This window comes from Cololabis saira, chromosome 18 (genome assembly GCF_033807715.1).
Source record: "Cololabis saira isolate AMF1-May2022 chromosome 18, fColSai1.1, whole genome shotgun sequence".
In the NCBI taxonomy this organism is placed as follows: Eukaryota; Metazoa; Chordata; class Actinopteri; order Beloniformes; family Belonidae; genus Cololabis; species Cololabis saira.
This window is the reverse complement of record NC_084604.1, coordinates 27,623,422-27,695,510: the sequence shown is the minus strand read 5'-3', so window position 1 is coordinate 27,695,510 and position 72,089 is coordinate 27,623,422. Positions and strand designations below refer to the sequence as shown.

Here is a 72,089-nt window from a genome sequence, read left to right as displayed (position 1 = left end):
GTCAATATAATGACACATATAGACCTAAATGGTGCCTATGAAACCAAAATTGTGCCTATGAGAAAAACACAATCTGTAAAATTAGAACTGATCAGAGAGTAGGCTACTTTACATGATATGGATCAACTATAGTCTGTTCATAAGTGTATGGTATTATATATTTACCTGTATCCATGTTTTTGAGCAATCGGCGTGAAATCCTATCCAGTGCAGCCTGCAGGCGGCCTGAGCAGAGACGGCGATCCGGAGGATGGAGCCGCAGCGGCGGCAGCGGCGTCAGCGGCGTCCCGGTCTGAGCCAGTCCGGGTTCCAGCCCTGCAGATGCGGCAGAGCAGCGAGCAGCGCGGGGAGGAGGTCCCGGGGCTCTGGAGCGGAGCCGCAGAGACACAAAAAGAAAGAAAGAAAGACAGAAAGAAAGGAAGGAAGGAAGAAAAAATACATAGCTGCCCGGTGATATGACGAGAGTTATAAATCCCCTTCCAAGGAAATAAAGTCTGAGTGAATCATTTATAGGGGGATTTGGGTGAAAATCATTTCTAGGTTTAAAAAAAAAAAAATCCAGTTTACTCAAGTTACTCTTCACCAGTCGTTAGCTACACCTGGCCACAGATAACCTATCCTATAGGAAGTAAATTATTATCAGAGTCATTTGGTTATTGTGGGAAAACTGATCCAAATTTGCAAAACCTCATGGCAGGAAATACCCAAAATGAGACTTGATTAAACTGTACACTTAGAGTGTTACAGTATAAGAGGTTTTACCCCCGCCAAAAAGAATAAAAGGAAACCACATTCACCACTCAGGAATTACAGCAATATTCAGGGTTTCAAAAATATTTGAAGAACCGATTTCGAAAAAGGAAGATGACCTGGTGTAAAATAGCCTTTTTCCATCTCCGTAATATTGCAAAGATTAGGAAAATCCTCTCACAGAGTGATGCAGAAAAACTAGTTCATGCGTTTGTATCTTCTAGACTAGATTACTGTAATGTGTTGTTAGCAGGATGTCCAAGTAATTTGCTGAATAGGCTCCAGCTGATCCAAAATGCAGCAGCACGAGTACTGACAGGAATTAGCAGGAGAGACCACGTCTCTCCAGTGTTAGCGTCGCTCCATTGGTTACCCGTAAAATTCAGAATCCAATTTAAAATTTTATTACTTGCGTATAAAGCCCAAAAAGGCTTAGCTCCGCATTATTTGCAAGACCTGATAGTGCCTTATGTTCCTGTCAGAGCTCTCCGTTCTCAGAGTGCAGGTTTACTCGTAGTTCCTAGAGTATCTAAATGTAGATTTGGAGGGCGGGCGTTCTGCTATCAGGCGCCACTACTATGGAACCAACTTCCAATCTGGGTTAAGGGGGCTGACACCACCTCCACCTTTAAAACTAAACTTAAAACATTTCTGTTTAGTAAAGCCTATAGTTAGTGTTTAGTAAACCTCTAGCTGGTGTTGGTAAATCTCTAGGTAGTGTAAACTTTAGTGTGTCAGAGTCGCTCCTGTGGTTTCTTGTGCTGGCCCCCCCTTCTCCTCCCTTTTCTCTCTTTTGTCCATGTTGCAGCATCCTTTGCCGGACACCGGAACCTGCAGTGTGGGAGTGAGGGGGGCAGGGTAACGGCCCCTTTTGGGCGGGGGAGAATGTTCGTCCCTCAAGACTCCTCTCCCTGGCCCTGCCCCTTCTCAACCTTTCCCCGACCCTGCACCCCAACCTGGGACTTGATGATTGGGCCGGAGCTTCGGGAGCTGCGTGCTGGCCTGCGGTCCCTACCCCTGGTCATCCCGTTGCTGGCCCCCCCTTCTCCTCCCTTTTCTCTCTTTTGTCCTGCAGGTGGCCGTGGGTGGCTTGTAGCTTGCATTACGGAGCACAAGTCTTTTCCTGACCCTGCACCCCAACCTGGGACTTGCTGATTGGGCCGGAGCTTCGGGAGCTGTGTGCTGGCCTGCGGTCCCCACCCCCGGTCATCCCGTTGCTGCTTCCACCTGCCTGCTGTGCTGTTGCCGTCCCTGACCCACCAGTCTGGCCCTCGGCAGGAGGGTCCCCCCTGATGAGCCTGGTCCTGCTCAAGGTTTCTTCCCTCCTAAAGGGGAGTTTTTCCTTGCCACTGTTTGGCTTAAGGTTTTTCTCCCACTAGGGGAGTTTTTACCTGCCATTGTTTATGTAATAACTGCTCGGGGGTCATGTTCTGGGTATGGGTCTCTGTAAAGCGTCTAGAGACAACTCTGTTGTATTAGACGCTATATAAATAAAATTGAATTGAATTGAATTGAATTGGTGTGGTCCATCCCCCCATTAATTCAAGAAAGGTGAGAAGATAAAAAAGTTTGCAGATTATATCAGGTATTGAGTTGGCATTTGGCAGCTGTTTGATGGGAACTATTGATATGAAGTCCAAGAAGATCTCAATAAAAGTGAAGGAGACCATCGTTGAGGTGGAAAAACAAAACAACAAAACCCCTGAAATCTATGCAATACAGAGCAAAAAGCCTAAAGTACCAAATTAACAGTTTGGTACATTCTTAAAAAGAAAGACAAAAAGCAGCATTGAGCTCAACAAGCTCAAGGGTTCTGGAAAACTACAGAACAGGACTAAAGTTGAATCCGCTCCTTGAAGAAAACCCCTTCACAACATCAACAGAAGGTAGGGTATCAGTCAAAATACCGGTATACAATCGACGCTTTCAAGATTGTAGAGTCAAAAGTATGGAAATGGAAAGGAACAACTCAAAGTGATATCCTAAACACACCACATCTAGTGGAAAACACAGTGGAGGCAGTATTATGGTATAGGCATGCCTGGGTCCCTGTGGAACTGGTTCATTAGTGTGTATTAATGTGTTTACTGACAGAAGTAACGAGATAAACCCAGTTGCAAAAGCATCCACAGGCAGGAAACTGAATTTTGTGATGGCCAACAGGATTTTCATCCACATACTGGCAATTTCACTCATTTAGTCAAGTCACTTATTTCAAATACTTTTTAATCCCTGAAAATGGGGGTACTTTGTCTGAAATTGGCTAATTCCTAAATGGTAAATACTAATATGATATATTTTGTTAAAACCCTTTAAATTAAAAGAGGTGTTGATTATATGTTCGATGTTGACTGATGGCACTTTTCATTTCGTTGTTATATATCAATGACAATAAAGATCTAATGTAATCTAAAAAAGTGTAATAAAAAGGTCATGACAACCTGAGAATTAAATTATAATAACAACAACAATAATATAATAATAATAATAATAATAATAATAATAATAATAATAATAATAATAATAATAATAATTATTATTATTATTATTATTATTATTATTATTATTATTATTATTATCAAACAAATAAGAAGATTTTTTTAAATAATAATAATTAAAAAAAAAAAATAATAATAATAATAATAAAGATGAGTGTCCGGCCCCCACTTCTTTGTTGCCGTGGAAACGCTGCCGCGTCCCGATTAGACTATTCGATTATTGCATTATTTGAAAAACACTAAACACTGACTAAAACTCTCAGACATGTCCGGCCAGGATAGGACGAGACAGCGAGCGGAGATGGCGGCCCAGCTCGGCATCCGGCCCGACCAATACTGGGAGAGAAAGCAATTCCGGCACCACATGCGGACCAGCGATGTGTTGCTGGCAGCTCTGGGGAGACCGCGCCCCCGACCCCGGCCGACCTGCCCCGCCACAGTCCAACAACCACCGAGGGAAGGGCCACCTCCGAGAAGAGGTAGAGCCTTCCTTTCTTAACTTAACGTCCTCTTAACGCCGACAATTGTTTTAAAGCCTCAATTATGGTTCTGCGTTAAATCGACGGCGTAGGGTACGCAGCGACACGCACCGTACGGCACCAACGCAGAGCCTACGCCGTACCCTACGCAAAAACTTTGCAACTTCTGGAGGGCCAGAGAGAATTTCACTTTATATTCACTTATGTGTGTGTGTGTGTGTGTGTGTGTGTGTGTGTGTGTGTGTGTGTGTGTGTGTGTGTATGCATGTCATATCTAAAAAGTGCATGTGTATGTGTATATAGACCCCTTTCCGTGTTTGTAAACAAGCAAGCTGCGCGCGCATTGTTGCGGCAGAAAGACGGAGTTCATCACAGTTTACACCAGCCGATTGACGGAAAAAGATCGTGGAAATTACGTTACTAAACTAACTTTGGCGGATGGAAAGCAACTTCCTTCCCGGAGGAAGATATCACAAAGTGGCCCGATGTCCAATGGCCGGATATTCATCCGTATTTGGTTGAGAAACCTAGTGTTTACACTCAGGAGAAGCTGCGACACTGTCAGCAGCTGTCACAGCTGAAGTTTGTAAAGAATTATGACAGTCAACTGAATGTATTTTATACACTAGACATTTTAAGTTATTATATTATTTCATATTTATTTACTTATTATTTTTGTTAATTTACTGTGTCCCCTTTGTTTCTTAATGAGTTTCATTAAGCATCGCCTTTGAATGAAAGCCATGTCATGTGTACCTTTGTCTGTGCTGGCTGAATGAAGTTGATAGTTATTTAAAAAAATAAAAATAAATAAAAATTATATGAGCTTTATTGTCCATCCTGCATCTCACATTATCACCATTAATTTACAGAAACCTATTCCCACTAATATGATAAAAAGAAAAACATTAAAAGGCATATAATGCAAAATACTGTTTTTTAAAACTTAGTTCATTATTTTTAGGTAAATTCATTATTTTTATTTGAGGGTTTGTGGGGATTAATATATCTATAATATACCTGAGTTTGATATACAACACATATAGTGAATATATGTATATTTGTGAAGCATATTTACAGCTGTGGAAGTTGGATGTTTGTAGCTTTAAAAAGAGAAAATCAATACATTTACACAATCAGTGAGGAAAAAACAAATAACTCCGGTAGTTTATTAGCAAAACTTTAATAGTCAAGTAAATCATTAATGGCTGATATTCAATTCATAGTCACAGCTCCAAATCACTGATGAGAAAATAAAAAAATGTCAAGACTTGATGTTATTATTCAGAACCCTTATTTCTTAGATTTTTTCGGAACAACACTTTTGCTAAGGTTTGTGAGACTAGCACACACAATAACAATATCATCTAGAAGGTCAGCCTGTGACAGTGGAATTCTTGTCTGCAAAATTCTGAAGTTCTTCCATCTCCCTATAACACGTTCGACATGTATCCTGACACGTGACAGTTGTCTTGATGTGTCGACCTCCTGTGCAGAAAGTTGCCGTTTGCCTTTGGTGAAAGCTGGAATGCGAAGGGCACCATGAGCTGCAACCTTAATTTCATTAACACTATCAAAAGATGATCCTGTAGAGAGAGCTTCTTGCTGAATATTTTTACACTTCCTGCAATTTTGGTGCACAACCAGTCAAAGAGCACAGATGTTATTCTAGTGATAAACAACAGTTGTACCATGTTGCACTTAATATTTGAGTATGAAAATGTAGACTTCTTTAGCTCCTCTTTAAGTCTCTCATTTTCATCTCGCAGCTGTTGATACTTTTCCTGCAGGTTGACGTAGTCACTCTTCAGCTCGGTGTACCTCAGGTTCAGGTCATTGTATTCTGTCGTCCTCGTGACTGGGATGTCCTCTTCAGCTTTAGCAGAAAAGAGAACAGCTGAGAATTGAAGACGAGATGGATGGATGGATGGATGGAGAGGTGTATAGAGAACACAAGAGGGGCATTGGAATCAGTAGAGGACAGTTGTGAATAGGAGAGGAGAAAAGGACAGGGACAAGGAGATTTTATTTGCCACATACATAGACATAAGATTAATTGCAACTGTGTTAGTCTACACTGTGCATAAATATGGGTTGTAAAGAAAAGAATGGATGTGGAGATCAGCATAGGGGGAGAATACTCAACATGGTTGAACCATTATACAATGCAATGAGACTTGAAATGACACAACAGTGGCTACACTTACTAGGACTGTGATCCATGCCGGTGACTTCCTCTGGAGTTCCAGGAGCAGGAGCAGGTTGATTTGGTGGAGCAACCAGAAGTCTTTCACTCCATTTCTTTTTTCTTTGGTACCTTCACATAAAAAAACTCAAATGAACAAAAATACTGATCTCAAGCTGTAATACAATACATTCCCATCTTAATTATCGGTTATGGTTTGCTTAATACCAAAATAAGTAAACCCTTAATATTCATGAGTTAATCATGTCATTAGGTTAAGCTAAAAACACAAACAGCTAGGTCTCATTTATTGTATTTTACCTTTTGATCTTTGCATCAGGGTTTTGGTTTTGTTTAGTGTATGAAAAAATAGAGGGCACAAAATCAGGACTGTCGTGGTCCAGTGACATCTCACCTGTAAAAAGAAAGAAACACATTAGCCAAATAACACCAGATAACCACTTTTCAAGTTTCTTAAGTGTTCTGAGATGCTCAAATCAGAGAAAAGACAACCAGGGCACACATCCTAAACAACAATGATGCTAGAGCGTTAAAGCTGTTAAGTTACGTGGAGCTGCTGTACACCCATGGATCTATAATATTAATAATATTAATAATATTAATAATTATTATGTACACCACACTGAAGCTCTCAGCTGTATAAGTTAGCTACTAGCTAGCACCAGTAGTAAACTTACAGTCTATGGTAGCAAACACTTACAATACACTTACTCTACCTACAGCTACTCAATTAAAGGCATTCAAGTAAAGCTAAACCAGATAGCCACGATAACTCACCAGATATGAAATGAGCACTGCAAACGCGGGCATGCTTGATGATCCTCGGTCCAGTCGGTGCTTTTGAAATGGCCTGTTTCCTCTGGGAATTGCAAAAAAATTATGTTCCTCGGGATTTCGATTTGTACACCCGTACACACAACAGCTGGTGGGCATGTTGTTCTTCTATAACGTTACTGCAACTCCAAAAACGCAACTTAAGAAACAAATCTTCCCTCGCTCTATTCAAACTCATGCAACTTCTTCAGCACTTCCGCCGCAACAATGCGCGCGCATCCTGTGATGACGTTGGCTGGAAAGGGGTCTATATGTATGTGTGTGGGTGCGCGTGGGTGTGAGTGTGTGTATATATATATATATATATATATATATATATATATATATATATATATATATATATATATATATATATATATATATATATATATATATATATATATATATATATGTATATATATATATGTATATATATATATATATATATATATATATATATATATATATATATATATATATATATATATATATATATATATATATATATATATATATATATATACATATATATATATTAGGGGTGTAACAATATATCGTGGCACGAATTTCGCGATACAAAAACGTCACAATACGTGTCGTGGAGGTGACAAACTGTATCGCCATATTGGATTATTAATATTAATCTATTGTGTTGACTAGTAACGCGGATCCGACCGCGCGTGCCGACCGTGCCTCGACCCGCGGACCAAAATCTTACTACGCTCAGAAGAAACTAGTACCTTTTGCGGTCCTGATCACGGGGCTCTTGTAGGGTTTTGAGCTCTGAACTTTTACTTATGTAAGGCTGGTGTAGAGTTAAGCCTTACCTTATTAAATTAAACCTTTTTCGGGTCGTGAGTAGGATAAAAACGGGGACAACTTCTGCTGAGTTCCAGTCTACTTTATTGTCCGCTCAACAGTGTAGGATTTTAGAACATCAACACAGCACTGTATCAGTGCACTGTATCACTGTATCACTCCGCCCAATCTAAAACATACTAAACAATACAGATAAACTGACTAGTGTCATTATAGTCCCTTATTTATATCAGAATATAAAGACTATATTTATAAAATAATGAACCCTGAATTACCAAAATGCGCAGGAATCAATCTTTTTTATGATGTAAAAATGGAAGTATTTATTTACTTTTATTTATTTATTTAATTTTAGTTGTTAAATTTCTGTAAAAGAAAAAAAGTCAAATCATACATGAGAGAAACTATTCAGTTTGTGGCAAAATATTTGTACTATGAAACTGAAGATGCATAATGCAAACCTGACATTTACTTTTAGTTCAGTTTGTGGAAAATGGTTGGCCTGGCTTTCTCTTTCAAACTTAAACAGTTATAAAGCATTACAAACTGTAACAATAGGGCAAACACACAGCACATATATACATATACATATATATATATATATATATATATATATATATATATATATATATATATATATATATATATATATATATATATATATATATATAATGTGTGTGTGTATGTATTATATATGAGTATATATAGATATCTTTTGTTTTTTGTATAGAAATTAAATTAATTTTGATTATAATGAAATAAAGTTTAGGGGGTAGGATTTAATACCTTTTTACTTCTTCCTACTCCTTTTCGAGCATGTTAATTATGATGGCTGCATGTTTTTATTTATATTTTTGTCTTTTTTTTCCTATTTACATTTATTTATTTTTGATTATTATTGTTTTGTTTTGTTTTCACTACTTTTTCATGTTCGAAATAAAATTTCAATTCAAATTCAAATTATACCTCCTTTAATCTCTTGCAAATAGATGAGAAGAGGCTGCGGACTCGGAAGCCAGAACCCAGAACCCAGAACCCAGAACCCCCGGAAACCTCGGGACCCAGAACCCAGAACCCCCGGAAACCTCGGGACCCAGAACCCAGAACCCCCGGAAACCTCGGGACCCATTCAGTGTTTCCTAAAATGAATACACAAACTTAATCCCCAGACTGTTTGATTATTGGACGAACCAGGCGTGAAGGTTTTTGAGTCGTGCTTCTGAAGCCTCTCTTTCCTACATGGCTCCATCCCTCCCAGCAAAAGACGTCCAGAGGACAAGTACGCAGTCGTCTAAGGGCGTTTGATTCGGTTAAAACAGTGATCTTCAACCCTGGTCCTCGAGATCTACTGTCCTGCTTGTTTTAGACGCTACCCTGCTTCAGCACACCGTGGCAAAAGGAGCTGTGTCAACAACAGAACTGCCCAGACCTTGATAACAAGCTAACGAGGACCGTTCATGAGAATCAGGTGTGCTGAGGCCGGGAAACATCCAAAACATGCAGGAGAGTAGATCTTGAGGACCAGGGTTGGTTAAAAGGTGCAAAACCAGGATTTCTGACGCATCACATAGACTAGGCTATGCCGGACAAGCCAAACACAGACCAACTATCACGCGTCGATATTCATACGGGATCCGAGATATCACCACCATCGTCTGAAAGTGCCACACTAAACAGTATATATTCAAAAAGTATACTTAAGTTCGGCACACTTTTGAGTAAATATCAGTAGTATGCATTCATTCGGACGTACTACTACTCAGAGCCACACGGCACTTCCTGCCGTTGGGAGGGGGAGTTGTTACCATGGTAAGCCAAACACAGACCAGCTATCACGCGTCGGTATTTATACGGGATCCGGGTTATGACCACAATGAGTCCAAAGAACGGTATGGACACAAAACCAGGCTGTAAATACATTTATTTCCTTTTTAGGGTTGTATTTAACAGAGATTTTTATGAAGGCTTAACTTGTTTTTAGGCGGCTGCCACCTAGTGGTCACTCCAGGAATTTATTTTCAATTTTTTTTCTTGAAATTGTATTTCAACATTAATCTTGACATTTCGACTTTTTTCTCGAAGTGCACAATAAAAAAAAAATCTTCCCCTCTCAAATATTTTTTCTCCTGCATGGCCCTAATACTCTTCTGTAGTTTTATTTCTTCACCCTGAGAGCATCTTTTAACATATTTCAGTGATTAACGATTTTACAAACATTTTCAAACCTTTTTTTTTTATTTAGTGAGTCTTTTATGGTTGCTCATTACTGAAGCAAAGTTTCCCTGGGCTCATGTCGTGATAAAGTGCTCATAGCTCACAGCTCCTCCTCCTGTCCTAGTGTAGGGATCTTAAAGGGATTTCTGGGTGACATTATGTCTGATATTTTAAACAGAATATCAAAATATCAAAACAGAAGTAGCGCCTCCTTTCCCCTCCCTCAGGGTGTTCCTAGGAAAACGCAGCCATCGTGACCCCCACCCCGAGGCCCTGGTCCCCCAGGGGTGCCACCGTTACTCACACCGGCAGATCCAGCTGCTTGGCCACCTCCAGCTGCCGGACGAAGACGCTCAGCTGCTCGTCTCTGTCCTGCTGAGTCGGCGCGCACCACGGGCGTGAAGTCCAGACCGATCTGGAACCAGAGGAAACCAGACCAGTCTGGCGCTGGGGAACCTGCTTTCAACACTTTAATGTTCATTTCACTCTTTCATGAATAAGAGATATGAATAAGTTTGATTTCTGGAGCATTTTTGAGCCTCTGAGGGTGAATCTGAGTCATGTAGCTTCTATTTATCAAACATGAGTTACTAAAGTTGACTCTTTTAAGTGGTGTTTTCATCTTCAGCTCACAAAACTTGTTTTTTATAATTTCCTAGGTTGTTGGCATTAGGTTTTTTCTTTAAAGTGGGATCAGGTAGTGAATTTGGGGTTTAATGAACCTGATCTTAACTCTAACAGAGGACACGTCACCCGTCAGCTGAATAATAATAATAATAATAATAATACATTTTATTTATAATGCACTTTACATTACTGAGAATCTCAAAGTGCTACAGTTTGATACTTAAAAGGAAACAGAAATAATAAAATCAAGATAAGAGATAAAAGGAATAAAAAGTCAAGACATGGCAGAAAATACACTATTATTTAGTCACTTATTACAAATAATAATGACTACAGTACTTTGGTTTTTTCTAGACAGGGTTGAAAGTTGACTGGGTGCACTAGTCTTTATTTCCCATTTCCATTACCCCATAGATTTATGCAAAATCCAAATATCGAAAAAGAAAACCTGTTTGATTTCAGATCCATTGTGATCGTTGATAAGAGGGCTAAATCAGAAAAACCCAAAATGTATTCAAAGGCCTGTCACTAACCAGACTTCAATAGAGTAAAAACAAAAGCAAGCCACCTCATTTAAAAGTTTTTATTTGAAATGATTTTAAATACAAATAATATATATTTTTTTCCATTTACAATGACAGTTCCTTTGTAAACAAAAGTGGCAGATCCATAGTCATTTGGGTAGTCGGTTGTCCGAACAGAGGTGGCCTGCTGGCCGGTCACCTGGTTAAGGTCTGTCATGGAAGAGATGGCGTTGTGTCTAACCTCACTGCAGTATTTTCTTTTTTTTTCCCCCACACAGCATTTATCACTGATGCTACATTCTATTGCAGAGCGATAAATACTCAGAATACAATATTAACCGTTAGCATACACCGGCTTCAACACATACAGGAGGGTTATAGTCTGAGTGAGCGCGTGTGGGTTGAGCTGGGAAGTTGGAAATCTCTCACATTAACATAACACACTAGTATGCACTGTAAAGTAAAAAAAAAAGAAAAAAGAAAAAAGGGGTACGGATTATTCATTGTGAAAGATTATTTGTGTAAAAATCGAAACTGTCATCAACACAGTGAAAGCCCAACAAGCTCCACTAGGAAGCTCCGGTTCCCTCCCAATCTAAACACAGAAAACTCAGGATTAGAATGCAAAAATAACGGGACTTGGTTGTTATAACTACATCTCAACAGATACAAACAAACAAACAAAAGAACAGCTTTAAATGAAAGAGAGGTCTTTGTCTTAGCCAAAACCACGTTGAATGGAAGAATGAAATCATCCCGATTTCCACCCCAATTCGTGTTTGTTCCGCTTTATAAAACAAGAAAAGGTGCGTGAGAAAGTTCGCTTACTCTTACACTACGAGTTACTTTCAACAGGTCTTTGTTCAGAACAGATCCCGGACCTACTCCCCGTATGTGGCAGTGACCTCACACTCAAATGCTCAAATAAACAGTCACATCTCTGAAAATTGGGTGATGGCAGGGTGTAGTGATATGCCTCCTCAAGAACCGAGAAACTATAGTTTGCCTTAAAAAAAAGATAAACTAAAACCTTCAGATTTCTACCAACAAGGGGGAAAAAAAGGGGCTAATTTCAGTTTTATTCTACTCTCCTGGGATTCACTAGTGCATAGCACGAAGGACTTGTATATTGTGGTATTTCAGTTGTATTTATAAGGCCATTTTTAGAATATGCGTGTACACTGGAATGTGCTACAACTGTTTAAAAAGGAAAATAAAAGGAAGTCACCTCTTTGAAAAGCCACAAGTATGTTTATCTACATAACCAGCATCTTAGACTGAGCGAATGAAGACCCATCTTTTATGTAGTTCACGTAGAAGAGCACTCTGAAGTCATATCTTAACACCGCGTGTTTTGCTGCCCTGCCTTCCCACCGGTTACACCTGAGGTCCCGATTCACATCAGTATCACGCTGGAGACATCTCCTTCAACATAAAGTGAACACAAGTATGTAACAGTGAAAAGATACAGGACGGGGACGAAGAAAAAAAAAAAAAAAAAAAAACGACAACCCCCCCCCCCCCCCCCGCATCCTGCCCACCCCCCTGTGTGGAGACACTGTTGTCCCACTTTAAAGTTCCCAGACGAAGAGGGCTAAAGCTCACCCTTTTTCAGCATACAATTAGAAGAATCATTGACATGGAAAACATCGGTGCTGAGTAATTAAAAAAAAAAAAAAAAAGAAAAAAAAAAGTGATGACATGTGGAGGTCATGTGATTTTAATTTTGGAAAATGGAATTAGCGGTTATACATCCAGTCTCTCCCCTCGAAACAGAAGAAAAGAGCCCATAATCGAATAATAGGTCCTCCAGTCCACAGTGTGTCCATCTTTCACACCTGTACAAAGACGTACGTTACACACATCATACACACAGTCACACTCACTCAGGCCTGTTAGTATTCACAGAATTCACCTTCCGCTAGCAGTCAGAGGTGAGTGAAGAAGTCTCTGTAGAAAAGGGAATATAGGGAGGGGCCACATTTCATGACATTGAAAAGGTAAGATGGTGGAGGGTTCTGTGTGTATAAACCGTCCCCAGTGATTTACTGTGTGTGTGTGTGTGTGTGTGCGTGTGTGATTCTGTTTGTGGCAGGCACGGCTTCGATGCTCCTCTTCACTAGTGGATGGGTGGCCAGTCCGAGAGAGAGAGACAGAGAGAGAGAGGGAGAGAGGGACACCAAGCATCAACACATTCAGTCGTTGTCCTCATCGTCATCATCGTCGCTCTCCTCGATGCCGTCGCTGTCCTCCTGCTCCTCGTCCTCTTCCTCTGTGTCGGGGATGTCCCACTGTGGGTGGTTGTCCAGCATGGCCTTGGCTTCATGGACCTCCAGCTACAAAAACACAAGAAACGCATCTTGTAGTTAGGAATGGGTGATATTTTACCGTTCACGATATACCGTCAAAAAAATTCCCCACGGTGAAGAATTTGTCATCTTGCAGTAAAAACGATAAATTCCCGACGTTTTTGTGTGAAGCCTGAATTATGGTTCAGAACCATAAATCAGCCTTAACAAACATGGCGGAAGGCGGATCTGAGAGCGAGGAGCTCGTTGTTAAACGAGGCTCCAGCTCTGGAACTGGTTTGGATTTAAAAACAGTGACGAGGAGCAAACATCATCTATTATATGCAGAGTCTGCAAAAGAGTGCAAAAGATGACTTTAATTTATTTGTCCTGTTTCTTTATTTATCAGGTTGTATCTTTTTTCTACTTTGTGATTTTATAAGCTAAGAAAACTTGAAGGACAATGGTACTTTTGCTGTTTGCACTGTTATCCCACTGTTTAAGCCGATACAGTTTGAATAAATGTTGAATCTGTTCTTACATTTCAAACTTGTTTCATTTGAGTCATTACAGTTTTGCAGTACAGGTGTACCAATTTAATTGCTTTTTATTAATTCAATTTAATTGGTGTAGTTTAGTAGCATTTAGTATTCTTTTAGAGCAGTGTTTTAGGGGCTCCAAAGTTAAAAAGGTGGAGTTGAATTGGTATTTTTATCGTTATCGGGATAAGTGCCAGAAATTATCGTGATACATTTTTTAGTCCAAACCGCCCATTCGTACTTGTAGTACACTGAAACTAGCTTTTATTCTTTTTTTTGTTTTTAAAGAAAGAGGCAAAACTTAAGTCTTTTTTCCAACTGTAATAGAAGAAGACTGACCATGTTCCACAATTAATGCCTAAAACTTTATATAGGCGGTAAATGAATAAATAAATAAAAACAGCTTTTAATAACTTCAGTAAAGACAGATTCTTGTTTTTAAATAAATGTGTTTTTATATCAAAGTCATCAAATTGTGACTCCTAGCACGGTAGCACCACAATCAAACAACCATAAGCAAATCTAACTTATTTGCTTATGTTGGTCATAACCGTTGGGTCCGTTTTCCAAGAAAGTTTAGCGGGAAAATAATGTGCAGGACAGTTTCTCCAATTTTGCTTAAGAAAATGAGGGGTGAAAAAAAAACAACGAAAACAACCAAAACATCCATTTTCACCTTAAGTGGTTTGATCTGGTCCAATCCCAGGAAGGAGTCGGAACGGAGGACGACAGAGTACTGGTAGTTGCCCGTTTTGGAAGGAGCTGGAAATTTTAGCTCAACCTAGAAAACAAAAAAAATCAGCAGTTTATCTTATTTGCCTTTATTCAATCATCTTAAAAATCCATTTTCTATACCCATTTTATCCGTGCAGGGTCTAATTTCACCCTCAAGAAATTATTGGTCCAACTCAAGCACACAAAACACATGCAGCTGAACCCCCAATAAAAAGGTTACAAGCTACTGCATTCAGATAAACATAGTTTCCTGTTTTTTAAGTCTTGTTTAAATCGAATCAAAGAATTCCACATTATTCCATCAGAACCAGCTACTAGTTTGGGTTCGAGAAGCACACACTTAACCTTAAAAACTAGACATATGCATTAATTTTTTAAATATTCCAATAGTCATTGAATGACAGAAGAAATTAAAAAAAAAAAGAGAAAGAAAAAGCGATGAATGCACGGCAACTGCAATGAAACTACAAAAGACCACTTCACCACTATCAGGATATGGTAAAACCTCCTTAGAGTTTTCAGTTAAGAGCTTTATAGGGAAGAAATTAAAATTAAAAAATGGAGGTCTAGTTGACATTTCAAAATAAAACATCATTAGTATAAAACCCTCAGTCATGTGAGCATTAAGTGCTGCAGAAGTCAACAGCTGTGCCACTTCCTTCCTGGATTCAAGACCTAAACAGATGAGGTTCATAAAAAGAAGAAGTCAAAATTTTATACAGATGAGAAAAAAGTGAATTATCTCGTCTTTAGCAGATGTTTGGACATGGGTGGGATGATCACAGCTCAGTGAGCTGAAACCAAGTTACCGGCAATTCCTGTTACTCGGTTATTTTTAGAACTTCTATATATTCATTTTACATTCATCTTATTATGATTCAATTAACCCTAAAATGCCAGATGTATCATATATGATACATGCATTTCTGAGACCTTTGTAGCATACTCTAAATCAGGAAATTTAAAAAAAAAGTTAAATTCAAACCAAAAAAAACTAAATGAAAAATACATTAATGTACCTATTGTAAAGATAAGGAAAATAAACTTAGAAATTGATTTAATACAAAATTTGAAGTGTTTTTTTATTCCAATATATAATTAACACTTCTAACAAAAAGAAATTTTGGATTTCTTTTGTGTTATTTCATACGTTAGGCTTTAAAGGATTGGACTTTTTTTTTTTTTTTTTTTTTTTAAATAAAAGGAAAACTAAATAGCTGTCACTGATTTAGTGCATTTGTGGATGAGGATTTTGTTGAATTAAATAAAAGAAATCTTAAAAAAAAAAAACACCTTTTCCAACTTAAAATGAATGTAAGAAAACTTATAGTCCAGTTATATTTTGTGGTGGATTATTCAGAGCAGGAAAAAAAAAAAAAAGTTAATCCAGAACTGGAGCAATATTCATTTAATCATTTGACAAGGGTATATTTTGCAGGGCTGTGCCCACTCCTGTTACAAACTGCCATGGTGAATGACAAAGTATAATTGCAGTCATGTAAAGAAATAGGAAAGGTGGGATTCAACTTCCTCACCTTACAAATTACCCATCAGCAGAGGGCCGCGGTGAGGTGTGTAATCAGAAATGAACCGACGCATGATGGCGGGGTCCAACAGTAAATATTAGCCCCAACTCTGCCTCACGTTGTGATTACCAGGCAGCGCAATTACATGTGGGAAACGTGTAATCATGTGGGAAACATGTAATCATCAGCACAATGAGACCAATTACCATTCGTCGCGAGGGCAGAGAACGAGCCGGTAACACAGCCGCTGTTTACCGCCGCGGCTCGCTGGTGAAAGGAACCCTCCCTGCCCTCTTCAAAAACCCTTCTGCCACACACGTAGCGCGTAAGCTCCGTCCGGCGCAAACAAGAATAGAAACCGTTCAAGTGGCAGTCTAATTGATTGCTAAACAGTGACCCCCCGTGCGCAGAGAGGGGTGCTCCTTGCGAGTACGTTCCTTCAGAGACGTGACAGCTGGTCATGCGCACTCGGGCAGGCCCCCCCATTAAGCTTTTACCTTGCTGTCAATCCATTGTTACCGGAGACCCCAGCCTTAAACAAGCAGACGCACACAATGCCAAGTGCAAAGGGTTGCCTAGCAACAGAATGTCTGAATAGTTATTGTGCACAGCAGCAAAAAATAAAAATGCGTACACACCAACTTATTAAATCCCTTTTGTAATGGTAGTATTGTTGTGAATTATACAACAATCAAAAGAAAAAAAAAAGAGTCATGTGGCAAAAGCGTGGTCTCACCTCTTCCGTGTCTTTTAGTGTGCAGACGTGGTAAGGCATGGAGACGAGCGTCTGGTCCCGGCGGTCAGCGATGTACAGCCACCACCACTCTTGCTTCTCCTCGGCGAAGTAGAGGCTGTAGACGGGATGCGTCACCTTCGACTTGGTTTCTAGCAGCGCCCGCTCTCGCCGCTGGATGCTTTGCTGCAACGCCTCCCACTCCTAGCAGGTGAGAGGGCGGGGAGGGTGTTACGGCGTTTACAGACGGCATTCACCCACGCGACTTTCACTCCACAGACAAAAGAGCTCCCTGACCTCCTCGTCGTCGCCAGCTATCTCATCCACTTCTGTGTCGCTTTGCTTGTCGCTGTCTTCTTCTCTCTCGCTGTGCGACTCCTTATTGGCTTCGCCTTCATCGGACTCGCTGCCTTTTTCTGAGGCGTCTTCCTCTTCGTCTTTTGCTGTCGTTGCTGCTGCTGTTGCTGCAACTTCCTGGGAGAGTAAGATTGATTATTCTTTTTTTTTTTTTTAAAGCCATCGTCAGTTTACGTATTTATCTGATAGAGTTTTGTGCGTTTTAAAGAGTCGGGACGCTGCGACTTACAGTTCCTGCCACGTTGCCGTTGGCCTGCTTGGCTTTGGCCGGAGCCGGCGTGGCCTTCTTCTTGGTTAATTTTTTCTTCTTGGATTTGGCTGTCTTCTTAGCCCCTTTGCTTTTGTTCTGCCACACTTTGGTTTTTGATTTACTCGTGTCTGCTTGCTTTAAAAACGGGCAAAAAAGTTCATTGCAGCATGAAAAAAAAAGTCACACAATCATACAAAAAAATAAGCTGACAGGCTTTCTGTGCATTTTGCTTACTGCTTCCTCCGTATTGGCAGATTCCTCTCCTGGAATTGCTGTTGGTTCCTGCTCTTTTTCAAACATATCCTACACAAAGAGTAAAGAGATGAACGTTTATTGACCGTTTCTTACCACGAGACGGTCAACAGCACACCCTAGTTGTCTCCCGCAGACATGCATGCACACAGCAAGATGTGTAAGTAATAGTAATTCATAATGATGCTGTGTTTGAGTTTTTGTCCAGATTTTAATACTTACAGACATCCGCTTTCTGTTTAAGGTGACGGTTACCGTGACGATTGACCCTGCCGTGATGTTATTACTGTCTTCATCATCAAGGACTGCAAAAAAACACAGAAACAGAAAACTTTATTAACATCTACATGTCAGGCAAAGAGGCACCTGTATTGATAACTCGACCTGCTAAAACCCAGTTTCTTTTTTTTTGGACAAGTATGCATGTTTATAAGTTATAATTAGAGGTTATTAATCCTCTATGAAGTCAATTGTCTTCTTCATAAAAAGGCATTATTTTTCCCCCTCAAACAAAAAGCTTTGAATATGAATTCAATGAAAAGTGACCTAAAAAATAAAATGCTAATCAGGACAATTACAGATCTCCAACAAGCGGCAGATGACACTTTCCTGCCCCGTCTGCTACGTTATAAACACTTGCACCTTCTAATATTGAAGTAGAAATTATTCAGACTGAAAGAGAAAGAATAGGATCATCAAAACTCCTATCTCACGAGACTCATGGGTGTTTCACCTAAGTGGCAGCCACTTGCACTAAGTTCCCTCTCAGAGACCTGGGCAGCAGCTGCCAGCCCGGCTTCAGGCAGCTCAGGGTGCTCTGAGACTCTTCACTCCATTGAGAGTTGAAAATAAAAGAGGTACAACTTTAAAATAAAAGAAATAAAACTTAATGTTTACAAAAACATGAGCTTGTACCTGTAATTTTAACTTTAGCTCAGTGGCTAGACGGAGCTGTTCTAGGTCAAATTTGCAAAGTGGGATTCATTTTTGTTCCTTTGAGGGGACACTCCTGTCTCTGAACGAACTGAACCCACTTGTGTGGCAATTTAACATCTTTGAGGACGTAAGCCTTACAAAATCTGCTTGTGTGCTCACCAAGTAGCTTCTTCTCCTTTTTAATGCATCTTTTTCCACTTAGTTTGTGCTGGCAAAATTTGCAAAAAAAATCATGATGTGACAAAAGGGCCACAATAAAACTATCCCTTATGTTTCTCTAGTTCAATTATGAACTAGAACTCTCGTCAAACTAAAGTATTAACAGAAATGAAAACTATTGGTTTGACTAAATATTTAGATCCGCAGGGGTTCGAAGCATCTGCTTCGTTTAGGACGTACCCTGCAGTTTGGTATCCATGGTGATGTGAGGGAAGCTGCCGAGCACAGCAATGACCTCGTCATACTTCTCCTCGCCCAAGAAACGCAGCATGCTGCGTCTGTCGGAGTCCTTCAGACTGACCAGGTCCTGCAGGCTTCTCACCTTATACTGGAGAGAAGAGGGTGATGGTGAGAAGACATCAAATACTGCCCACCGTTAGACCAAGCCTGTCACATCCCTGAAGAGTCAGCACCCGCTTCGATGTGCCGATTGTGCTTTCAGGAAGGTTTTTTTTATCCCCAGACAAGCATCCTTCATTTTCAGACTAAAAAAAATGTAACACTAAAAGCTTTTGAAGAATTTTTGTGACAAATGGTAATTCTGTGTCAGTGTTCAAATTTCCTACTTTGGCAGAGGTTCATGTCAACTTTTACTTCTTATGTCATTCCTCTGAAAGCAGCTCACAGAAGAAATGCTCCATTTTATCATTTAATCATGTTGAGCTGATAACTTATAATTAATACCTTTTGTACCCTTTGGGTCATCTGCTATAGTTGCTGGGCATTTTAAAATTGAAGAAGAGGACAAAAAGGTTGTTTTTTTTTCTAAACCACTTTCTACATTGAAAATGAAGCAATTTAATTGCAACATCTTGTTTTCCAGCTTTTGAGGTGCGCTGAATGCAGCAGTGGTCTACTGTTTGAACAACAGAGCGTAGTATTTGTCAGGCTGACAGAACATTTTCAAAGTGGAATCTGTTGGATACTCTAGAAAGGGAAGGAAACAAGTCGTACCAGTTTTTGGTTTTCTTTAATAGAGGGGTAATTCAGACAAATGTGACTTTCTGAGTGTGAACATACGAACACTTAATGGGTACCTTCTTAGAAATGCAGTAGCGGAGGTGCTCCTCCTCAAAATGAGGCAGCTGCAGGAGCGGTGACTTGGACTCCTGCAGGCCCTGCACTATCATCTGGGTCAGCTTCATGCAGTTCTCGATGGTTACCAGGCGAGGAGCATGAAAACCTGAAGAAAAACAGCATTATGTTAACAAAAACTGTGTACAGAGAGAGGGAAGCTACAATTAAAAGAAACATGCATATAATATATATTTTTGCATACCTCCTCTGCTGTTGGCCATCATGGTAAGCTGACAGCCCACATTGATCATTTCTTGGAGGAGAGCTGGACTCTTCCTCACAACAAACCTCTGATCTAGAACAGAACACACATGTTGTCATCATTCATCCCCCCAAAATATAAAAAATAAATAAACTATTTTAAATTCCAATCAATGCATCACTGCATCCTACCTTCCTCTAACTCCTCCGACACATCCATGCGGGCCAGGTGGGACAGCAGCAGCACCCGGGCCTTCAGACTGTACGGATAACAGAACGGAGGCTCCTTCTTCTTCACATTGATGTTTCCTAACTCACGGATCAGCTGCAAAAGAGCAAGAGCAGAGAGTGTTTGTGGCGTTTCTATATCCTATATATTCTATATCTTTTTCTAACTCTACGGAACAGTCTACTCCTTTGTTCAGAAAACTCAAAATTCTTTCAGTATATGACATAAATATTCATCAGATATGTGTGTTTTTATACAAACATATGTTTTTGCCTTTTTCTTTACCACTATCGTTTAGTAATTTTTTCACATATAACTCTCAAATACATTCATATAAAACTAGACAGGTTAATCATCTTCATCTTCCTTTTTATAAAACTAAACATGGCCAGTATTCCTTCAGATATCGCGGTGTACAGATATGGAACTCCAAATCTCACATTATCAAAAGCTCTGCTACTCTAGAGATTTTTAAAAGAAATGTATCATCTAATTTGATTCACATTTAAAAAATGTCATAAGTTTTCTTTGTTTGTTTGTTTGTTTTTGTGTGTTGATGATCTGTAATTATGTAGTTTAACCTTCTTTGTTTTTGGTTTATAGTTTTCGTCTTGTTGTGTTTTTTGGTTTTTGTTTTTTGTAATTACTGTTTTACTTCCTAAATTGAGGGGAGGTCCGCTGCATAAGCCTGTTGGCTTTTTGACCTCTCCTGTCACATTTGTTTTACTATTTTGATTGCAAGTGTTACTTTTATTGTGTGCAAACTAATAAAATAAAAAAATAAAATAAAATATCCAAGACTTCAATAGTGAAGTATGTTTACCAGATTAGAGTTTGGTTTCCATTGGAGAGAATAGCAGTGAAACCCTCTTCTACAGAAAATGTTACATTTTGGGGCTTTGTAAACCAATTGTTGCATAAGTAAGAACCGTTGGAGTGCATCTTTAAGAGTTAGCCAGTCATGAAGGTTTCTGTGTCATGCTTTTGATACAAGAGCTAATTTTATCGCCTGCTGTCTTTTCAGCAGAATAAAGCAGAGAGAAAAACTGTCAAACAGCCAAGAAGTGTGGTTACCACAGATGCTGCGCTCAATAGACTGTCTGAAAAACACTTCAAGTCTCTAACTGGGAGGGAGGGAGAGAGGAGATCTTTAATCACCATATTTCCTGTTGGCCTGGTGTGAAAGACAAAGCTTCACTTCCATTATTTCCGTCATTAGATTTATTCTTCCACAGGAAACATTATCCAACAGAATCAGACTAATCATTTTCTCAAGAATAGATGTTGGTACAAAGAGGGGCTTATAAACTGAAATAATTTTTTCTTTTGAACTTCAGCTTGATATGATTCACAGATTTTTAAATATCACCTAAAATCAGACTGATTGCAGTTTCAGGAGGACATTTTTACCTGCGGCACTTCGATGTTGTCCGTGGGTCTTATGGTGGCCTCTTTATTGCTACGAGGGTCAAACTCGAAGGCTGCCGTCAGCACCATGGTCAATCCTGGAGGTTCGGTTTAGTCAAAGTTAACGTCACAAAAAAACAAAAACAGAGAATATCCAATCCATGTTTTGTTAATAATTAATTATACAATTATTATATAATAGAACGCTCCGGCAAAGAGCAAACTCACTCTTCATGTTCATGTTTGGCGTCTTGTACATGAAGTGCATGAAGAGCTGAGTGGTGTTGATGAGGATCTGGTCTCCACTGTATCGGATCGAGCGGTACCACCACGTGCCCTAAAGAACAGACCAAAAATAGGGAATATTGAGAAAATGACGTCCACAAATGCCAGTTTAAATTAAGATCATGCCCAAAAAAATAAAAATAAAAAATAATATCTCACCACAACAACGGGAAGAATGACCATGAAGGCAAGTCCATACACTAGCAGCACCTAAGAAAGACAAACCCAAATCAAGATTTAAACCATGTAAGATGTAAATCCACTAACCATATACAAAATCCACAAGTTCTTAAAGTGACAACGACTTCATCGCTAAATGTTTACCAGCATAGAGTTCTTCTGGTCGACAATCCAAGCTGGCAGCGCAATCCCAAAACTGGTGGCTAGAAAGAGAGGTAAAAATACCCTTATTTCTGTATGAACTGAAATATTTCTAATAGCAATACATTAGAAAATAACAAAAGCAGTCAGTATTATGAAAATATAATGTAGGCGTCACATGCTTCCATTGTTTTTGATTCACTTTCGTCACAGGCAGCTTTACTTACCACCTGGACCGTCTGGGTTACCGTACTGCTCCCAGTTCTGTCGCGACTGTGTATTGGTTAGACTGCAGATAAATGCAAAGTGTTAATTTATACATTAATTCAAAATGTGACACCGCAGGAGATGACTACATCTTGCTGACTGACTGGATTGAAGTAAGAACCAAATTAACACGTACGCATAATAGGCTTTGGCAATTATCATGAATGTGGCCTCATCACCACCTTTGTCAGGGTGGTACTTGAGTGACAGTACATGGTACTGCTTCTTGATTTCAGAGAGCGATGCACCCTGGAGGAAACAGAAACAGCAACAAGTGAGCAGAGCTTGAAGAGAGATTAAAAAAAGGGTTTATTTTGATCTTTCAAGATGTCTTCTTTTTTTTTCAGAACCCCTAAACTGTTTTGATTTGTGTGGAATTACCGGATCCAAGTTGAGGACTTCATATGGATTGTATTCCTGGTACTCTCTGTCCAGTTTGGACACCTTGTAGGCAAGCAGCAGGAACACAGCCCACCCCAACAGCAAAGCTCCTTTCCTGAAAACAGTTACACAGACAGAGAACATACATCAGTCGATTAGGCAACTCTCTGCAGAGGAAATCCACTCAACATTTAAAGCCAGATATCAGTTTTGACATTTGACACACTATAGCAAGCACATCTCCATCCACGACCACGAGGGAGGCCCCCGTTTTAACACTGCCGTGCCATTTATGCATGGAGGTTGAACTCGCTTCCACCAGAGGAGCCAACAAACACTATAGCCTGTGCTGCAGCATCTGTTGCTATGACAACATTTGACTAGCCTCACTTGTCTGAGTAGCTGAACCAGAAAGACAGATGATGCATTCTTATTTTAACTCCTGTCCCTACAACACGGCCACAAGGGAACCTTAAAAGACAGGCCGTTTTGATTCAGACATCCCAATGAACATGCAGAGCAGTTCTGACTGCCTTACTCAAAAAACAAGTAAATAAATAAATAAAAATGCAAGCACGCAGAAAGAAGACTGTATAAAGGCTGGGTGTTTAAACTTGGAGAGTAAACACAGGATGCTGTTGTAGTCACAGATGCAAGAGTGGAAAGTGGGCGTTGGAAGACGAAAAACTGAGAAGCTGATATAACAGGGTTTATACAGCAATCCTTATGTTAAATTTAATACCAATTTAATGCCTTTTTCACTACCTTCAGATTTTTTTTAAAAACTGTCACAACATTAAGTGTTAATCAAGGACCTTTTAACATTAATACAGATTTTGACCTATAGAACACTATACAGAACAGATTTATAGACTCATTGATGTTGACCAGATGTTTCACATTTATTTCACTTTGTGAATGACAATAAAATAGACTGATTAAAATGTAAAAGGTAAAAAATAATACCAATTTAAAAAAAATAATACCTCTGACAGTGAATTTAACACTTTTAATGGCCTTAAATTTGGCAATTTTCATTTATCACTTTTTAATACTTTTTAAAACCCTGCGGAAACCCTGTATAAATCACGCAGAGAGAATAAGCCACTCAGAAAACAGGGGGATTCTACTGGAGAGGGCACGTTCAAAGTTTGCAAAACAAAAAGGTGGACTTGTGCCTAAATAAATTAACCAATGCACATTGTACTACACAGACTGTACATGCAAGCTTCTGCCTGAACTATATAAACCATATTCACACCAGACTAACAACATCTCTGTCCAGTTAGACGCACACACCAGGTGGGCTTAAAACAGCTCCAACAAGGAGAAGAGGACCAACCTCTCTCATAGCAATCCAATTGAAACCAACGTGTTTCTTGACGTAATTAACAGTTACATACTTGACTAAAAATAAGTGCCTAATTTGTGAGGATTCGTCAGCTCAACTTACTTATGTGAGCAACACACCCAGGACACAGTCTGCTTGAACTCCTCCCCTCTGGACGGCGCTACAGAGCTCTGTACACCAAAACCTCCAGACACAGAGACAGTTTCTTCCCTCAAGCTGTTGCTCTGATGAACTCATCACTCAGAGTCTCAGAGTAATCAACCACCGTGCCATAATAATAATAATAATAACCTCAATCATATGCTGTAACAAAGGACCTTTCATTAACCCACTACACTTTAAAAAAAAAAAAAATTGTATACATGTCAATAAGAGCCGTCATTTGTGTATTTACTGTACAGTGAGCGAAATAACTAGTGATGCACCGAATGTTCAGTAACCGAAATTGATCGGCCGAAAATAGCAAAAAAAACACTTTCGGTGTTTGGTGGAATAAGTGAGGGAAAAAAAACGAATTAATAACGGCGTGTGATGACGCAATCAAACAGCGAGTGAGGGGCGTGCGGTGTTAAATGCAGCGAACATGTCAGCATGTCAGATCATTACTTGGATGTGGGGAAAAAGCAGAGGACACGAAAAATGATCCAGGCTGAGTTGGATTTGGGAAAGCCGCTTGGTGATGGAGACGGTCGCGGGACGCACAGCGCAGGAGAGAGAGCGCAGAGAAAAGGGCCCGTACGGTGGCGAACCCTCACTGTCTGATATGACGAGATCCTCCAAGAAAATAACCCAGATGCAGACGACAAGCGCAGCCGCTCAACAGTTAGATGGTCATCTGTCAGAAGTCCCCATCCCCAGGAGTGATAACCCTCTCGTCAGTAGAACATAACAGGACCAGGCCGGGGGGGGCATATCAGGACCGGGCCCTCTGCAACCTGGAGCCTCTCGTCAGGCTGCAGAAATACCCGTCTCATTATCATAGCCTACACATGCCCAACAACGGGACTTACAAGCATTACCAGATGTAAGAGCAGAACATAGCCTATTAGAGATTGTGAAAGATAATTCTCAATTTTAAAATAAATGAAAAACTGCGAAGAACCATTGTTCGGTATTCGGACAAGTGTTTATTATTATTTTCAGTTTTGGCCACAAAGTTTCATTTCGGTGCATCACTAGAAATAACCAGAGTCAAATTCCCTGTCTGGCATGTTTAAACTTGGCCAATAAACCTGATTCTGACTCTGATTCTGAACACTATGAGTAAGACTCAGTGACTACGTTTACATGCAGTCAAAATTCGGGTTATTACTAATATTCCCGTTACTGAAACATTCTGAATATTCCGTTTACATGCGTGAGCTAACAGGGTTATCCCTGTATACATGGTGATTAATCATTCGGGATATCCCGATCAAACCAGCGACGCGCGGAGAACATGATGACGCAATTAGCGTCATTTCTGCTTCTTCTTCCTGTATCCAAATTCAAAACAAATGCTGCTTCGGGCAACTTTTCGCTCATGTTCTTGTAAATTTCGCTATCCCCGTACTTTCTACCGTCTACAAATGCCAACATGTTCATATCCTTCATTACATTTATGAAGTGATTAGTCTCCTCATGGTCTTGCGTTTCTCCATGTTTATAAGAACGTCCTGGACTCAAAAGACCAGGATTCCTTGCGAACAGAGCATGCGCAGAAAACAAATTCATGTTCCGTTTGATGGGGATATCCCGTTTGGCGTTTACATGACCGAATATTCGGGTTTTAAAAGGAGTAACCCAGGGGTCATATTAGGGTTTTTAAAAACCGGAATATGAGCAAATTCGAGTTATTCAAAAGGGGTTATTGGTGTTTACATGGCCGTGCAAATTCGGGTTATTGCCAATATTCGGGTTTTAAAAGGGTTATTGACTGCATGTAAACGCAGTCATTGATGCCAACAGCTGCTGTGAAAGAATTCAGTGGAGTCATACATCCCTCCTGAACATGTGTATAGCATGTTTACTTACATAACAACATAAAAAAAACATCAAGAAATAAATGCATACATACTGTGTACTATGTTTATTCCCTACATTACATACTGTTTAGAAATATGGGAGAGTGCATATTTTACCCATACTAAACTGATCTTTATTCTTCAAAAAAAGAGCGGTAAGGATTATCACAAAATCAAATTATAGAGAACCATCAAATTAAATATTTATTAAATTAAGGGCATTTAAATTCATGGCTTTAGTGGAATACAAAATATCATTGATAATGTACAAAATGTTCAACAGATTGTTACCTAGTAAAATTGTAAGCATGTTTAAAATAAGGGTAAGTAGATATGAGCTTCGAGGGAAACATATGATTGAAAAACCAAAGTCTAGGACTAAAATTAAAGATCAATGTATTACTGTAAGGGGAGTAAATATATGGAATGCACTTGATGAAAAATTGAAGATGTGCCAGTCGATTCATGCATTCAAACGTGTTGTTTAAGTTTAATGTGTTTAATGTGATTTTTTTGTATGATGTTTTGATCTGAATAAGTTGATCATGTGAGAAGGGTAGGCGTAAATAAGCAATAGCTTCAGCCTATTCCTTTTCGGTTAGGTCTCTTTATTATGTGAACTAATGCTTTCTGTTGTTGTCTAAATCCTGAATGACCTGGCCGAAATAAATGTATTTTCATTCATACATATTAAAAAAAAAAAAAGCAGTTGATACACTCACTTGAGTGTTGGGACGACGCTCTGCTGGGACTTCATGAGCCGGAGCCGGTACCACAGACACCTGCCGTGCACCCGCCGCAGGCTCTTCAGACGGACTTGTTCTGGTTTGGAAGATAAAACAAAGAGTAAAGGCTCAGCCCTGACTAGGAGTGGGTATTGGGAAGGACCTCACAATACGATACGCATCACGATACTTGAGCCACGATACGATACAAATTGCAATATCCCGATTATGCGATATATCCCGATATATCGCGATATTCTACATAGTTCACCGAAAAATTTAAAATGCATTACACATCTTAAAATCCAAGTTGTATATATGTACATCAGATGATAGTGATAATGCATTGGACAGACTGAGTCAAAACAATGTAATTCAAACTTTCCATTTTAATTATGCAACATATTTGCGTGAAAAAACACACTGAAACACAATGAAAAGTGCAGTGTTTGCATTATTCTTAGATACAAAATACTCAAAATAAATTGCAGTGTCTCACCCACACTGAAATCACAAAATCAAGTGCAGCTAGGGGTGGGCAAAAATATTGATACGGCAATATATCGCGATACATACATTGAATATCGATATCGTAACGGGAGACTATGTATCGCGATATATTGCCGTATCAATATTTTTGCCCACCCCTAGCCCTGACTGATGTGATAACAGCACTGTCACTTGAGTAGGATTGCCGAGCCTTGATAACACTGTCATCCCAAGAACACACAATACTGGACAAGCGAGCATTATCCACTTCAAGTTTCTTGATAATTGGCCCCTCAGCTGCACCCAGCACACGTATTAAGTCAAACTTTCCAGTCTTAAGTTACATAACAGCATATGTCCCCATTGTTGACAAACAGATAACAGCAGGATAAGGACTAACAGGGTGTCACTGAGAGAATAATGGCACACTTGAGGGCAGATGCTTCAGCACTTCATGTTTCACTCCAAACACTGGCAACAACTGCGACAAATGTCAAGGAAAGACACATGCATGTCCTGTAGGTTGTAAATTAATGTTTCCCTCTTGCAGGGGGGGTTGAGTTAAGCCTGAATTATGGTTCAGCGTTAAATCGACGCAGAGCCTACGGCGTAGGAGGTACGCGGCGACGCGCAACGTACGCCGTAAGGCTCTGCGTCGATTTAACGCGGAACCATAAATCAGCCTTTAGCCGAGTTAGCAGCGAGCCGCACATCGGGGCCTTACCAGCATTCTGATCCCGCGGCCAGAAGTAATATGTGGCCGGGATCACAATGAGTCCCACGAAGGACGTGAGGAAGTAGAAAAAGGTGTTGCCGCTGTCATCGTACTGGAACTGTTGTCCGGCCATGTCTGAGCGGCGTGTGTCCCTGCAGCGGCAGCAACGTGACGGTCCGACAGGAGCTGCGGAGCTGCAGCGGCCTCGGCGCAGCGTATACGTGGTGCACGCATGCGCACTGGGGGCCACCTCTTCTTCTGCCAGCCGTTTCTGGCTCTTTTCATTTAATATTATATTTGTTTTGAGCGATACTGACCCCTATTGGTGGAGATAAATGGAGACGATTTAAGCCGGTGTTCTGACAATTTCTGCTGCTTTGCCAAAAAATACTACCTAATGGTTTTCTACCTTTGTAGAGCTACAATTTTACTTTGTTTTACTCCCTAAGCCGGGGGCGCCTCCAAAAATGTTTCCTAAGGGGGGGCCAGATGGGGCCACTTCAATTCTTGGGGTGGACACCAAAACTAAAAGCCATCATTACAGGACTTTATTATACTGTTGTAGTATACAGGCTCAGAAATACTTATATATATATATATATAGTTTTTTTCCCCTCTTTATCGTATAATGTTCACAAAGTGTAATGCAATTCATGTCATGGGTAGTGTATTTTTGAAGGATCAAATACGCAACATCCTATATATATATATATATATATATATATATATATATATATATATATATATATATATATATATATATATATATATATATATATATATTGTTGTGCAACTCAAGGTAGCTTGGCTGTCCAGTTATCAAGGCTAATGATAATTCTATTAAAGAATTATTAATAATTAATAAAGTTGACTATTTATCAAATTGTATTATCAAAAATGATAATTCTCGTAGGGGCACCACCGCCGGGGCCTTACTTCCGGTGGGATTCGATAACTAACAGCAGAAAATCAGTCTCATTATGATTTGAATTATCCTGCAGAACAGCAAATCTTACAGAATAACAGTGAAGGCGTGATATCCGAACACTAGGCTCTGCTTAAACAAATCAATTTGTGACCAAATCTTGCATGAAATAACACAACCACTCATAAAGAAATCAATCAGAATTTATTTACATACGGGTGTCAAAAGATGATAAACGCAACACCCAAATAAATCTGATGGCAGAAATGGCTTAAGTATCCATAAAACAATTAATTAACTAGAAAAACAACAATCAATAAAATGAAACATAAACGTTAAATGCATGGAATGAAAAGAAAAGAATCAAATGTAATAATAATGAAGATACAGAACATCTACAGTTCAAACGAGGCTCCTGTGGTCTGTTAAAGATGGACGCGCCCTCTGGGCCACGTGCAATCGGACCGGATGGTGATCCCGGTGTTAAACCGTGATCAACTGCAGAAAACAGCGCTTTAAAACATGAATGACTAGCAGAAAGTAGTGACTACAAATTAATCAACCATGATAATGATAACAATGATGATGTAATCTCAGCTCTGAACACAGATTCAGCTCTGCAACACTCTTAAGTTACTGATAACCCAGGTCTCACAATCTCACACACAGTTCTGAACACTCTTAAATCCTACTGATCACTGCTACGCGGGTTCACGTCTCCTCTGGGATCCGGAATCGGGGGCCTGCGGGTTTGTCGACCGGGTTCGCGGTCCTGCTGGGGTTTCGCAGTCAGGATATCGCGTCCCGTCCCTTCCCCTGAAACGGATTAGACAGCGGCGGGGCCGCCTCGTGCCGGGCCGTGGTTCCGGACCAAAACGGAGGCTCACACGCATTCCTAGGCGCGGCGGGGGGACCGGTCTCTCCTTGCCGTGCTTCCCTCTCTGCGCCGGTCGCCGACGCGCGGCCGTCCGGGCCCCGGGAGAGCTCACGCCGGGCGAGACGCCGGCCGTCCGTCCCCGATCCCTGCGCCGGTTCGCAGACAGGGGCTCGGAGCGGGGAGGGGGGGTTCAGTCAGAGAACTCAATCGCAGCTGTGTCCCGATCTGGTTGCCGGGAGCGCGTGGGCGTCGGAAGCTTGGATCTGTGAACTTAAAGAGGAACAGAGTTTAGTGAGAAATCGGAGCCTCCCGGGGGACCGCGGCTTCAACGGCCGGACCCCGCAGGGCCCGGTCCGATGCGGGCCTCCTGCCTCCCCCCAGCCCGGGGGAAGAGAGAGGAGATGGGATGCTTTGGCCTGCGCCGATGAGATGAAGTTGAGAAGAAGAAGGGGAGCAGCGGCTTCAACGGCCGGACCCCGCAGGGCCCGGTCCGGTGCGGGCCTCCTGCCTCCCCCCAGCCCGGGGGGAGAGGAGGTGGGATCTTTGGTCCTGCTGCTCAGGAAGAGAGGTTGATCGGAAGAAGAGTGAAGAGGAGCAGCGGCAGGGGTTTTGATCCTACGCGCGCTGCGGTGACGTCATCGGTGCCTCATTGCGATTGGATGTGCGCCGCTTGTAGGTGCCACCCCCCCCCCTGCAAGGCATGCTGGGGGTTGTAGTTCAGGCAACGGCGCCATTTTATGAGGCACATTAAAGCGGAAAAGGGGGGGGGTTCAAAGAAGCAGTACCATTTTGAGGTCTGGTTTTAGGGCTCCGCTGCGTCCCGACCCCTGCTTAGGTGTCATAAAAAGCCCCAAGGAAGTCTGTTTTCCCTGGCAGAAACCCTGCTGGGTCCTTGTTTTGATCTCCGGCCATGCAGTGGGGTCGTAAACGGACTATCTCGACCCAGGCCGAGATAACCAGGAGTTAGCAGCAGGGGGTCGCAGGACTTCAGGAAGAAGGGGCAAAGTCTGGTTTTACAGGTCCTCATAATCACAAAATATTCATACATTTATAAGTCCAGATGATCACTGGGTGCGGCCCAACAATATATATATATATATATATATACCATTAATATATATGCTGACAAGTTAGAAAGTAAAAAAAAAAAAGTATTTCTGAGCCTGTATACTACAACAGTATAATAAATATATATATATGCATTTTAATATATAATATATATCATATATATTTTAATATATAATATATTTATTTTATTAATACATATATATATTTTTTGTGTATATATATATAAATATATATATATATATATATATATATATATATATATATATATATATATATATATATATATATATATATATATATATATATACGGTATATATATATATATATTTTTTTTTTTTTTTAATTATTATTAGGCTCAGAAATACTTAAAGAAACACCGACTGATATCCATTTGGAAATGAAACGCATAACTGACGATAGAATCTATGTGATCTGCAAGTGTTTTTTTGTTTTTTTCTATTGAGGCAAGTGGGGTGGCCAGCAAATTTGTACGGGGGGGCCATGGCCACCCCTGGGTACCCTCGGGTGGCGCCACTGCCTTAAGCCCACTTCCATTTCCCCCAAGTGGTCCTTGTCGCTTGCCAGGCCGTCATTGTAAATAAGAATGTGTTCTTAATGATCTTCCTGGTTAAATAAAGGAGAATGACTGAATGAATATCAAGTAAAGCACTAGAATTGTTTTTTTTCCCCTCTTTATCGTATAATGTTCTCAAAGTGTAATGGGATTCATGTCATGGGTAGTGTATTTTTGAAGGATCAAATACTCAACATCCTATATTATCAACAGAGGTGTCAAAAGTATTCACATTCATTACTCAGGTAGAAGTATAGATACTATAGTTTAAAAATACTCCTGTAGAAGTTGAAGTATCAACTCAAGTTTTTTACTCAAGTAAAAGTATAAAAGTACTGGTTTTAAAACAAATTAAAGTATATAAGTAAAAGTAATGTAAGGGGGAAAAAAGCCATTAAGGACAAAAGCCATTGAAAATGAATGTATCTTAGTATAATGCAAATATATTAGAGAACCATATATGTGTACTATTGAGCATTAACATGTGTTTCAGGGAGCAGAAGATATGATGACTAGTTGCGTATAAGTATTGTAATGGTGCAAAAAGTCAACCTTCAGAGGCATGTTATCATTTATCCTAACCTTTATTGGAATGTACATCCAAGTTTAGTTGCAGGAATCCGAGCACAACAGATGTAAGAACAAAACTGGACAAGAACATCTGTGCCACAACCACAACCAAATTCACTCTATCCGGATGGAGCAATTTAACTGGATAGTTTTGTTTTTTTTTAAAGGCCGAAATGAAATAGAGTAATGAGGCTGTTTTTAAAATGTAAGGAGTAAAAAGTACAGATAATTGTGTGGAAATGTAAGCAGTACAAGTAAAAAGTCGTCCGAAAAATAATTACTCCTGTGAAGTATAGATAACCAAAATTTCTACTTAAGTAAGGTAACGAAGTATTTGTACTTCGTTATTTGACACTTCTGCTCCCATACTTAAAGGGGACCTATTATGGCATCTAATACCTATTTTAAACAGGCCTCGAATGTCTTAAAAACAAGCTTTTGATTGTTTTTGCTAAATTAATTAGAAATTCAGCCTCTGAGCCATGTCTTTATCATCCCATTCTCTAACCTCATTATCTATGCGGGATTCTGAGTGGGCGGGGAGGCTATGATAATGAGGCTCTGTGCTGATTGGCTGCCTGAATGACGCGATACACCGCTACGAAAAAATGGCGGAAGCTCCGGCCGGCGGAGTTAGTTGTGGGCGTGGTTTCACGCATCGGACGCCAACCTATGTAAATCACATTTTGGTTACGTAACGAAAGGGAGCAGAATCTGAACGGCTCGTAGAAGCCACATCACACTGGACGGCTCATCCGGGCGGCTGTACAGACACTGCAGAATTTGGTTGCTTTCCTCCTTCTCTGAGTTGGCAGGCTGAGGGGAGACCACTTTATATATGTTAAAGCAAGAAAAAACGTGTTTTTCACAATAGGTCCCCTTTAAATCTCTCCACTAAGTTTGATTTAGAATACAGTTTAAAATCCTCACCCTCACCTCACAGAGCACTGCATGGTCAGGCTCCCTCTTCTTCTTCTCCTTTTGGCTTTTCCCTTCAGGGGTCGCCACAGCGAATCAGTTGACTCCATTTGAGCCTGTCTTCTGCATCCTCTTCTCTTACCCCAACTACCTTCATGCATTGTTACTGTGAAGCTGCAGAAATTAATGAGAAGAAAGTCGTGTCTGTGACCTGTGATAAAAGGCTGATTTTGAACTAAAGGTGATCGCGTTCTAGCGCATATATAGTCAATGAAATGTAAACTTAAAAGTACATATTTGACCACTTATTTTTTGACATTTTAGAGGAAGCTGAGCTTCCCTTGCAGTCTTAGAGGAATCGCCACTGCTTCATGTCCTCTTTCACTACATCACTGCAGCTGGCCTCGTCAACAAGGTCCCGGACCCCCCTCTCCCCCGTCTACCACAGACTCCCCCCCCCCCCCCCCCCCCCCCCCCCCCCACTCTATGTTACATTATTTTTTAGTTTTTTAGTTTTAGTTTGTTGTTTTGCACAGGCAAAAAAACCCAATGGGCTTATTTGAAGCTAAGATATTAAAATGTCATGTCAAGATTAACATACAAAAACAGAAAGTATAACTACACAAAAGTGAAGACAAACTAATAATGCAATATATAAATAATAAAGAATAAAGACAAAAAAAAAAGTGTGTGTGAGTGTGCATGGGATATTGTTTTTACAACTTATATTATATTGACTCCTGAGCAAATAAGATGTCACGTGTCACTATGAGTGAAACACACAAAAAAAAAAGAACATGGATACATGATGTTAGGTTTAACGAACATCAAACCCAGCTTTTAACAAAGAAAAACACCAAAGACTTGGAAATGATTTTTAAGGCCTTCTGCGCAGAAGTGAAGCACCGTCGGAGCCCTGCCGAGCAACACGGCTCTCTGGCTCTCGACGAAATGCTTGCTGGGTCCTTCTTAGCAGGAGGTATTTATTTGAGAAACCGACAGGCGTCGGCTATGTTAAGACAACCAATGGTAGACAGTGGATGGACAATGGGAGGTAACAAACAGATAAACAGGACATTTCAGTTGAATAACAACTAATCTATGTTCTGCAGAGCAAACAGACATCCTTTCTGTTGAGGGTGTTCCAACAGAATATACAACTGACCATGAAACAGTTGTGGACCAGCCCAAACCCCTGAGCAGTTTAGGGAGTGGCTGTTGTAACTGGTAACATGTGATAAGCAATTGTCTAACACACAGTCAGCTCTTCAAGCTGACCCGATTCTGTTTTTCACATGAACAAAACTTAATCCAAAAAGGTTGATTAACCTCATATTTCGCTCCTCTTGTTCATATGAAACTTCACAGAATGATACAGGTAGTGAAAACACAGAACAGTACAAGAACAGTAATAGTCGGAATCGGAATCGTAATCTCAGTCATTATGTCAGCATGACTCAGTAATGAAAAAGTCTCTTCCATTCCTCGGACTCCTCTCCTAGTTTGTTGTCGCAAGTCAGTTTGGCTAGTCTTCTTCTTCAGGCCGTGCTGGTGAGATAGGCATCAGATGATTTCTTCAGCGGGCAAAGGTTTGAGTACCGCCCGACTTCCCGCCTACTCAAGCCTGGAATTTCTCTGCTAGCTTTCACTTCAACTGGTGAACGCAGTAGATCATTCAGCAGCCTTTACTGCTTTTGGTGTCCTGATCTGGACAGCAAAAAGGACCCGTCCTGACAGGTGATGACGTTTCACCACTCGACTCAGGATCCGGTCACCCAGTTTCAGCAGTTCCTGCTTTAGGAGAAGGAAGAGGAAGAAAACAGCAGCGTACAAGAAGACGATTCTCATGTACAGTTCAACTAATGGCCGTCATTCAGGCCATGGTTTTCTTGAGCCTTAACTTAACAGGCTATTAGTTCACTCCAAGAACGAAATCCATATGAACAACTTCAAAATGGATAGGTCCTTTCATGTTGTATCTGCAACATTTCGGAAAACTCCTACTAAAAAAATTTTTAAAGGGTATTTAGTATTTAATCCTCATGATGTATCATATGTACCCCTACTCCCTCCTGTTGAGCCATAGAAACTCCCTATGGCTCAACTTAGCCACCAGGGGGAACAACTTCCTTGGAAGCTCTGGTCTGCTTCACAGCATTATTTTGCATGCCGACAGGGGTGGGGGTTTCGTGTCATCAGACCCCCTCCTTATTGACTTCTCCCTGGAAGAGTCCGGCTGCCAGAGTCAGGCTCCCCAGATAAGTGGCCCTCCCACTTCTTGACCTTCGCACCCTGGCAAGTCTGCAGGTCTGACCCTCTAGGGACAAGAGGTCTCCATGTCCTTCAAATCCCCCCTCCCATCACCAGATTAGAGGGGGGCAAAAAACCTGTTAAATTCTGTCTTCTACCTCAGTCAAAGACTACAGAATTTCCTTATTTCAAAATGTTCTTATTTCAACCCAGGTAGGTTATGATCTTATTAAAGTATCACCACACAAAAACTGTCAGTGCAGCAACTCTCCTGCAACGTAAACAGTAGTCTTCAGTGAACTTATATATATATATATAAACAATAAGTCATAGTCACAAAACATCGGACTTAAAGGAGCATTCTATCAAATAATGTCTTCTCAACTGTTGTTGAGCTCTATTTTCCCCAAATCAAAAGAAATGCTAGAAAATTGTCATAAAATTGTCATAAAATTGTCAGAAAATTATCTCCAGATAAATCATGAGTACTTATAAAAGTCTTCAGGAGATTCTTAATCTTCTGTTTGCATGCTGCAACGCAAATGCATGCTCTTCTATGAAAACTTATAGAAGTCTTAAGAAAATTGTGGGATAAATTCCCATGTGTAAACTACACATAGACAAAAACCCACTAACATTAAACACACACTTCAGATCATCTACATGTGGGTTCGTGTGTTAGTGCATATGTGTAAATTACTTCTCCTCAAACTACACTAACCAAACTCAATTGGTGCACTTCAAATTGACTCCAAAACTAAATGATAGCAACACTGATCACAAATGTACACATTTTCAGCGTGAATAGGCTAGTATGCACTCAGAGTTTTTCTTTTCTAAAAAGATTGTTCAACGGGTTTGTTACTCCTCCATACAATCCAAGTCAAATACAGTATTACAAAAGTAATCTGCAAATTAAATGATGAATTAACCCAATTTAAAACTTCTATGATTCTATGCCCTCATTCAGGGCTTAGAATGATAGAACAAACTATATTTCTCCATTTCTACGTCTCCTCCATAAGGAGTGCTTCTCACTTCTCAGCCTGCAGCCGCTCGTAAACCGGAGCATGCTTTCACACACACACTCTCTCTGCAGCTTGGCCCTGCAAACTCTGCAGCTGTTTCACAAGGTCTCATGAATACACACACACAGACAGTGTCTCTCACATACACACACACACAGAGACACACACAGAGAGCTGCAGCTTGTCACACAGACACAGAGAGTCACACCCTGCTGCAGCCCCCCCACTTCTCCCCAACTTCACGTAGCTTTCTTTACCTTTTTCTGTCTCTTTCCAATTCCCCATCAAAACCATATTTTATTTTTTAACATTCTTCTATAGGTTCGCAACTCTTCTTGCTTTTTTCTTTCTCTCCTGTTAGAACCTTGTCCCGTTTTGGACATTTAATCAGTTTTTCTCCCTTTTAGTCTTAAATTAGTCCATTTACTTCTTTTTAAGTTTCGTATATTATTATTGCGCAACTCTGTCTCCATTTTTAAATTTGAGGACGTCTCCCCATCAATTAAGCATCTTTTAGAGATTATTTAAGCATAAGTTTCAGCTTAACCACGCGTCGCTATTTTTAGCCAGTTATTTTTGCTTTCTTAAGTTTCTCTCAGGACACAAGTTTCCTTTTTTAACAGTTTGGTTTTAGCCTGATCTTTTAGTGAACAATAATTTTTTCCTCTCAATTTTGGAAACCCCAAACATTGAACAGACAGTTTACTGTCATAAACATCAGACAAACATTAGACAAACATAAAACACAACCATTAAAAATCATTCCAAAGAAACCTCCTCTTGTTATTCTGTCGGGTCCGAAACCCCCGTGTTGGCCTTACGCACTGCCCCAGGCATAGTATTTTTAGAGGCCCCTATGCCTTCTATAAAAATCGTGTCCCCGACCTGCTGCCAATCACCTCTTTCACTAACCTTCTTGTTAGCACACAGAATTTCACTCGTATTTTACACAAAAATACTTCAACACCCTAAGTACTTCACTCGTATTTTACACAAAAATACGTCAATACCCCTAAGTATTTAAGTAAGAAAAGGTCTCACCAGTCTTCTAGTGCTTTCCCCTGGTTCGGAATCTCGTCACCTGGACCGGAACAGCGCAAGACCAAATCTGGGCCCGTTCCCAAAGTCGGAACGGCTGCATACAGCTTTCAGGTGGCCTCCTTTTGATCATACGCCATTCCGATCATCAGAGCTTGAGATCCCGGGTTTCGGCACCAAAAATGTTAGGTTTAACGAACATCAAACCCAGCTTTTAACAAAGAAAAACACCAAAGACTTGGAAATGATTTTTAAGGCCTTCTGCGCAGAAGTGAAGCACCGTCGGAGCCCTGCCGAGCAACACGGCTCTCTGGCTCTCGACGAAATGCTTGCTGGGTCCTTCTTAGCAGGAGGTATTTATTTGAGAAACCGACAGGCGTCGGCTATGTTAAGACAACCAATGGTAGACAGTGGATGGACAATGGGAGGTAACAAACAGATAAACAGGACATTTCAGTTGAATAACAACTAATCTATGTTCTGCAGAGCAAACAGACATCCTTTCTGTTGAGGGTGTTCCAACAGAATATACAACTGACCATGAAACAGTTGTGGACCAGCCCAAACCCCTGAGCAGTTTAGGGAGTGGCTGTTGTAACTGGTAACATGTGATAAGCAATTGTCTAACACACAGTCAGCTCTTCAAGCTGACCCGATTCTGTTTTTCACATGAACAAAACTTAATCCAAAAAGGTTGATTAACCTCACAATGAACAACAATACATTGGGAAAACAGTTACAAAACAGCAGTCAAGTGCTCCTTCAAACGTCTTTTGTAATATTTCAGAGAGGACGAGCTCTTTGCCAAGTGGGAAAAATCATTCCACAATTTAGTGCCCCTAAATCTCACCGAAAATTGACGTCTGCAGGTGAGAAATTTAGGAGGATGAAGATCTGAGGATTGTCGAGTTGAATAAGAATGAATATCTGAATTTAATTAGAAGTTAACGTAACATTAACGTAAAGACTCCACTTCTGACCTTATGCGTCACATTAACACACATCCTAGGTCACCCTTGTACAGACTCATTACTCTGGCACTTTAAAACCAACATGTTGTACATTTTTTCTTTTAATATTATTTGTTCTTTTGTATTGCAACAATCACCACAACATATTCCTTGTGTGCAATAAACATTTTTCTGATTTCTGATCTATAAACCTCCTCTTTGGTCTTCCTCTGGGCCTCCTGCCTGGCAGTTCAAAACTCAGCATACTTCTACCCTGACTTTATCTCCAAAGCCTCTAACATGGGCTGTCCCTCTGATGTACTCATTCATTCTTGATCCTATCCAATCTGGTCACTCCTATAGAGAACCTCAGCATCTTCATCTCTGCTAGCTCCAGCTCTGCCTCCTGTCATTTTCCTCAGTGACACTGTCTCTAGATAGACCAAACAACGTAGCTGGTCTCACCACAGTTTTGTACACCTTTCCTTTAATTTTAGCTGAAACTCTTTTATCACACATGCCACTTTTCTCCACCCGTTCCATCCTGCCTGCACACGTTTCTTCACCTCTTTTCCACACTCTCCATTGCTCTGAACTGTTGACCCTAAGTACTTAAAAGCTCCCTCTTATATAACTGACCTACTGGAACTGTATTCACCAGCTCGCCCGTTCAGATCAAATATGCAGAACTTACTGGCTATCCCTCGCACGCGCCTTAAGACTCGGGGTGACCCAACTTTCAAGGTTATGGCAACTAAATTTTGGAATGCTCTGCCTGCACTTTTTAGATCTATTGAGCCTGTGAGCTCTTTCAAAAGCCAAATAAAAACCTTTTTTTTTAACCTTTTTGAGCAGAGGGCTCTCAGGGTTCTCCCTGTAGTTTTCTCATAAGCCAGTTTTCTCATCATTGTATGAAGCTTTTGTTTTAGTTTTTTTCTTTTTAGTAGTGATCATTCTCAAATCTGTACTCCAGTGGCACTTCAATTCACCACAAAGTTTAACTTCTATCTTTATTCTGAGGGTAGTTTTTTCTCAGTCATTTCTGAAGACACAGTTGAGACAAGAAGTTTACATGCAGTTTACAGAAATAAACAAACTTTTACTCTCCGTGTCTGATTGGAATGTTCAGGAAGCCTTGCCTGTTTCAGTTAATAAAGGATTCAAATGTTATTATTATTATTCGAAATGTCTCAAAATAATAAGAGATTTTTTCTTGGGAACTTTTTTTAAATTATTTTCGTCAAAGAATGGTTTGGTATTGCACTGTTGTAGCCCAGCATGATGGTTGCTGGTTCGATTCCCAGCAGGGTTCTTTCTTTGTAGAGTTTTCTCCAGGTATCCTGTCTTCCTCTCACAATCCAAAAACATGAGTCTCAGATTAATTGGTGATTCTGAATCACCCATAGGAGTGAGTTTGTGGCTGTTTGTCTGTATGCAGCCCGGTGAGCTGGTGACCTGTCCAGGGTTTAACTTCCTTTCACCTGTTCTCCTTCACTTTTAGTTTAATTTGGATGTATACTTCGGGTCATTGTCCATTTAGGGGATCTTTCCATGCATAAGCTTTTTTTTTTTATATATCTTGAAATGTTGCCTCAATATACCCATATAATCTTCTTTTCCCGTGATTTAATCTATTTTGAGATGTGCACCCCTCCTTCCAGCAGCAGAGCAGCCCCGAGAAGATGTACCCACTCATGTACTTCACCTTTAGGATGGCGTTCTGATGCTTGCAAGTTTACCCCTTTTCCTTCAAACATAATGATGATCATTTTGCCCAAACAGTTCAATTTTGGTCCCATCAGATCACATGACACGTCTCCCGAAATAAAGATCTTTGTCCTTATGTGCAGCTGCAAAACTGTAATTTCTCTGTAATTCACTTGCCATGTGGCCTTTCAGCCTGTGTCAGAACAGAATTCACTCGTGGATAATTATACTCTCCTCTCTGTTCCAGCCAGCATTTTCACAAGATCCTTTGTTGTCGTTATGGGGTTCATTTGCCCATTTCAACCATGCAGACATAGAGGAATAAAAGTCTGTAAGTCAGTGTTTCCTTAAAGTATCAGGTGACAAGTGACTGTTGTGTTCACATAAGATTATCAGCCACAATGGGTTGTCTAAAAACACATAAAATAGAAAATATATAGTGATGTTAATAATATCACTTTTCTAATCATTTAGAAAGTTATGTACATAGGTGATCTCTACCAAAAAAGAACAAAAAACAACATTATTTTTATTCTTGGCAGGTTTAGGTAGCTGATTTTATAAGAAAAAAAACACCCCACAATTTTCCTTTTAAGATTTTATTTTCTCCGCAAATTGATTTGTTTAGATTTTCACCATAATATCATCCAGACGCTTGCGTTTCAAATCCGGCACAGTGGCATCAGTGGCAGGATAACCCACAGGGAGAAGCATCAGCAGCTTCTCGTTGACGGGCCGTTTGAGGAGGTGCCTGAGCTGAGGACCGCAGTTCAGGGGTGTCGATGTGACGGTGACAAGACCCACGTTCTGATAAACACATGTACAGGAAACATGATACTGATCTAACAGATCTAAAAGATTCAGCTTGTTTCATTTTTAAGAAGTTAGGAAGATCCCATATAATTTATCCAATGTTAGCTCTTAAAATCAAGTACTGCAGGGTTTATGTTTCCAGGGTTTAAATTATTCCTTACCTGAAGGGCAGCCAGCAGGATCCCGCAGGATATGGACACACTGATTTCATTGTAATAGTGTGTCTTCTTCTTGCTGTTTGGCACCATCCCATAGGTCTGTTTGAAGATGAGGATCAGATATGGAGCAACATCCAAATACTCCTTAATCCAGTTTGTCCTGTAAGATGAATGATGTTTTGAAGAACGGGTGAGATACATGTGTCCATAAAACCTGCATAAGGCTATTTTCTGCGATATATAAACAATAAAATTCGTTGGGAGTGGAAAGTTATCCAGCAGGACAAATGTAATGGTACAAATGCAGGTTCATGTAGCTCACCTTATGGATTCTCACCTTAACTTGGCCAGATCAGTGACCCACTTATCCCCCATCCTCTGGCGGTAGTTCATCTCCTCCTCCTCCTCCACTATGAGTCTGATCTGATGCTTCATATCCAGATCTGACACCACAACAAACGTCCACGGCTCTGTGTGTGCTCCACTGGGAGCCGTACCTAACCAGAGGAAGAGCAAAAAGAAAAAGATAATCAAATACTACAACCACATATTTTGGTATTTATCTGCAGGACAACATCTATATTGATTTCAAGGAAATGTCATGCCTGCGGTGAGGATGACATTGTCGATGACCTCTCGTGGCACTGGCTCGGGGCTGATGAACCGGACAGTCCTCCGCTGGTTCATCAAGGTGTAAAAATCCTTGGATCTCTGCAGCATCTTTTCCTCTAGGTAACGAGGTGGTGAGTAAGGCACATGGGCAAGGTCCTCCTCTTCATTGCTGTCATCCCAGTCATTATCATCTGAAAGGACAACGGGGAAATATAGACACCTGTGAGACGAATCTGACATTCAAAATCCAGTTGATCATAACAATATTTGAAATATGAGCAATGTTAGAAGAACAAAACTTTAGATTCTTTGTAATACCCTGCTATAAGATATAAATATGGACTTTGATTTTAATTCAAAGGAGCAGTTTTCTATCATATTGGCTTGGCACAAACTTAAACTTGCAAATTAATTACAATTACTGTTGGTATTTATCATCCAAGCAGCATGGAGAATTTAATGCCTGGAGGGCAAGCAGACTTGTAGTCAATACCGCATAAACTGAGACCAAGGCCCTGTCCCAATACTCCCCCTACCCCTCGCTTTCATCCCTTCCCCTAAATTTTACGCGTTCCTGTGAGGGTAGTGGTGTCCCAATTCCTCTTTTCACCTAGGGGGAGTGCAAATATCGAGGGCGAGTGGTTATGAATCTGGCCCTTCAGAGCGAGGGTTTTCAGATGTTGACTTCGCGACCGAGGGCTAGAAAAATTTCCCAGAAGGTTTTTGGTCGTCATTTGCAGACTGAACGGACTGAATCCAAAAAAAAAACATGGGGGACATTTCTTATTTTTTAGTGAATAAAATCAATATTTTGAGTTAGTTTCTGCATAAAAATGCGTTTTAATTGCATTTCTTAGATTAGATTTCATCTATTAAACCAACATTTATCTTCCTAAATTATTTATTTAAGCCAGCAGTAATTCTCAACAGAGCTGCAGGTTTCTCCCCCGGGACGACGGCGCAGCGCGATCACGTCTGTACGTGAGCTGCTGCTGCTGCTGCCGGGCCGGTATCATCATCGCCGAAAACATCGGATCAAATTTCTTAACAGGCAGGCGGTATTTGGATAAACTGAGCCGAGGTTGGGGATCTTAATGGTTATCTTACGCCTGAAAAAATATTAAAACGTAATAAAGTGACATATTAACAGCGCTACAGCTGAAATTAAAACAGCTTTTGGCTCTCAGCTTCCTGATTTTAGGGGTGGTGCTGAAAGTAGGGGTAGTAGGGGGAGTATTGGGACGGGCCCCTGGGAAGATTTCAAGTGCCCTAAAATCTGTCCCTTCTTTTTTAGGGGTAGTGAAGAAAAGAAGGGCGAGTGAAAGAAAGTAGGGCTAGTGAAGAAAATTAGGGGGTGTATTGGGATTGGGCCCAAGACACTACCAACACGAGAGAGTATCAAGACCAAGACAGACCAATACAGACCAAGTTAAGACCAAGACTAGTTCAGCTCAAGACCAAGACCAAAAAAAAACCTATTATTTTGTCATCTTGCATGAGTTGTAGAACATCAGCACCATCCTGGTTCAGCTGCTTAGTTTACATATGAGGTTGTATTCGACTGCAGCACAATAAAACAGACAGTGAATGTCTTATGTGTGAACTTACTATAATTTTTTTCATTAATCAGCTGAGATCAAATATGTGTGGCGACTGCACTACCGCTATTTCTACACTATTTGAAGATTGACTCCAGTGCTTTTAAGGATTGACATGACTATTTATTAGTCCCAAAGTCATCTAGGAAAATAACCAGCCTCCAACACCCCCTCCACCTCAGGAAAGTCTAATGAATAGTAAATCTTACTGATTTCAATTGTACTTAATTAGATGAAATGTGAATTTTAAATATTAACGATACACACAATTATTCACTTGAAATCGCATTATTTATCATTATAGTAGCCGAATTACACTGAAGAACTGGTGATCACAAGATTCTATCACCTTGGTGTGTGCAATGGCATCTCAATTATCCGAGTCCAAGACCTGGCGAGACCGAGACACCCGAGGCTGTGACAAGACCAAGACCACAAAAAAGTGAGCAAGGGTAAGCGTACAAAAATCTTTGAGCCGAGCTCTGTTGCATCTGTTTTTATAGAGGCTCCCCTTTCCAGATAGCAAAAAAAAATACCCATCTTTTTAAAAATCTTTCTGTTCTGTTCTTTGTTTCATTTATGTTTGTCTGCTTTGTTTTAACACACACACGTCACGGCTGAGGAATGTCATCACCTACAGTTTCACTAGTGTTGCCCCAGATTGCAAGAGGAATATAAATCTGACAAACAGGCAAAGGGCAGTGCCATTTTATCATAACTGCTTACAGATACAGTATGTCAGGCTGTGGTGATAACTGCCAGTTTGATAAAGCCAATAACATTTCCCCTCATTATCACCACTTGGCTACATGTTCATGTTTCTATTTTTACTCGTGTTTTATATCAAGCAATTAAGATCAACTTGTATGTAATTATCATCACGTATCATAACCCATGGCACCATTTATGATTTTGAAGCCACATATTAATCTTCCCAGGTTAAGTAATTGTACAGTTTAAATAAAGTTATGACTTAGTTTCTATTTTTGTATTTTCTATAAATGTGAAATGATTGTTGGCTGGATTCAACAGCTGCAGCTTAGATTATTTGCATATTGTACGTTTACATTAGTAAGAAAGCGTAGACTCTGCCAAATAAAGACGTATATGCACAGCTCTCACCTCCTCCTCCTGTTGTGATTTCAGAATCATCCTGTAAGTCCTGGTCCACCCACGGTCTAACGGGCGTTTTTGAGGCCCCTTTAGTTTTGCCCTCAGCTGTAGTGGGGGCCTCGGACTGTTGAGATTTCACCATCATGAAGCCTATCACCAAGCACAGGATCGCCGCTAGGACGGGCGTGAGGATGGACAGGAGAGCCATGACTGCCCGAGTGCAGAGAGGAGAGGAGCACACGGCCAGAGCACTGTTGAGTCGGCGTACCTCAGCTCAGTGCAGACCCGGAGCCATAAAACACTTATCTGGAGTGGATCTTTCTGCTGAGTCAGGTATCTGGCACATGAACAAGTTGCTCTCCTGAAAAAGAAAAAAAAAAAGGTTCAGACCAATATGAAAGAGCTTCAAGTCAGTTACAAAGTCCTGCTGTGAAGTTAATGTTCCACTTCCTCAGCAAAAGGGAAAGTTCTAAGAATAGAGTGGTTGATTTACGAGGAAGAAAAAAAGAGATTCCACAAATAAGAAAGCTATAGTATTTGGAATTCTAGTAAAAATAAAAATCACAAAAAAAAAAAAAAGGCAGGAAACAATCTGAATATGACCACTTTGTCTAAAATGTCCAACAGCAGAAAACTGTAAAGCGGCTCTTTGTTGTGCAGGACTTCTTTTCTTTTCTTTAACCAGGAATTGAGATTGAGAATTGAGATCAAAAACCTCTTTTTCAAGGGATTGCACTTACATTACCAACATGAGTCCATAACAATGTTTAAGGCCTACATGAACCTGTTGTGAAGCACACTCACCATAATAAATCGGCCGGCGAGTGTATTACGCGCAGCCTCGCTCTACATTAGAAACATTATGGATCCAGCTGCTGGGCTAAACAAATAGCTTACCGTTCATTCAATACAAGACTATGCCTGAAAGCAGATATAGAGACCTATATCTACACTCACCGGCCGCTTTATTCAGTACATCCTGCTAGTGCCGGGTTGAACGCCCTTTTGCCCTCCGAACTGCCTTAATTCTTTCCGGTATAGATTCAACAATGTGTTGGAAAAGTGTTGGAAAGTTATAAATGTCACAAAGTTTGAATAATCTCAAACTGGTTTCTTAAATATGAAAATGAGTTCCTTGCACTCCAGTTTATTTTTATTTATCCTTTATTTATCCAGGAAAGTCCCATTGAGACACAATATCTCTTCTGCCAGGGAGTCCTGGTCAAGATGGCAGCAGAAAAATAAATTCAGTTTCATATAAAAGTCACCACATTTTAATCCAAAAGAGCATATTTGGGATGTGGTTGAACAAGAGATTCACATAATAGATCTGCAACCAACAATCTGCAGCAACTGTGTGATGCTATCATGTCAATATGTAAATGTACTTTGTAAATGTACTTTATTTATATAGCACCTTACAGGTGAACCAAAGTGCTTTACATAATAAACATACAATCTGCAAAATAAAACAAGAATAAAACGAACATATAAAACATCAAGACCAAAGTATAAAAAAGTGTCGCCACACTACTGGGTATTAAAAGCCACCCTGAATAAATACCTTTTGAGTTTAGATTTAAAAAGGCCCAGGTCAGAGTTGAATTATTGAAATAAATGAACTTTTACACCATATTCTAATTTTCCGACCTTCACCTGTAGCTATATTATACATCCTGGCTGATGTGGACATACGTAGCATAGGAGGATATTTCAGTTGCTATTATGGTTGGCTGTCTGTACAGTCATGCAAGTTCAATGCAATTAAAGCACCTTAAACTTTAAATCAAAGCATTTTGTTTTTTCATGTGAAATAAATACATTTCTATGGAGTTTAGAGGTTTTCGGGATGTCCCTTTTTTTGGCGCCTGCGCTGCTGAAATCGGGGCGTCCCTTATTTCTATTACTGAAAGGTGGCAACCCTATCGGTCACCCCAGTGCTTCTGCTTTGACCTGGGGCACTTCCAACAAATGTTGGTTGGAGGATCTCAGAGCTCTGCCAGGCTCACCACATATGGACCAAACCTCTGACAAAATGTTTCCAACGCCTTCTTGAATCTATGCCAAAAAGAATGAAGGCAGCTCTGAAGGCAAAAAGGGGCCCAACCTGGTACTAGCAAGGTTTACCTATTAAAGTGACCAGTGTTTCCACAGGGAAGTAGATATGATCGTCATCAAAGGACACAGTTGGGATTTCAGGAGCACAGATTTGGAGGGTTTAGGTCCAAATTTCTGGAAATATGGCCAATTTAAAAAATAAATCAGACTCACTTCACTAATATACACTAATCAGCCATGATATCGTGACCACCTGCCTTATTTGAAAGTCATCTTCACGCCATCAAAAGAGCTCTAACCAGTCGATGGCTTCCTGGACCATCTGGTATTGGCACATTAGCAATAGATCTTTTGATCTCTGTGAGTTGCGGAGGGGGAATCTTTGTAGCTTTCTTTCATAGATGCCATGAAATTGGAAGTTTGGAAGTTGAATGAATGCTTCTGACACATTGTTGTGTAATCGAAGCCCTTCTTAAGTAGTTTTTATTTTACTGATGTTTTATTGGGAAAAACTACAACGTAGGGGAGTCCTGTTGCCATGCTGAGATGGATCATGTATATATAGAAGATTATACTTTCTCTTTTCTTCTTTAATTCAAGTGTTACTCACTTGTCCTGTCAGTGCTGTCCATTTTATGATTGATCAGTGTAAACTTGTCCAATCAAACATTTTCTAACGATTTTTCCAGATTGCACAGGCTAAAAAGTGCCAAAGGGTGCATAAAGATGCATAATCTTTAGGCATTTACTACGGGCTACTTTTGTTTGGTTTAGTGCCAGCAGGTGGTGCAAAAGATTTTTATTAAGTCAGAGAAATGTTTGACTGGGTTTTAAAATCTTTCGGTGGTGGTGATGCATATAATATCATATAATAATCATGTACTACTTCAAGCAGTCGTACATGAATTAATTTAATTAAATAAACATGTCACACCCTGTGAATAAAACTAGGAAAGTCCTTTTCCTGAAACACAGTTGCACCTTTTTTTTAATGAGAGCACATGCAAGTATCATTGAGGGAAATAGACTGGCACGCTGCAAAAAATGTCTAAACCCGCATTTAGATCTCCATTCTGTAAAACATGCTTGTTATGGTTTTGGCACATTTCAGAGTCGTATCAGGGCAAAATTGAACTCTGGGGTCTTTTAATCCTCTGCATCCTTTATTTGCTAATGATTTTTAATTTCAACACAGGACACGAACCAATTGCTCGCGTTTCTTGCAGCGCTCGCTCCGCCTTCTGGTCGTCTCCGGCGCTGCGCTTTAAATAGCAACTGATAAAAAGCTCCTCACATTCTCCTGTCAGCTGCGCAGCACGCAGTCTCACCCGGCACCGCAGTCACCCCCTTTTCATTCACACATTTATTTAATAAGGAGCCCTCTCATCCCGCCATGTCGGCCGCCAGCACCGAGACCAGTGCGCCTCTGGCCACCGCCGCCAGCCGCGTCTTCTTCCAGGCTGCGCCCGGAGTGGGCTGCGTGGGGTCCGGCCCCATCACCGGGGACGACCCGGTCCAGAAGAGGCAGGGCAAGGTGACGGTCAAGTACGACAGGAAAGAGCTGCGGAAAAGACTGGTCCTGGAGGAGTGGATCATCGAGCAGCTCAGCGACCTGTACGACTGCGAGGTGAGTCTGTATGGGAGAAGAAGTCACTCGCGGGTTGTTCTTGGTGCGCCCTTGGCACCAAAACCCTTCAAGACCACATGGAGACGAGGAATGACTGAGGCGCAGTGATGGAAAACGACTGCTATTCAATGCAAATTCGTTTTATAGTCAATTTTTGTGGGTCACATCTCAAATTATGGCCCTCATCACATCACTGATTCCTTGCTCTTTGCAGTTGCGAGTGCATCATACGAGTCAGCCGGATGATGAAAGACTGATCTGTTAATTGATAAAAACCAATCACTTTGAAAGAAAATGATCTACATAAAATATATCCATATTTAGAGCAGACTTTAAGGTTTTAATTTGAAGAGGTGGTATAGTCTCTTTGTCCTACACAACAGTAATGCTGGTTTGGGGGTTAGGGTTTTTTTTTTTTTGGGGGGGGGGGGGTATCCAAGGATCAGGCGACATACTCTGGTGTAACATTGTGGCTCTTTTCTGGGATTAAGAATTCTGTTATACCGTTTTCTGTCGCGGAGTCTATGATAGATGGATGGTTTGATCTGGTTGTGAGGTAGAAAAGTGCCAGGTATAACGCGCGGTGGCTCCTTTTACGCACCACTCGCCATGTTTTTTTTTCTTCTGCAAAGCTTGCCGTGTTACATTGCCCATGATCATTTTCTGTTTGTTTACAATCGAAAAACTGTATTCTGCAAAATAAGCTTATTACAACAAGGAATAATCCTCGAAAGCAAAACAATAAATAAATACAAAGCGGCGTGCAGAGACCCAGCGTGTGAGCTAATCAATTCTTGCAGCGTCTCTGTAGCAAATATCTGACATTTTCAACCATTTGTAATAGTCTTTGATGCATCTGTCACCTTGCGTAATTGGCAGCCCAATTACTGTGCGCTATCATGTGCACGCGCGGCCTCCTTCAGCATGCAGAGAGAGGCAGAATGAGTGTGCGTGTGGATGGAGAGAGAGAGAGAGCGAGATGGGGGTCCAGAAAGAGAGCGATTCTGTTATTAATGTGTGAGTGTGCATGTGAATATACAGTATGCGAGTGCGTTCAGGGCTCCATACAATCTGCTGCCATGCAGAGCCAAGTGGGGGGAGGGGGCTGCATGGAGAAGAGGAAAGAAGGGCAGTGGGTTAAGGGATGTGCTGATGCTGTGACTCTTCTCATCAGCCAATCGCCTCCTCCGTCTGTGAACCCCCTCCTTGTAGCTGAGGGTCTTCTTCACGACCACACATCTAGAGCACAGGCAGCAGCCATTCAGCGTACGGCTGGCTGTCCCCTCACACGCTTCAAGTCACAAGTGCATATGTACCTGCCTGTCCATGAGAATCAGCACCACCTGCTTTATTTCACCATGAAGCAGGAGGGTCGTAGGTAAATTATTCATGCAGCATCTCTGACTGTGCAGCAGGGAAACACCTGCACAAATCACAGCAGGACAGAGTGTCAGTATCAAAGCAGTGGCTGCAAAGTGGCTGCAGCCTCTGTAGTTTGCTCTTCTTCTGACAAAGCACTGTAATGCAAATATTTCTCTCCCACTGGAAGCAAATTGACTCTGCATGCACACAGAGTCAATTTTCATGTCCAAATGTAGTCCTTCTCCATAGTAAAAGGGATTTTTTTTGCATTATTCTCAGACAGTCATAATTAGCTTCTCTTCCAGTGAAAGTTGTTCATTAAAAAAATAAATAATAATAATTATATTATATATTAATACTATAATGTATATAATATAATATAATATAATATAATATATTATATTATACATACATACATACATACATACATACATACATACATACATACATACATACATACATACATACATACATACATACATACATACATACATACATACATACAGTATATATAAAGCCATTATGCACTCGCAGGCCAATTTATTAGGTACAGCTTGGTAGTACCGGGTTGGACCCCCTTTTGCCTTCAGAACTGCCTCAATCCTTCATGGCATAAATTCAACAAGATACTGGAAACATTTCTCGGAGAGTTTGGTCTATATTGACATGATAGCATCACACAGTTGCTGCAGATTTGTCGGTTCTATGATGCGAATCTCCCGTTCCACCACATCCTAAAGGTGCTCTATTAGATTGAGATCTTTTGTCTGTGGAGGCCGTTTGAGTAGTGAACTCATTGTCATGTTCAAGAAACCAGTCTGAGGTGATTTATGACATGGTTCGCATCCTGCTGGAAGTAGCCATCAGAAGACGGTACACTCTGGTCATAAAGGGATGGACATGGTCAGCAACAATACTCAGGTAGGCTGTGACGTTGACACGATGCTCAACTAATGGGCCTAAGTGTGCCAGGAAAATATCCCCCACAGCTAGGGTTGTGCGATTAATCGATTTTAAATCTAAATCGGATTTATTAATCAAGACGATGTTAAAAAAAGGAAAATCGGAAAATCGATTTTCCTTTTTTGCAGCTGGCTGCATTACAGACAGAGCTCGTCTAGTCATCTTTGTTTGGTCAAGAAAATTGTAAATGTTGTCACTTTACTAAACTCAAGGAGGATTTACAGTATCTTTCAATTGCACTTCATTCCCAATAGGGTTTGCTATTTTTCTTTAAAAATAAAGATAAAATATTTGAAATAATTTATTCCATTGTATTTTGTAGTTTTACCAAAAAAATCGAAATCGAAAATCGGGTTTTCAGAGAAAAAAAACGGGATTTTATTTTTGTCCAAAATCGCCCAGCCCTACCCACAGCATTACACCACCACCACCATCCTAAACCGTTGATACAAGGCAGAATGGATCCATGCTTTCATGTTGTTGATGCCAAATTCTGACCCTACCATCCGAATGTTTCAGCAGAAATCGAGACTCATCAGACCAGGTAACGTTTTTCCGATCTTCTGTTTTGGTGAGCCTGTGCAATTCTATCCTTAGTTTCCTGTTCTAAGCTGACAGGAGTGGCACCCGGTGTGGTCTTCTGCAGATTCAGAGATGCTCTTCTGCATACCTCGGTTGTAACGAGTGGTTATTTGAGTTACTGTTGCCTTTCTATGAGCTGGAACCAGTCTGGCCATTCTCCCCTGACCTCTGGCACCAACAAGGCATCTGCGCCCACAGAATTGCAGATCACTGGATATTTTCTTTTTTTCGGACCATTCTGTGTAAACCCTAGAGATGGTTGTGTGTAAAAATCACTGTAGATCAGCAGTTTCTGAAATACTCAGACCAAGCCGTCTGGCACCAACAACCATGCCACTTTCAAAGTTACTTAAACCACCTTTCTTCCCCATTCTGATGCTCAGTTTGAACTGCAGCAGATTGTCTTGACCATGTCTACATACCTAAATGCATTGAGTTGCTGCCATGTGATTGGCAGATTAGAAATTTGCGTTAACAAGGAGTTGGACAGGTTTACCTAATAACGTGGCCGGTGAGTGTTTATTTTGTTTTTGTACCATGAAGTCCTTTTTGCTTGAGTTAATTTTGAGGATTATGTCTCCACAGCCCAGATTTTAAGTATAAACTGCCCCAGCAGCAGGACACCTCCTGACAATATGTCTCTCACAATGCAAATGGGATAATATCACATGAAAGTCCCTTGGCTCTCTCGCCAGTCTGATAGTGTGCTGGATGCTGGAATTAGCACAGGTTCTAGACTGGTGTCTGGCAAGGCTTCAGAGAAAGCAGGTTATAAAAGGAAATTGTTTTGACACATTTTCATTTCAGTGCATTGCAAAAGACGTTTTCCTCACTTATCTCCCTTTTTTTTTTTACTTGTGAATGAATAGAGGAAGTCGGTGTTTGAGCAGGTTTGGTTTTTTTTTTTTGGTTTACTGATGATATTTGCTCTCAGGACTGCAAACAGGAAGTCATATCCCCTTTGTGTCTGATCATACCTCCATGCTGAAACCAAAGATGGACACAGAGGTGTGATTTGTGTGTGTGTGCGTGTGCGTGTGCGTGTGCGTGTGCGTGTGCGTGTGCGTGTGCGTGTGCGTGTGTGTGATGGGGCAGGAGAGGTTGATGATCTGACCGTGGTGGTTTGGCTTAAAGGTCAGTTTCTGTATCAGTTTCAGAGGAAAACCTAATACTAAAGCAGAGTGCATCACAGAGGTGTGAGATGGAGATGGTTGTGTGGTAAAGCAGGACAGTGATGAATTAAGGAATGGTTAACTCAGGTAATTGGTTTTGTTTTTCCATTTTCAAAAAAGATAATGTATTTGTGATTTACACAGAGCAGAGATGCTAAAAGAAAGTCCACTAGAAACAAAACTAATTATAATATTATATCTGTTATGTTTAATTAATATAAATTAGAGTGTGAAGGCTGAATAGAAAGGTGGTGAAATAATAAATCACCTATTTTAAGCAAATCTTTTAAATGCCAGGAATAAACAAGGTACAATCTTTTTATTCAAGAAGGGCAGATAATATAATTTTACATACTTTCAAAAGCTAAAAATGAATAAGTTTTCAGAAAACTGCTGAGAACTGGATATATGACATAATTTTAAGAGGTTTAAAAAGTGATAAAGCAATAAATACACATTTTAAAGGTGCAGTCAAACCTGTTATACCAAAATGACTTTGTGCTGACACAAGCTGTAATTGCATCTGCAGGTCGGCCCTCTGAACTCTGAGTGCACTAGTGTGGTGGTAGTTTTGTACTACTCATTGAGTAACTGTATTCATCAAATCAATGAGTGGATGTGCCAGAATTTTCTCCAGCTAAATGCAGAAAAGACAGAGGTGATCATTTTTGGCCCTAAAAATGAAAGGGAAAATATCAGCGCTCACCTTGGCTCCATGTCATTGACAGCTACAAATCAAGCCAGAAATCTTGGTGTAATTATTGACTCAGACCTGAACTTCAACAGCCATCTAAAGTTTATCACTAAATCTGCCTATTACCACCTAAAAAACATTGCTAGAGTTAAGGGGATTCTGTCTAAACAAGACATGGAAAAACGTATTCATGCATTCATTTTCAGTAGGTTGGATTATTGCAATGGCATCTTTACAGGCCTTAACAAGAAATCTATCAGGCAACTGCAGCTGATCCAGAACACTGCCGCCAGAGTCCTTACAAACACCAGGAAACTGGACCATATTACACCGGTCATGAAATCACTACACTGGCTTCCAGTGAGTCAAAGGATAGAGTTTAAAATCTTACTGCTGGTCTACAAAGACCTGGATGGTCTTGGACCAAAATACATGGTTGATCTGTTAGTTCCTATGAAGCTCCCAGACCCCTGAGCTTCATCTGGATCTGGTTTGTTGTGTGTCCCAACTGTTAGGTGAACTGGTCAGTAGCACACCATGCATACTTTTCACATTCACGCAGATTGTGCAGTTGTTTGCATAATCTGTTTTACATTTGGGAAAAAACAGTTTGATCCAGTATGTGGTTTCTTAAATCACCCGTGTCTAAATATTCCAATGCTATACTGCCTTGCTCTTAGACATATTCATGTCTGCAAACAGTCAAGAAGGTGTACTTAAGTACTAAGAGGTTTTTTTAGTGTATGTTGTCCATGCAACAGCTGCAGTTCAATGCTATTAGTGGAGTTTTTGTTGTTGAAAAACAAAATAAAACAAAGAAACTCCTCGATCCGTTGTCAGCTGCAAACACAATGTCAACAAGATTTTGGAAAGACTGCAAGAAATGTTACGTTCTAGCCCAAAATATGAGATGTAATTATGATTCAGTATTTCAGGAATAAGACTCAACATAACCTCCCAGACTTTGTTGAGTCTTTACCACCAATCAGTGTTACCCATATATATATATATATATATATATATATATATATATATATATATATATATATACATATACACATTTATTTTCTTATTTGTAATTTATAATAATAATAATGACTTGGATTTATATAGCGCCCTTCTAGGCACCCAGAGCGCTTTACAGAAATATTATTCATTCATACACATTCTCTCTGGTGGTGGTAAGCCACATTTGTAGCCACAGCTGCCCTGTGTGCTGCCCTGCCCGTGTTTGATGCAATTAAATTTTAAAGTTGGCGGAAATGTTAAAATTGCATTCAAGATTCTAGTGACACTTTTCAAACTTTGTAGTTTCTGTTATAGTTCACATCATGGTTTCGTTCCTTGTGTAATCATCCGTGGGTTGTCTTATGTTACATGTGTGTTTTAGGGAACCTGTCCTTCGTATCATCATGTTTTGCTTTTTTCGTTTCCTTATTGGTATACTGTATCTTCTGCACCGTGGTTAACTTTACTCCATAGTTTACTGTTGAGCTTATACGCCATCCCTTCTATGTTTCATTTACTTTTACATCCTGTCCTTGTTTCACACATGGGCTCTTTTCCTTTCATCTGTTACTTGTTTGTGACGACCTCCCTCTATTTACAGTATATAAACATTGACTGCTTCAGTTGTTCACCACATCCTTGTCTCTTCGCCCTGTCATTTCCTCTCAAGTCAGTCCCATTCTTCATCTCTCCGTGAGTTGCGCCTTTGGATTTGTGCTTTAGTACCTTATGTTTTGACTTGTTGGTTAGAAACAAAAGTTTATTTAGTTCTCATATGCCGACAACAACAATGAAAGTTTGGTTAAGTCACAGTTTTATTTATTTATTTTTTTTACCCACACCAAACAAGAAAGTCTGTTGTATTCCACTTTAAATACTTATTTTCTACTTGGCATCTTTCACCATCTCACTTCCTCTTTGCCTGATTGGATAACAAAAGGTGAGCTCTTTCAGAGATTGATTCTACTCTTCTGTGACAAGTTGCCTATTTTCATTTTGTACTAAAGGAGAGGAAAAAAATAGAGGAGAGAAACCAGAGAGCAGTGAGGACGACTCACTTAAAGAGAAAGTAACGCAACAATATGTAATGCTTGTGCACCATAGACGTGTCTGGATTATTTTTCTCTCTCTGTTTATCTAAAATTAAAAATTGGACTTAAATATATGTTAGCAAATATTCAGACTTGTTTTTCCTGTTCATGTTCAATAGTCACTAACGCTCTCCCTCCCTACTTTGACGGACAGAGTTAGACCGTGACAGAGAGCGTGTTATTGCTGAGGTTAAGTCATTATTAAAAGGCAGAATGTGTCGACCGGCTGACAAGTGTCTTACTGAGAGTAATCCATGAGGCTTGTTGAGGCCTCAATTTGAAAGTCATAAAGCGTACAGTACATACATACTAGTGTCATATGCACGCTGTAGTGCTGCAGAATGAGGGGAAAGAAACACAATAATGCCCCACTTTTTGTGTGGCTTAAATCAAGGGCCCACTAAAGAAGGGTATTCATGTGCACAATCACAGACGCTGCTGGTGCACAGTGCTTTGCCCTCAGGCCCCTCGGGCCCTCAGTGTCTGAGTGTGTGTGAAGATAAACAGGCCTTTTTAGGTTGATGGTATTGGCCTGGCCTTTGGCAGACCCAGAGCAGCGGGCGGTTGAGGGGGCTCTCCATAAACGCGCTTACAGGTCACTGTACATATTTAGTGGAAATAGAGCAAAGGAAACGCAGCGATGTAACAAATTCATCGGTCTGCTGCTCTCTTTCTCCCTGATAATCATTGCAACAATACGATAGGCTGGTTCATTTCCATACTGTTTTGTGTAGGAGGACCTTTAGGGCATCATTCGTTTGTGTGGATTCCTAGTGAACAGAGGAATCTGGGTTTTGTTGCCGGGTTCTCTCCTAGCTCGTATCAACACTGACTTCTCCTTTGAAAGGAACTATGTCTCTGTGTCTATCATTACCTCTCTCTCTCTTCTGCTTCTCATGTGACGTTGTCAATAACATTTTCCTCTTCCTTGCCATTCATGTGCTTCTTGCTGGGAAATATGACCAACCATCTGCCAATGCAGGCTCCCTTCAGCTCCAGAAGGATGCAATTCAAGCCAAGTCATTAGGAACGTTCAATAGCATGCCGGGCTAAACACATCGACCCCCCAAAGACAGTAGTATTATTCCGCCATGGAAGTCACTGGATACACTGTGCATCTGCACTGTCAAACAAGAGCAAAAGGGGATCCAATTATACCAGCCCGACTGACAGATCCACCCATCGGAAGATTAAGACAGTCATGTAGTTTTAACAAGCGACCCTGATGTGTTTATGGATCCGGCGAGAAAGGTCACCGGCGTGTTTATCTGGGCCTGGGAAGGCAGGCACGCCACTCAGCTGCCTTTTAAATCGCACGGACCAAAATAGGTCGTTGCGTACCGCTTGTGTCAGAGATCACGTCGACACATTTCATATAGCACCTGCAGACGCGTGCATCTGTTGCCCGAACGAATCAGAGGTGTTGACAAGTGAGCCTCTCTGTGAGCACAAGTCCACCAGCTGCTGAGAAAGTCTTAAACGCACCAGCAGAACAGACGGTGTCAATTTCAACAGTAAAACCCAAGGACAAAGGTTTCAGCGTGTTCTTTCTACGATTCCCATCCTGCCGTCACATTATCTGCACTCCTTCTCTTCTCTAAACTCCTGAGTCACTTGGACATTTGACGTTCCACTTTTCTACCCTCTTCCATCTTCTCTCCCTGCGGGATTTACACAAGGGTACGTGAACAATTTTAGGTATGCAGGCGACCTGGAAGACATTTCTCTTAAGTGTTGTTCAATTCCAGTTTTCATATCCGCACAGGAAATATCATGACTGGCGGATGTTGGTCAACATCAGCCAAATGAAAAACAAAAAAATGTTCAGAACTGATGCAACAACTAAGTCTAATGGCTGGAATCAGCTGCAAAGCATGCAACCGACATCCCTGAAAACGAGAGCCTATCAGAGCCTGAAAGGAGGAGGTGTAGTTGACTTTTCACAGTTGCACACTAACTTTCTTGTCTTCCCATGACATCCCCTCCCATCCCATGAAGATCCAGTTAATCACTGGATTCATTGTCATCAGGCCGAAGCGGTTTATGAGCTGCCAGTGTACAAACACTGACTCACTCTTTCTGGTCGGAGCTGCAAGAAGATACAAAACACTGTCATCATTCCTCCGGAGAGGAAGAAAGAGAGAGGGAGGTGACGGAAGGAGTTGTTTTGACTCTCAAAGTCAGATGGGTGTGTTTATGCGTGGGCCGTGTTGTCATCTATGCATGTGCAAAGTAACGCATTTTGAGCAAAGCGATGGATTTTATTGAAGTGCATTTACAGCCACATGACGATTAGAGTATTTTTACAACCGATAGCCAATGTCGTATAACTATTCTTAGCCGATGGTTTTAGGGGGTGGAGTGACCAGTTCACTTCACCACACCCACCTCCAGCTTGCTCCGTTGACACAAAACTTCCATGAAAGGTATTTTGGAAACAAATCACACTCAATAACCCGGTGCCGAACCTGAATTCTCAGATTTATAGTTAGATGACTGATGACTAACATTATTACGTCTCAGATACTTATATATGTCACAGACAGATGATTCTATTGCCAGTCGTTTAATAAACTGGCAAACCATGCTGCACACGTAACATCCGGCCAGATGTTCATAACCGCTTCATAATCCCTCGGTTGCACACCGCTGAAGCCCTGACTTCATCTCTCAGTAAACGTTGCTTATATGAGGAAAGTTTTCTGATGTTAGGTTTTGGCATTTCAGTTAGCTACAGGTAAGAGTATTAAGTTTCAAATAGGAACTCTTCTAAGTTTATCATTAGAAATACTGATGTAATGGAAGGCAATGAGAAACTGCTTTAGCTTAAGTTTGAAGTAAATTTTTATGCGTCATTTCTGATTGTATGATTGTGTTCTGTTAACTGTGCTGATGTTCTTTTTAGTCTTTGGTAGGACTTTGTTGTTAGTTAGTTAGTTAATATTTAGTTAGTTAATATTTATTTCGGTCAATCACAAACATAAAAATCAACAAACAAGATAACAAAGGTTTTTCCCTGGTCAACATTGTGACGAAAAAGGTCTGAGCTTGAAGCATAAAGCTTATCTTGCCTTTTAACAGAATAGAATATACAAAAAGAACAAATGAAGTATCATAAGTCTATACAAAATAATAATAATAGTAATAATAATAATAATAACAATAATGACGATAATAATAATAATAATAATAGTAATAATAATAGCAATAATAATGATAATAATAATAATAATAATGATAGCTCTGAAAACAGAAAGTGAAAAGATGCTAAGGAAACCGACAAAACCAATTTAAGTTGTCATTTCATCTCATAATGTTGTAATTTTCCTTTCTATGTAGGTGGCATAAGATAAGCTCAGTAATACCCGTACTAGTTGGTTATCCTGCTTTCTAGCCGTCTGGCTGCTTCTGACCCTGCAGGTATTGATGTGTGTAAGCTCAGTCTGAAAGCGTTTGCCTTCCACAGAGGGCAAAGGTTCGAATGGGCCCCAGCTGTCGATACATTAGCCGCAGGGATGAACTGTCTGGCTGGTAAATACAGTAAAATAAACCCTTTGTTCCTGAATCGCAGAACTGTGAAATAAAGATGTGAATCAGATCCTGGCATTTTTACGCTTGGCATTTTGTTGTAATGACTAGCTCTTGGGTTTAAAAATCCAGATTTTATCCAAATCAAAAGGAATTTATTCATGGTGTTTTGCAATAGCAATAGCATTGATGTGTCAGCAGCAGTTTCTGTAGTGTTAGAAGTTGAGGGTGCGTGGATTTACAGATGTGCAGGATCTACACTTGCTATCTGCACAAAGCCTTCGCTCTGCAAGTCTTGCAAGGTAACTATAATACAACCTTTACAGTATGCAAAACATTATATTTACAATTGTACCATTTGATTGCAGACAGTGACAATAATAACTGACAAAAGGATGGAAGCTTCTATTCGAGGTTCATGTGGGCCAAAAAGTCAAAGCAAGGCGTATATGATTAAAGAAAAAGACATCAGAGTAGCGGCAATGCAGAGAGAATGATAAAGACGTTATGCATGCTGAATTTTGGGGACTCATTGTGATGCTAATCTTTGTTATTTTTAACTAAAACTTCCCTTTGAGGCTTAATTTTACCCTCCAGCCTTCCTTTTTCTACCCGTTCTCCTCTTTGATACGGTGTCCTCTGGAGTACAGCTGAATCAGCGTGGGAAAGAGCTTCTGCTGCAGCTCCAGTAAAGTCACATCATTTGTGCTGCACGCTTTCAGCAAACTACAGCGCTGGAAGGCACCGGGGAGGTGCAGGAAGATGGGATGAAGGGGGGGACAGTTTTGTATCCATAACTCTTTCAAGTATATTTGGCTTTCAGATGCTTTGTCTTTTGTAAGACATGTAAATCTTGAGAAAACCCTGACAAGATCTCTCACAGATCCATCTATGAAGTCGTCTTCCTCTTCTCCCCCATTCTTTTGATTTTTGTTTTCTTGCTCCTCTCGACCCACAAGCACCCCTTTCCCTTTTCAGCTTCACCTTACTGCATATTCTTTACCGTGCTGTAGTCTTACTCCCCCCATCTAAGAATAATCTGGTCTCAGAGGATGAAAATCATCCCACCTAGAGCTTCTCATCACTTTGATGTGACAGAGGAGAGTCACAGAGTAGAGATGAAGAACGCTGAGCTGTGAGGTTTTAGTGTTGCGCAACCCTCCTCTTCCCTTGCTTCTGCATCATCATCACAATGACCCACTTATCAGTGCGATCCCCATCGCACTGTGTTTTGAGTGTTCCTGTTTTGTATTCTGATTACAGCTTTATTTTTCACTTACGTTCTGCATTTTCTCTCCTCCATTTTACTCTCATCTTTTCATGCTTCCTAGTAGGGCTGGGCGATATATCGAGATTTTAATATATATCGATATATTTTCAAACGATATATGGTATGAGACAATATCGTTTATATCGATTATTTAAAAAAAAAAAAGATTTTTTTTTTAATGATTTTGATATAGCTTATTTTGTGACAAATTGACTTGAATGTTTTATTTGACATTTGCACAAATGTTTTGTTATTTGCACAACTGTCAACCTCAGTGGAAAAGTCTGCCTGTTACTGTCTACATTGTATTAATTGCACAGGGTATTTTAATGTAATTGTTATGCAGGAAAGGGATATTTGTTTTTGTTTTATTCAAGAAGCATTTTTATTCTATATATGCAGGCAGTTTATTTTTATTTCATTTGTTTTATACATTTTGATATTGTGCAGACCTCTGTTAATAAAGGTACCTGTGTGACATTTGGCACGAGGTTTTGTATTATTTTTTAAGGGTTTGCCTCAGAAAAACTGAAGCTAACAGAGATGCTATGCTATAATGCTTTGGGGGAAACCCCAATTATGGCACAGAAAGAATATCGATATATATCGAGTATCGCCATTCAGCTAGAAAATATCGAGATATGACTTTTGGTCCATATCGCCCAGCCCTACTTCCTAGTTAGATGTGATCTTTACAGGCATCACTATTTGAATCTATTACTATTGACTTTTTTAACAGTTTGACTGATCTAAAGATGCATACCATTGTCTTTCATCTTCAAATCACCATAAAAACCATACCGTCCTACCTGGTCCTGCTGGCGAAACCTGATCATCTCCTTGATGGAATGAGTCTCTAGATGTTTAACTATGAAAGCTTCCACTTTGGTGATTCATTTCCTTTTTCCAAGTTGATAGATTCTTGTTAATTCAAGGTTTATTAGTCAGGCTGGCTGCTGGGCCTCTTGAGGTTGCACATGTTACGTGACTGTGAAAACAGCTCAAGTGGTTCATCATATTAGTTATATTGCCCAAGTTTTGCGAGGCAGTGTTTACTCAGTGTGCCTCTTTTATCAAGGTTTATGTCATATGTGCTTTATAGTAAGTTCATAAAACCCGAAGTAAGCCCATGAAGCAAAATTATGCACAAATTAAGTGTCTTTAGGCCCACTTTTTTTTAATCAAGTCCCCATGTCAAACTTACAGCTGTACATCACTCAAGACACATATGTTAATGACGGATGTGAAGAAAGCCTTTCACCTGGATGAACAACTACAGATGAATCATTTTTATGTAGATTATGAAATGACAGCCCTGTAAACAGTTTTATTTTTAAATATGATGAACTACAAGTTACTGTTTTTATGTGAATATCCATCAAGGTTATGTAATGCATTTTGTTATTGCTTCTGGCCTCCTACAGATCCCTGGTGTTTTTTTTTCCCCCATCTTTTTGGTTTGACAGAATTAGAATGACATGATGGGTCGAAACTAGAGACAGCGTCGGCTTTCTACCCGCCGTGGTTTGTCTTGTCTTATATCTCTCTCAAAGCACGTGGGTTCTGAGGTGAAACAACATACGACAAGGATTTTATTCAAAGCAATTATGATTAGTATCCATGTAATTATCTCGTCAGAAAGTACTAGCTACTGCTCTGGTTTTTTCTACTTCGTATAATACGGCTGTGGATATAAATGATTGTGAATCACTTGGCCTGACTCTTTGTTCATGTAGAGTGTTTGAACAGAGTCTGAGTAGAGCTGGTGTTGAGTCATAGGGTCGGGCCGCTTGCGTTGGCTTTGATTCACCTCATCCCAGATGAAGCAGACTGAGTGTGCGGCTGGCTGCTGTGCCGTCAATGAAAACACACATGCACTCTCCACGGTCTGCATGCACAGCAAACACACAGGCTGGCAGCTCTCGCTCTGTTTTGCCTTGCAGCTCACAGCTTTGCTTGCTGGCTCGCGTGCACACACACACACACACACACACACACACACACACACACACACACACACACACACACACACACACACACACACACACACACACACACACACACACACACGAGCTTCACAAAGTTGTTTTCATTGCAGCAAACACTGCTTCTTGTTATCGCTTTTACACACAGCATCCTCAGTGTTATATATCTCCTGTGCATATGCAAATGCGAAAAAGAGTCAGCCCGCATCTGAATCAAATGTTGCTTCTATGACTGAAGAATAAATGCAGATGTGAAGTTTCATTTGTGTGTCGCTGTCTGCTCCTCTCTGTCTTCTGGCGTTTGCTGTCATTTGTGACGTGGAGAACCATTTCCTGGGTGTAGTAGCTGTGAGCTCAACTATTTCTGACTGTCTTTCTCCAGCAAAACAACATCCTTAGGTTAACTTGCATGTTATGTGTGTGTGTTTCCTTTCGTGCCATCTCCCGGAGTGTATTTAAACACACTGAAGTGCTTGCACTCAGGTCAATCGAGAGCATTCCTCTGCACAAGATTGAACGAGGAAAAATCTGTGTGTGTGTGTGTGTGTGTGTGTGTGAGGGAAGATTTCCTAGTAGCTGGCAATTGCCTGCAGTCATGCTTCACACACAGACCCTGGTTATAGTCACCCGTCACAGTGATGGAGGGTGACGGACTGCCTGCTGACAAGTGGGATGGCCAGGGACAAACACACAGCAGACAAAGTGAATAATGGTTCAGACGGACAGATATACAGCCAGGCGGGCGGAAAGACAGACAGCAATGTCCTTTGGCCTCAAACCTCTCAGGAAGTGACTCAGTGAGTGAAATTCCCTCACTTGACAGGCGTCAACCTTCACACCTCATTCTATTTCACTGCATTGTTTCTATTAATAGTTAAAACCTGCAGCCTGTGGTCTGAAAGTGGAACACCTCTTTGTTTACACGCATCATCTGCTGTTTTCTGTGTGATCTTGGCAGAGACTGTCATTTTAGACTGTGCACATGTTTAGAGATTCATAGGTTTTTGATGGAAGGTGAAAGCAATCTGACTTTTAAGGAAGGAACAGCCCTGATTAACGATTCGCTCTCGGCATACCGGTTTGGATCGTTAGTTGGTTTCATCTTGCCTCAGGGCATGAAACTCACTCAGACTCATCTGCAGACCTTCGTGGAACTAAATCAATAACATTGTTACTTGAAATTATTTGGTGGTGTATAAAATTGCATGCATTTGTTTTCAAAATGTCAATATTTTTGGCATATTTGTGGCATAATGAATGTAAAAAAAAGTAAATCTATGCAAATTGTTTGACATTATTGCATATATATCCTTATCCTCTTTCCCTGGCATCTTTTCCTCAGCTCAAAAAAGAAAAAACTGACCTTTCCTCTGATAGACTGCATTTGCATCCTCAGCTCAGTGGTTCTACAGAGCACAAAATCCTCTAATAGATGACTAGATGGTTTTGCTCCGACACATTTTCCTCATATTCCCACCTCGCTTTCCAAAGTTGTTAATAATTTCAGAGAGAGACCCTTGAACGAAGACTGAGAAGGCTTTTCAGAGAAGGGGTTGAGGGGGACGTTTCAAAGACTTAGATACTTAAAATGCCGGCTGTGAGCTGGCCTTGTGTTGATATACACATGAAGAAATATCTCGGAACCTTTCTATTTAGGAAAGAGAAACCCACAATTGTCACTGGTAACTTGAAACTGACAGATGTATTGTTTAATCATTTACTGAAAAGTGACTAAATGAAAATCAGAAATAGCTTTTGGAATGTAGGTCAAGAGAATCATAAAAAAAAAGAAATCTAACTCATAAAACTTAATAGTTGCAAAACTGTTTGACAAGTATTGCAATCAAGTGATTTCTGTAGCTCTGAACATGAGCACGAGTATTTTAGCCCAGTCCTGATGAGCAAACTGCTTCAGATGTGTCAGGTTTGAAGGGTTTCTTCTCCAGACTGCATATTTAAGTTCTTTTTTTCTCAGATCTTCAGTAGGATTTTGATCAGGATTCATGGAGGGGCACTTCAGAATAGCCAAATGCTTTGTTCTTAGCCACTTTTGGGTGTTTGGGGTCATTATCCATATGCATTTTGACAATTTCCAGTCTATTTTTTTTAAGTCAGTCCACTGTTAGTTTCAACAGGAGTCCTCCTCCGTCATCCACTTTGGCTCAAACAGTGACCGATGTGTGATTTGTCACTGATTTGCCTTGACCTAGGACAGGAGTCGGCAACCCGCGGCTCTAGAGCCGCATGCGGCTCTTTAGCACCGCCCTAGTGGCTCCTGGAGCTTTTTCAAGAATGTTTAACCTTTTTTTCTTCTTTCTTTTCTTTTTTTCTTAGTTTTTTCTTTTTTTTATTCTTTTTTTCCTCTTTTTCTCTTTTTTTCTTTCTTTTAACTTTCCTTTTTAATCTCGACATTTTAACTTTTTTCTCGACATTTTAACTTTTTTCTCAACATTTCGACTTTTTTCTCGAAATTTTGACTTTTTTCTTGACATTTCGACTTTTTTCTCGAGATTGTACTTCAACATTAATCTCGACTTTCCATCTTTTTTTTCGACGTTTCGACTTTTTTCTCGACATTCCGACTTTTTTCTCGAAATTTTGACTTTTTTCTCGACATTTCGCCTATTTCTCAACATTTCGACTTTTTTCTCAAAATTGTACTTCAACATTAATCTTGACATTTCGACTTTTTTCTCGAAATTTTGACTTTTCTCTCGACATTTCAACTTTTTTCTCGAAATTGTGACTATTTCCTCGACATTTCAATTTTTTTCCTCAACATTTTGACTTTTTTCTTGACATTTCGACTTTTTTCTCGACATTTCGCCTTTCGCCATTTGCCTTCATTCTAAAGCTTATACAAGGCTTTTAATTTTTTGCGGCTCCAGACATATTTGTTTTTTGTGTTTTTGGTCCAATATGGCTCTTTCAATATTTTAGGTTGCCGACCCCTGACCTAGGACCTCGAATCTGTTTGGAGGTTGTTTTGCGCTATTTGGTTACCAGTTGTAGTATCCCTCTCTTCAATATGTCAACAATTTTCCCGTTGTGGGCACAGTGTTGTGGACTGAAATTTGCAGTAGTAGTCACAGGAACAATAAGCTGCTTGGAGGTGGTGTTATAATCTTAAGATCTGATCTCCTTTGCTTTCTCTGGTCCATGTCCAGTGTGTGGTGAGCACCTTGATACCAAACAGCAGTCATGACTTTCAACCCTTTAAATAGTCAGACTGATTCACACACAAGTGTGTCACTATTGTCAAATCATTTCCTTTTTCTTTTCTAGGGCTATGAACAAATTTGTAAAAGGCCCGTTTCAACAGCTTAACTTTAATTCAAAAGTCTGATTTTCATCAGTCTATTTTTAGTAAATGATGACTTTATTCATTGCTAAGTTACTTCAGTGGCCATTGTGGGTTTTTCTGAGGATTTGGTTTGTATTTTGACATCAGTTTAGAGAAATCAGATAAAAGTATTACTTTCAGGTCTATAATGGGAATTCTCTCTAATAAAGGAGCTTGCTCTTTACGCTATATTCTTCCCAGATGGGAAAATCTGTTAGATCCATCATGTGGCAGCTGGGAGGGAAAGGTTGACCCTCCCTGCATGTTTCCTCTCCTCAAGCTTTTTGGCAAAATTAAATGAAGCCCTGAAACATGGAACCTTTGAAGTGGCGTGTAGCTGAACGCAGCCTCTGACCAGCGAAAGCAACAAAACAGCCCAACCCAGCACGATGACATTTCCATACGATGCCTCTTCCTAACACGCAAATATAATGTTTGTTCAGGATACTTGGAATGCAGAGGCGCAGTGTTTTGTTTGGCTAGTTCCAGCACAAACGTTCTTGTTTGGTTTTCCATTTTAATTTCCTATTTCCTCCCCTTGTTTGCCCTCATCTTTGTGACTTTCCTCTTTTTCACCTGCTTTTGTGTGTGTGTGTTCTAGGAGGAGGAGATGCCAGAGGTCGAGATCGACATTGATGACTTGTTGGAGGTCAACAGTGATGACGAGAGAGCGAGCAAACTGCAGGTATATTCCCTGCGTGTGTGTTCCTTGTTGTGTTTACATGTCTTCAGCAGCAAAGGTTAATGCCAGATTAATCCATGACTGCTCGCCACTGCTGTAGCTGTCAGTCCATTGATGAAACTTTATCTTTTAATTTACAAAATTACTGGAAGCTAAAGCGGTAAATTATCACATTTGAAAGGATATGAACCATTAAATCTAAATAAGTAATTTAGTTTTTAAAAAGGTTCTGCAACCCCAGTCACTTCTGGGATTTTAGGCTAATATATCAGAGGGGGCAAAAAGGTTTGAAATTATATATTTTAAAAAAAGCTTCAAATGAATTCAAAGTTCCAAACAGAGACATAAAAATCGAGTTTCATGTTAATTATTGTAAAAGAAAAAAAAAAAAGGTCCCATACTGGCTTCATGATGACATAACCTTATCCAATGTGTTGATTCATGTTAAGTATTGTGATGTTCCGGCTTTAGCGTTCAAATGTGGTCTTTCAGACGTTCACTTCATTAGCGCTAAGGAAAAGATGATTACACTTTGCATGTTTCTGGTTTCTTACGTTTGAATTCCCACAAACTATAAAGTCATGTAATGTAGCTGTCTCATTATTTGAGAGTAGGGCTGGGCGATATGGACCAAAAGTCCTATCTCGATATTCTCTAGCTGAATGGCGATACTCGATATATATCGATATTTTTTCTGTGCCATATTTGGCGTTTCCCCCAAAGCATTATAGCATAGCATCTCTGTTAGCTTCATTTTTTTCTGAGGCAAACCCTTAAAAAAACTGTCAGTTTTAATACAAAGCCTCGTGCCAAATGTCGCACAGTTTCCTTTATTAACAGAGGTCTGCACAATATCAAAATGTATAAAACAAATGAAATAAAAATAAACTGCCTGCATATATAGAATAAAAATGCTTCTTGAATAAAATAAAACTAATATCCCTTTCCTGCATAACAATTAAATTAAAATACACTGTGCAATTAATACAATGTAGACAGTAACAGGCAGACTTTTCCACTGAGGTTGACAGTTGTGCAAAAAACAAAACATTTGTGCAAATCTCAAATAAAACACACAAGTCAATTTGTCACAAAATAAGCTATATCAAAATCATAATTTTTTTTTTAATCGATATAAACGATATTGTCTCGTACCATATCGCGTTTGAAAATATATCGATGTATATTAAAATCTCGATATATCGCCCAGCCCTATTTGAGAGGCATGGTAGTTTTTAACACAACATTTTACTGCTCTCCTATTCCCACTGATTCTCCATCATGCTGTTTGTAATTAGCTTTTTTTTCTTGCCTGAAACAAACCTTCAAAGCTACGCAGTATGTTTTTAGTGAGACGCAGGAAAGCTCTTCCCTTAAAATCATACTTATGACTGTTTTTGTTTTGATTAAAAATGTATAAAGTCCTCTGTCGACTAAGAAATTAGCATCTCTGTCTTCTAGTGTGTTCACTGACATTCTCACAGCAAGATGCTACAAGTCGTTCTTTGAGAGTATAACATTTAATTAATTCCACAAAAGGAAAGGCTACTTTCCCACGAGCACAAAACAAAAGGAAATGTAGAATTCATATTATACCAAAATTCAAATCCAGGAGTGGTAGCTTTAGAGACAGTGCTACAATATATCTTATCCCTGAACAACTCTTTGCTTTTTCTTGTCTCTGCACAGGTATCATTAATAGACTGCTACAAACCAACAGAGGTGAGTAGATTTACTGTGAATGTGATTTACTGTGACAGTGCACACACAGCTCTAGCAGCGCATGAGGAGATGGACATTTTTGATGCCCACACTGACGTATATTATTTAAAACGTAGAGCTCAAGAGCAAAAGTCACTTTCTCATTTTACAGGCCTGAATCAGACCAGAAGCCACTTACAATTCACACGCACATGTTGTTTTTTTTTTGTTAACTTATAATAGGCCCTGAGTAGATTTAATCCAGGCCGTGTGTGTGAATGGATGTGCGTGCAGTGAGGTGATATGAGTCTGGGGAGTTTGATGAGGTAGGGGTTAAGCTATTTTGGTATTAAAGGTGTTACAAACCAATCACATTACATCTACGCCACGGTCTAAACTACCCATCTGCCATCTGTGAATGTGTGCGTGGTCTGTGACAAACACTGCAAGGTCACTGGTATCCAAAGCTGCTGCCAGGCTGACAGCCGCTGATACACGCCACCCGTAAACACCTGCTACCACACGCACTCACACACACACGTTCACAGACACATACAGTACACACAGCATTTTATGGTGATAAACAATCAAAGAAAGAAGCAAATATTGAGACAAGGTGAATGTGAACAAGGAAATGGCGGAGAAATGATAAAAGAGCGAGAGTGCTATTAAAAATAGCTGCACTTGGAAAATAAATGATGAGAGAGATGGCGTGAAAGGTGATGCTAGAAAGGAATGCGGGGGGCTGAAAGATTGTGAAAGATTAATACAGGAACAGATCAGAGAGGAGGAGCAGAGGAATGGAGGGGAAAGAAGGAGGGGAAGGCATCTTTAAAGAAGATGCGCGCAATATTCAGGTGGTTTATATTCCAGCATATTTCCCACCACAGTCACACTATCGCAGATGTCTCTTGAACCCATTAGACGAAACATTTTGTCCCTCTTCCCTACTGACTTCCTTTACTTCATAATCCAGCGTTTGCTTGTTGGATGACCATCCATCCATCCATCCATCCATGCATCCATCCATCCATCCATCCATCCATCCATCCATCCATCCATCCATCCATTAACTACAGTATATCCTCTTTTATCCCTTTTTGACTAACTGAAATGTTCAAGCTTTGATAACTTCTTTTAGTCTATTATTTATTTATCCATTTCAACAAGATAAAACATGTCTTCCACTTGGAAGGTTGTTTTTTTTTTTTTTAAATCAATTTTATATAAGACTCTGGAGTAAAGAACAAAAGCTCTTTACCTCACCAGGTGTAACTGTTCCTTTAAAAATGACCTTTGGCCAATAAAAACGTGTTGTCCACATTGAGTATTGTAAATTTCAGCTGCCCTTCATAGCAATAAAGCATTTAAACAAATATGTGCCTGCTTTCGTGCGCACAAACAAATTGGAAGTGATCAAAGGTTGTAGATTAAAATGATGACGTTGTCTCTACTGAAAGCACCAAAGAACATTTAATAAATGTGATCACTATCTTGATCTTGATCTGCAGGTGTGTTACGTGCTTGTGTGTAGCTACCTAATTTATTTTTATTTTCTCCCTGCAGGACTTTGTGCGTGAGTTGCTTGGCAGGATAAGGGGAATGAGGAAACTCAGTGCTCCAACCAAGAAGAGCCTATAATGGCTTCGGTGTCAACCATCAACCAGCCATAAACTCCGCCATCTCCGCTCCGCCTGCTTCGCTCGCTCACATGGACTGTCATCATCCGGAATAATTGAAACATTAGTCTGCAACATGTTCCATGAAAACAAAAACATCCATAAACTAGCACTAGTCATTCATCTTGCAGTCACGCAGAATAACAAGGTGTATAATAATTTTTGACTGTTAAAAATGGTGATTAAGCAAAACAGACGATATGTTTAAATAGCCACAGGAGAAATGTTAAGGCCTGGAATGTGCGAGAACCTTTATACCACTTAAGTCTAGATTTCATCGTTTTTAAAGCCAATTCTGCAACAAAAACAGCCATACAGAATAAAACACCAATAGATCTCAACAGATATGGTGAAAAAAAAAGAGTAGGTGTCAAATTAGCAGGAGCACGTTATCAACATAGTGCTTCTTTATTGTTTTCTTTTTTTCTTTGGTGTGAAGCTGTTACAAATGTCTTTTTTAAATGTACTGTATGCTGACATTTATTGTTCATTAATTAAATGTGTTTTTTTCAGCACTTTGTTTACGCCACCATCCTTATCCCAACTGCACCAACGCTTACAAGATGTGAGGGATTTGTGAGGGACTCGGTTTTTCATTTTGAGCTCATTTAAAAGCACACCGCATCATTATATCTAGTCTTGGGACATTTTTGCAAATCAGCCTTCACCGTTGTCAATATTTTCACTTATTATCCAACCTTCTAGTGTATTTTCCACTACAGCAAGGCATGATGGGTATTGTAGTTCTCTGAGTAAGACTACAAAGACCTGTATGATTTGCAGCCTTTCATGGATTATGTCAGGACTTTTACCTCCCTTCTTCATCCTTCATCCTTCATCAGACGAGATAAGAGTTTCTTCATGTAGGTACAAGCACAAAAATCCACCTGATTTTGTTTCAGTTCACTTAACTGGTCCATGTAATAGTGGTTGATGTTGCCTTTGAGGACATTCAGGATTCAGGAGATTTACCCCCCTTCAGCAGTGAGCCTTAACTGTTGACAGCCTAGAGGCAAACATGGCGGAGTCAGAACCCGAGGGCAACCCGAAACACCAACGCCCCGACCTGTTGAGTCCTGTCATTTAAAGGTGTGCCAAAAAAATTGGGAGTATGGCATCCTAAATGTCATAACTATCAGAGGCATTAGCGTGATCCAGCATTTCAAAAGCAGTTCTTAGGTTTGTGAAACATCAACGAATTTGAAGGTGTTTTAAAAAAAACCTTCTGAGGTTGCCGAATATATGTTGTAATTGCATATTAACAGGCGGAAGAATGGATTTAGGTATTCATAACTGTGAATAACCTCCTCTGCACCAGGACACTGTAAAACCTGTAAGCTCTGGTACAATCATGCATCTGCTTCAGGGTTGGGCCCCAATTCATTTCTGAGAGTAAACCTAAACCCAGCAATACAGTATGTTGGATGTCATCAGCTACCAAAAGGTGAACGTGTAGGGTAAAAGTTGAATTTTAATGTAACACAAAAGAGTTATTGCATGCTAACAACTGAGACAAAAATACTGGTGAAGAGTATATTATAACCTTATAACCAAGCAAAAAAACAAAAAAAAAACAAACAAAAAAAAATATTTTTTTTGACTAGGCTACAATATATGACTTTGTAGATAATTTTCTGTCGAGACAACGTGCGCGTCACGTTGAGGAGAATCCAGGAAATTTTTTAAATGGTGCTGTTTTTGATGTTCTTTCCCGAGTCTGGTTGAATAAAAGATGTTTTCACTGGTGACTGATGCTAGAGAAATGTGTTTGTAAGAAATGTGTCTGAAACAGCATCCTCTGTCTTTTTTTTTTTTTTTTTTCCTTTTCAGCTGGAACTGGTCTGGTTAGACAAGACTTTCCAAGCCAACAATGTTTAATTTTCTTAAAAATATCATACATTTTCCATCTCTGAACTGGAAAAAATAAAAATAATAATACTAATAAAGAAACCGAGATTGATCAAGGATTAATCTTGAAGTACTGCATAGTATTTTTCCTTCTGAGAAACCAATCAGGGTCAAAAAGCTGAAATTTTATAATTTATGGACTTTCACGTAGGGTGTATTTTGAAAGCGTTCATGCCGGAAAGCTTTACAGTTGCATGAATTTTTAAAGTAGCATGTTAAGGCAAATATTTTCTTGGCCTGAAAGTTCTTATTTCATACATTGAAACACTTTCTTTTTTTATTACTTTATTACTATTACTACTGCTGTTATCATCTTTATTATACTATTGAGTTTTTCAGCTGAAGATTTGTTTCTGTACATCAACCACAAGCGTTCTTGTTTCCAAACTGTAATGTTGCGTGTTGTTTTTGCTGATAATAAAAATCCAGAGTGAATACTGTTTAAGTAAATGTCTTTGCTTGCGTAGTTTTTCCCAGAACAAGCATAGTTTCCTTTTTTTTGATGCTAATATGCTTTATTTTTTTACATCTTTTTGTATGATACCACCATTATGTGTGTGTGATTGAATAGACAGCAATAGCTGAACAAGTACATACCGGTACATTTGTATGTTTTATCCAAAGACGCAACTGGATGGTTGAGATGCTGAGCTTATTTTTTTTGCTAAAAGTTTAACATACTTTTAAAGCATTTCTCCAGAAGTCTGAAGACAAAATAAACATAAAAATCAATCAATGACAAAAATAGTAGAATTGTTCATTTCTTTGTTGAGGAAAGTGAGGAGGTATTACACATCCATGAGTGTCAAGAAGTGTGTACGCGCTGTAATCCAAATAAATACAGCTAGTCCCATAACTCCGTATATGAAGGTGAAACCGATGTGAGGTGCTTTCAGGTGTGAAAACGTTTGGAACCCAACAATCCAATGCAGAATAAAAACGTACAATTATAGGGCAGGAGTGATAATTATTTCAAATAAAAATGTACAATTATTACTATGGGGGTTGGATCAGATACACG

The 72,089-nt window shown here is 40.1% G+C and overlaps 4 protein-coding genes across 5 annotated transcripts in view; 1 reads left to right on the top strand and 3 right to left on the bottom strand.

Moving 5' to 3' along the window:
• Positions 1-370, bottom strand: part of scml4 (Scm polycomb group protein like 4) — a 22,349-nt gene extending 21,979 nt beyond the window's left edge. For both annotated transcript variants that reach the window (XM_061707144.1, XM_061707145.1), the window contains exon 1: positions 166-370. The gene's annotated coding sequence lies outside the window, so the exon portion shown is untranslated. The remainder of the gene's footprint in view (positions 1-165) is intronic.
• A 10,604-nt stretch (positions 371-10,974) lies between these two features.
• sec63 (SEC63 homolog, protein translocation regulator) lies at positions 10,975-28,434 on the bottom strand. Its single transcript, XM_061746594.1, has 20 exons — positions 28,226-28,434; positions 27,010-27,109; positions 22,934-23,048; positions 22,689-22,801; positions 22,513-22,574; positions 22,289-22,347; positions 22,124-22,174; positions 21,908-22,016; positions 21,683-21,777; positions 20,236-20,368; positions 20,045-20,137; positions 19,803-19,948; positions 18,946-19,093; positions 17,833-17,915; positions 17,593-17,661; positions 17,338-17,493; positions 17,049-17,225; positions 16,755-16,955; positions 14,434-14,538; positions 10,975-13,266 (listed from the first exon to the last, which is right to left on the bottom strand). The coding sequence occupies exons 1-20, from the start codon at positions 28,347-28,349 to the stop codon at positions 13,126-13,128; spliced, it is 2,280 nt and encodes a 759-aa protein (XP_061602578.1). The 5' UTR covers positions 28,350-28,434; the 3' UTR covers positions 10,975-13,125.
• A 12,276-nt stretch (positions 28,435-40,710) lies between these two features.
• Positions 40,711-45,354, bottom strand: iyd (iodotyrosine deiodinase). Its single transcript, XM_061746858.1, has 6 exons — positions 45,220-45,354; positions 44,425-44,776; positions 41,698-41,895; positions 41,430-41,589; positions 41,096-41,252; positions 40,711-40,928 (listed from the first exon to the last, which is right to left on the bottom strand). The coding sequence occupies exons 2-6, from the start codon at positions 44,621-44,623 to the stop codon at positions 40,746-40,748; spliced, it is 897 nt and encodes a 298-aa protein (XP_061602842.1). The 5' UTR covers positions 44,624-44,776; positions 45,220-45,354; the 3' UTR covers positions 40,711-40,745.
• Positions 45,355-47,764: 2,410 nt separating this feature from the next.
• ppp1r14c (protein phosphatase 1, regulatory (inhibitor) subunit 14C) lies at positions 47,765-71,518 on the top strand. Its single transcript, XM_061746818.1, has 4 exons — positions 47,765-48,100; positions 65,700-65,783; positions 67,470-67,502; positions 69,048-71,518. The coding sequence occupies exons 1-4, from the start codon at positions 47,867-47,869 to the stop codon at positions 69,120-69,122; spliced, it is 426 nt and encodes a 141-aa protein (XP_061602802.1). The 5' UTR covers positions 47,765-47,866; the 3' UTR covers positions 69,123-71,518.
• The last annotated feature ends 571 nt before the right edge of the window (positions 71,519-72,089 follow it).

Bases quoted from the DNA above. Each gene is read 5' to 3' on its own strand.
- sec63 (XM_061746594.1), bottom strand. From the start codon at position 28,349: ATGGCCGGACAACAGTTCCAGTACGATGACAGCGGCAACACCTTTTTC. The intron at 22,802-22,933 runs GTAATTCCACAC...TGTTTCCTCCAG, and splicing joins AAGTCCTCAACTTGGATCCG to GGTGCATCGCTCTCTGAAAT. The intron at 19,949-20,044 runs GTATGCAAAAAT...GTTTTTCTTCAG, and splicing joins GATGGCCAACAGCAGAGGAG to GTTTTCATGCTCCTCGCCTG.
- iyd (XM_061746858.1), bottom strand. From the start codon at position 44,623: ATGGCTCTCCTGTCCATCCTCACGCCCGTCCTAGCGGCGATCCTGTGC. The intron at 41,253-41,429 runs GTGAGAATCCAT...TTCATCTTACAG, and splicing joins ACTGATCTGGCCAAGTTAAG to GACAAACTGGATTAAGGAGT. The intron at 40,929-41,095 runs GTAAGGAATAAT...TGTGTTTATCAG, and splicing joins TCCTGCTGGCTGCCCTTCAG to AACGTGGGTCTTGTCACCGT.
- ppp1r14c (XM_061746818.1), top strand. From the start codon at position 47,867: ATGTCGGCCGCCAGCACCGAGACCAGTGCGCCTCTGGCCACCGCCGCC. The intron at 65,784-67,469 runs GTATATTCCCTG...GTCTCTGCACAG, and splicing joins AGAGAGCGAGCAAACTGCAG to GTATCATTAATAGACTGCTA. The intron at 67,503-69,047 runs GTGAGTAGATTT...TTCTCCCTGCAG, and splicing joins ACTGCTACAAACCAACAGAG to GACTTTGTGCGTGAGTTGCT.